Source organism: Gorilla gorilla, chromosome 4 (genome assembly GCF_029281585.2).
Source record: "Gorilla gorilla gorilla isolate KB3781 chromosome 4, NHGRI_mGorGor1-v2.1_pri, whole genome shotgun sequence".
Taxonomy (NCBI): Eukaryota; Metazoa; Chordata; class Mammalia; order Primates; family Hominidae; genus Gorilla; species Gorilla gorilla.
Window position 1 is genome coordinate 170,135,329 of NC_073228.2, and position 72,089 is coordinate 170,207,417.

Sequence of the window (72,089 nt, forward strand, 5' to 3'; positions counted from 1 at the left end):
AAGTGCTGAGATTACAGGCATGTGCCACCGCGCCCAGCCATTCTTGGTGATTCTTTTAAAACTATATATTTTGAAGGAAAATACAGTCATGTGTCACATAAGGGCTGGGATACATTCTGAGAAATGCATTGGTAGGCGATTTTATTGTTATGCAAGCATTATAACATGTACTTACACAAACCTAGATGGTACAGCCTACTACACACATAGTCTATATAGTACAGCCCAGTGCTCCTAGGCTGCAAACCTGTACATCATAACACTGTACTGAATACTGCTGGCAATTGTAACATAATAGAAAGTATTTGTGCATCTAAACATATCTTAAACATAGAAAAAGTAAACATACAGTGTTATAATATTATGGCACCATCACTGTATATGTGGTCCCTGGTTGACCAAAATGTGGTTATGTGGTGGATGACTGTACTTGAATGAGGCCATACATTAGAACTTAATGCTTTAGTCCACTTGGAAGGCTGAGAGGCCAAAAAAAAAAAAAAAGATAACCATTTTAAAGAAGAGAGTCAACCTGGCATTGCAGTATAAGAAGAGACCAATATAGGCAAGAGACATAAGGAGAAATCTGGAAATCTCTTTCAAGATGTGATAATTTATCCATATGTGAATATCATTGCACATAAAAAGCTTCACTGGATGCAAGACTTAATGCGGTTTGCCCAAGGTTAGAAATGATAGAAGATGTTCCTAATAGAAATATACAGAAATTATAAATGCAAATATTACTGTCAAGGGCGTTAGGTTTTTTGACTTTTAACTTTCGATTACAAGAAAAAAATGTTATATTCACCTTGCTTTAGAATTTCAGAATTTTTAGTAGTAGTATTGTTATTTTTATAGAGATGAAGCCTCATCGGCAGTTTTGTTGTTCTGAAAATTGCATTGTCTCTTTAAAAGGATTGACAGAGTTTGTGAAATGTGAAGCTCTGCTTTATTTTCAAAAGCAAATGGACACATTTCCCATTTAAATAGTGGTCTTCACTGTCTGCCCTTTGAATAAATGCTGGGAAAGTGTCTGATGCACATGTATTTATCTTACAGCTTGACAAATGGAATTAATGCCAAAGTGTTAAGCCATTACTGTGTAGGGGAATAGAGGTCTTACAAGTACATTTGCTATTTCACTTTCTCTGTGTGTTCTGTGCATCGAAGCCTGGGTTAATGATATCTTCAGAAATTGTATGGTCTGTTGAATGGTAGAGATGATGAAATATGGCTGGCCAACGCATGCAAAGAGTAGCTTTATTTGGTAATAAATCAACCATGTTGGAGGGGTGAGGAAAGGAGTCAGGGCTGGGTATGAAACAAAGAGCCAAAGGGAAGAACCAATTAATACCCCTAACCTCCAGAAGCAGACACTATGGCCCTGGAGTTTCTCCCTCAGACTAAGAACCGTCCACCAGTAGCAGAAACTACATCCTCAGGGGGGTTTTTCTTCGTGAATGCAAATGTCCCGGCACCTAAACGGTTCACATTACCGAAGGTGATTTCTGCAGCTGTAACTAAGTTCGATCCTCAGCAAGAATCAGAACCACCAGAGACAGAGCAGAGGGACACCATGCCCTCACTTGCGAGAGTTCAAATGGCACTTTCTTGGAAAAAGAAGATTAATGCATCTCTGTAGCCCCTCCCTTCTCCATCCTGTGTCTCCCCCTCTCCCCTCCTTTCCAACTCCTCATCTCATCTTTCCTCACCTTCCCATTTCAAAGTAGACTCACACCTCTATCCTACTCAGGGCCGGGAAAGCCTCAGGGCAAAGGGAAATCAAAGTGCTGGAGTGAATTCTTAGCTTTTTGCCCAGAGCCGTGGTCCTCCAGATTTAAAGAAGTTTCAAGGATAATTTTGACAATCAGTAATGTTCGCCTTACCTTGCCTTGTTAAAGTGAGAACCTAGCTCTTATATTTGAAGAGACTTTCTCATTGTATCTGCAGTCTGCTTCCAAATTAGCTGGGATTTTGGTTGTTGTTATTGTTGTTTTGTATGAAAATATTCTGTTTCCAAAGGGCAAAGGCTCTCTGAAATCTCGCCATGCCTAGATCAATGTTTTGGACAAAGCAGATGCATATTAAATGCTTCTTTTGAATTATAGCAGGCAAGATTTCCTGCCATCCTTTAAAGAAATGGTAGTCAACTATGCATCTCATGAACAGCCTAGCCAATCTAAGATTATAGATGAAGGGTTTCCTGTATGCTTTGTATTTAAAATTACTCTTTTTCCTTGGTGAGCAGAATAGAGTTGTCCCTGAACTTGTTTTTAAATTGAAACACTAGAATGATTAAAGTTTGGTATTATTTACCTATCAAAAGTTATTTTCTGGTGAATATCCTTCTTTAGAAATATTCAAATTTGCCAAAGCCACTGTGCCTGATAATCTAAATCCATAGGACACAAAGTAGCAATTTCATTTGATACTGACATATTCTCTTTAGGTTTCCCTCTAAAGAAAGTCTATGAAAAATCCACTGAGCATAAAAAAAAGAACCTCTATTTCTAGTATCCACTGATGCCTTTTGAGCTTCCCTTGGCTGGGAATTTAGCATTAACAAAGGAATTTGTGATGTCTTATATGCTCTGTGCTCTAATCTAATATTCGTCTGTGATATCATTCATAATTACTATATATTTAAATCTCAGTTTGGAATTCAGGTGTCAAAGGAGAAGTAGTACTGGGAAAGTCTTCATTATCAGTTATGAGCTGCTGTAAAACTTACAGTGTTAAAACATCCCTTGAAATAGACATTAGAGACCTGAAAAAGGGATAATATAAAATTGATCAAAACCTATATTTTAAAAGCAGCTTTCTCTACCATCCAAAAGAAAAAAAAAAGCAGCAGCTTTGGATAGAAGTGGTTTAGAGTTATTTTATACATGGACACTTAAAATCAGGCAGACATTTCTGTCCTTCATTGGAAAACTTAGACAGATAAATAGATACACATAATGTATGGATAGATGGATATACCAGATCAGAAAGAAAACTCCAGAGATAAGCTCATTCACCATGAACCTGGTCTCTCTGGGGGGAAAAATCATAGAGGCTCATTGACTGCAAAGGTTAATCAAGATTCTGGGGGGACATCTCCTGTGCAGCAGCTGACAAGCATTTCATTAAGGAAGGAGACTGAAGCTGCAATGAGATTCTGGAGAACAAACTCACCAGGAGCCAGATTGCAGGGAGGAGGCGAGATCAGAGCCGGCTGGGGTGAATGGACTTGAATATTGACAGAGGTCTGCATCTCTTCCTGAGATGGTACCAATTTCGCTCCCCCCAAGAAATCTTTCTGCCCAGAACCACACAGCACTTAGCAGCAGCATTACCTATCATTGTAATTGTGGATTCCCACACTTGAGAACTTAATGGATCATTAGTTTTCCCATCACAAAGTCCACACTTTAAAATTCTATTTTGCCCCGTGCATATGTTATATATCCATATCCAAATTGTGAATAATGTATTCCAGTTATTATTCCGTCTTCAGGTATCAAACATTTACTCTGGTAATACAGTACTTTACCATTCTCAGTTTCCATCCATTCCACTTGTTTGGAAAGGAAAAAAAAAACTTAATGTATATTTAAATCTTCTTTTTTGTTGTTGTTGTTGTTTGGTTTTATTTGTTTGACTGTTTATTTTGACTTATCAGACCCAATCACTGTATTGAAACAGGTGGATTTTCTCATTAATATGATTGGAAAATGGGAAACAAACTTATTTGTTTCAGACAAGAGACTGAAAATACTGTGATTATTTTGGAAACCGTAAAAATGTAAAAGCAACATCTGCCCCGCAGCAGAATGAAATCACTACTCAGTAACAAGTTCTCAAAGGAAGAATGCTTTGTAATAATTAAGGCCAGATTATTAATTAGAGAGAGAAATAGAGGCATTAGAAGATAATTTTCAAGGCACCTATTATGGAGGGAGATCTAGAATTACTTTCAAATTTTATTTTTGGAACATCAGTGAACCCTTACGTTTCTCTGTGAAACCCAAGAGGAATGTTAGAATCTGGTGATTTTTTTAAATTGCTGCTAGTGTCTTGGTAGGCCTATTAAGCTTTCTTCGTTAGGAAGGGGAGCATTAACAATAGTTTCCAGTTTCTTTCCTTTTCTTTGCCTTGTCTTCCTGAACTTCTTTTGGAAGGTAAATGCTTAACACAACACGCTGTCATGTAGCAAATGTCGTAAGATCTACAAAGCAAGTCTCTAAAGTGAATAAAACACCAGCCAAATCTACACTGTCAGCAGCTTATCAAAAAGCTTTTTTTTGGGTGGAGGGCGGTGGCTGGTGGGAAGCGGTTGGTCTTGTTTTCCTTTACACTGTGTTTGGAAGGAGAGTTTTCCATTTGAAAGAGTAAATGAACGCTTGGATACCAATTGATCATCTCTATCACATCCCTGCTGGATATGCACCCTCTCATTTTTCAATAGGGCAGCAAGGGCTCCGATTTCTCAGTCTTGGCATAGATCCCCAAGGATTGAGTATGGCAAAAGCTGACAAACCTTTGTTACACAGAGCTCTGGCCATTGAAGGCAGGGCCAGCAATGGGGCAGATTCTTCCTCTCTTGCTCTTTCCCTGATCTTCCAGATAAATTGATTACTTTGATCCTTAATGCATTAAATCTGACACTTCTCAGCAATACTAAATTTGCTTCCTCTCCATTTTGAATATAGGGATGTTCATAGCAGTTGTCTGCTCATCAGAATAACAAATTCAAGATGGACGGTGAACCTGTCCCTCTAGGTTTGTCCTGTGGGTATCAGTGGCCCAATGTGGAGACATGCGCATATTTAACAGGAGACCTTTTAGTGGTGAAAGCAGCACGTCACAGACGAATACATTTTTTAGAACATTAAATGACTAAAACTGTTTATTCTGTGAACATAATGGTTTTCTGTGTCTTCGGTTCATCTTAATCTGTTTTAGTGCCCAGCTTCTCTCAAAAACCTCTTTTGAATGCAGAATTATTCATTTCAGAGAACAGCTGTAAGAGGAAGAAGAATAAAACAAAATTAGCAGTTGATCAAGAGTGCTTTAGGCTGCCACCCTTTCCATTAACAATTTGATTTGATGTGAGTGCAATGCTTTTCCTGATACATTATGATAGAATAACCCTGACAGAAAGTAAAACCAAAGAAAACTAAAACTTGATCTAAGATACAGCAGCCTGCCACCCTCTCTATTAGCATTTTAATTTGATGGGAACTGTGTGGTGTCTTAGTTTCAGTTCCCAGGAAAGGCTTTCTCATTTAAGAGTGCCTTATCCTTATCAAGTCATCCTGAGGTTTTTTAGAATTTACTTATTTATTTATTTTTCAAAGATTACTTCTGCTTTCCTGTTGGCCATGGAAGGGGTTTATCAGATATTGCTTTACAGTAGAAATCTAAGGCTGCCTCTTGATGACAAATTGTAAGTCTTCATCAGGACTAAAGGATGCAGTTACAGGAAAGAAAAATATATTCCTCTGATAATACCTTGGTTGGAGTGGCTTTCTGCGAAAAGAAATGAGTTAATTTCACAGCTTGCCGGGAGTAAAAGAAAAAAAAAGAAATGAGTTGATAGTCAATTTTTTTCTTTTTCTTTTTTTTTTTTTAAATTATCCATTGTCTTTAAAAGGAATAGAATAAAAAAGTAAAATCAAGTCTTAGGGAGACCAATTCATTCACTGTTTATTTAAGTTACTATATTAGCTTTATGATGTTGGGTTCGAAAAAAATTAGATCTCCAAATGGACTTTTGCTCCACATGCCTGGGAATGAGGCTGAGACAGACTTTAATCCTAGCGTGTTCAAGTCTCTTCTTTCCCCTAGGAGCTTCCCAGAACTGGGTTGTATAGCATGGCTTCCTATGTTCGATGTTGGGATTCAAGAACCAGTGGGTTTGATCCATCAAAGAGGAATGTTTTCCTCTTTTGAAATCATGACCAGAAAATAATATTCTCATATCTGGTTGGTTCATTAGCAACAGAGGCAAACAACACAAGTCCAGTTTGAACTCCTTAAAGATGACATTATCTTCCACAATGATTGTTTCAGCTTCTTTCGTTTATTTGCACTTTTACTTAAAGAAATTATGTTCTTTTTTTTTTATAGAGACAGTATCTCACTCTGTTGCCCAGGCTGGAGTGCAGTGGTGCGCCCATAGATCACTGCAGCCTTTTACTCCCGGGCTCAAGCAACCCTCTTGCCTCAGCCTTCTGCGTAGGTAAGACTGCAGGTGCATACCGCCACACTTGGCTATTTTTTAAAAAATTGTTTGTAGAGATGGGGGTCTCACTATGTTGCCCAGGCTGGTCTGGGACTCCTGGCTTCAAGTGGCCCTCCCACCTCAGCCTTCCAAAGTGCTAGGATTACAGGCATGAGCCACTGTGCCAGACCTTTATTTGGACTTTTCAGTATCCACAAATTCTCAAAACATTTTCTATACTTTGATGTTTGGGAACAATGAGGATCTGAAATTTTGAGAACAACAAAAAAAAGAATGTATATTCTTACTTCTTTGAATTCCTTAAATTGCCACCAAATAAAAGTGGGGCTCTGGCTCACTCTATTTTTCTATTTTCCTAAGACTTTGTGTTAAAGCTTCTCTTCAAAATCGTTTCTCATATGCATATTCCCTAAGACTCTTTTCACATCAAAGTTACACTTTGAAGCTTTCTAGCAAAGTAGCAGCTAGGCAATCTATGACAACAGCAATAATTTATTTGCGTGGCTTTATCGGAGAAAAAAAATTTCTCCTTATTTAAATAGCAGTTGTAAAGCCTAATTAACTAAATTGATAGCTTTATGTATGTAAATTGCCATAACAGAAGAATAGAGTATGCAAGCTGGGGTGGAGGGAGTGGGGCAGTCTGTCCTGGTAGAATAAGGACTTTATTAAGAGATCTGTATGCACCCAGTGTCTTCTCAGGCCAATCCGTGGGGTTCTAATTTTTATCAGGGAGATCTGTATGGAAACAAGATCTTACACATTTAGAAGCTAATCCAGCCACAGTCTTAGGAGGAAGAGACCTGTTCATTATTTGGAGATACATTACTTTGATGCCTTTATATATAAGGTACGGTATTCCCTTTAAAAATAAGATTCTGGAAAAGAAAAACAATCTCACCCAGTCATCCCGGAGACCAATAGCTGTGTACAAAAGGCCTCCAAAGTGCTTTTATGACCTTGTAAATGCCTATGTGTCTGGTATACATATTAAAAAGCTCTAATAATTGCTTCTGTCTATGTAAAGCATAGCCATAAACAGATGCATTTAGCATAAATTTACTCAGATATATTGAAGTATTACACGATTAAATATATTGTTTATATAAGTTATATTAAAATGTGATTTTCATTTATAAAAAGCTTATTTAATACACTTTTATTTATATATTTATATTAAACGTTTGTTATTAGGTGGGACCAATTGAAATTTCTGGTGCTTGGTTGGCTATGTTTGACCTATAAAAACAGTCATTCCATAAAAACAGTCATTCCATGATTTAATATGCTAGATATAAAAGGAAATACCATTTACAGTTGATACATACTCATTAAAATAGAATTTGGGATAGTTTTTCTGGTGATTCTTCGTTTTGATCATGAATCCCATGAAAGCTATGGATCTCTCCTTAGAAAAATTCACAATGATATAAAATTTGGGATTCTATTTTAGGGTGTTCACAGCTTTCTGAGCAACAACGATACAAAGTGGATGCAATTCATCCATCGCCTCTGAAAAGTCTTCGACCATTGCATGAGATTGTAGAGGAAGACAGGCACAGGAAGACCAAACAGCGTGTAGAGGATACGAAGGTCTAGGAAAGATGGATGCAAGGACGCACTACAGGGATGGCACTCACAGGGATTTCTAAATGACCACTGTTGGGAGAAAAACTACAGGCTAGGGACATTAGAGTTTATTCTCTGGATAATTAATGGTTCCCATTGGCCTTTCTTGGCTTCTTTCTCTAAGGCCTGGGTTTTCTGCTGGGGAGGAAGGCAAGAGCAATTGCTCTTTCATGCCCCTAAACTGTAGACCTTCGACTGAATTTCATCTCTGTCCTAATCCTCCCATTTTTCCCAATGTGTTATTTGGTCTCTGAGACCATTTCCTTGGCAATCAGAGTAAAGGATGGGCACGGAACTAAATAAAGGGCCTTAAGAAAAGCCTAGGAAAGAATGCCGAGTGCCTGAGATAAAAATCTTTGTTGTGAGTGTGAGTTTACCTTGGAAGAATAAATAGTGTAGTGGGCTCTTTGAGCTGAGGCAGCTCTTACAGACCGCCCGTCTTCATTTACCTCTTTGAAATGCATGGTGACAACACATTGATATTGCTGAGGTTAATGACTGACTGATTAACAACAGAGAGCACATTTGCAGGCAAATGAGCTGTAATAATTGTTGCAGGAACTCCTTTGAAGAAAATGTTTTCAATAGGCTTCTAAGGGCTCTCGAAATGGTTTTTCACTCTGTTCAGACTAGCCGCTCCCTATTTGTTTTGTTTTTGTTTTTGTTTTTTACCTTCGGTGCTCTCTCTCAGGATGTGGAGGAGAAAACTCCACCAAGGTTATCCCAAATAACTTAAGAAGCGAGTGAAGTTGGTCATCCGTATGAAGTATTTCAGACACTAGTCTCGTTAATTGGGTGGAATTTACACTTTTAGCTGCTTTGATCTGTAGTCCAGGTTTGCTAATTTAGAAGACGTAAGTTAGAACTTAAACTTCAGAAAGTCTCAATGCGCGTATGTTCCTGCGCTTTTAGAAAGAGTGTATTTGTTCAAAAAAGTAAAGGTGGAGTTATTATGTTGTTTTTATCTGTAGATATCAAATGCATAGAGCGACAAAAAGGAGTTATCTCTCAGCTTTTTAGAAACCTGTGTACCAGTTTGATCACTGGAAGTACTTAATCCATATTATCTCCAAACCCCATCAAATTAAGAATGATTCTCCTGCTCCTCTTAGGAATCACAACTTTGATTATGTTTAATTGCCAATGCAGTGGTGACGCTCAAGATTTAGCATGCATCAAAATCACCTAGAGGGCTCTAAAAATAGAAAGGCTTTAGGATCCTAACCCTGGAGTTTCTGCTTCATTAGTTCTGGAGAGGTGTTCAAGGATTTGTGTTTCTAACAAGCAAAAGTTAATGCAGATGTTGCTTGTCCTGGGAGCATGCTTTAAGAACCATTTTTCTAGATATGTGGTCAAAATTGGGTGCCTCATGGGCTAGAGAGATGCCCACTGCTGGTCCTAACCTCTCTCATCCTTTAACCCACTATTCTAACCCCACCCACACACACAGACACAGTAGAGTCCACTGCCTACAGAAAAACAACCAACTACCAGCAAATCACCCTGGTATTCTTGTAAGGTTCTACAGTTTTCCTTTTATTTTTGCTTTTATTGATTTACTTTACTTAGTCAACATACATTTATTCAAAACCTCCTGGGCCTAGGTACTAAGCTAAGGTTCAGGAGTTACAAAAGTGACCCTGCCATCTGGGAAAGGCAATACATTAATGTGCCACAGAAGAATCAAATCATTACAGCATCAGGAGGATGGCGGTACAGGATCAGACTTCACTCATCCACCTACTATTTCCGCATACTTTTCTTTTAATTACTTCACTTTAAAAAATGTATTCAATGCATTTTAAAGCTCGTCATTGTATCATGACCTCAAAAGTTGAAATCAGTACTTGTTATGAATAGAAGGTAACCAATAAATGAATAGAGACATCTGCAACAAAACAAATCCATGAAATTCTAGCTAGACCCTGTTACCTGCAGGACGCTCTGTGCCTGAGGCCTTATTGGTTTAAAAAAAGAAAAAAAGGAGGGCCAGGGGACTGAGAAAATGTTAGAGAGATATTACAGACATTGTAGCAACAAATGGAGATGTTTTCTTTGATCTTATCAGAATTGTTGAAAAGAACACTTCTCATGATGTAATTCATTGTTATTTATTGCTGTGTCAAATGCGCTATCTATACCTATTGTAGGGAAACCAGTGTGATTTGTCTCCCTCTTTCAGGAAAAAAGATAAAAAATAAAAAAAATAAAACAGCTAGAAAGAGCAGGATAATTCAAGAAAACTGGGGTTGATGGACAAGAGTGATAGTTTTAGTCACCAAGAGAACCTGAGACAGCCAGGGTGACAAGAGAGCGTCTGACATGGTGAGCAGGACTGGGAGATGGGCTTGTAGTATGAACCATACCTTCTTCACAGAGTCACCCCAGGTCATCTGCCTTGCCTCAGCTCTGAGTTGTACATCAAATCTAATGTTCTTAACACAGTAATGGCCAGCATCTCATAGGACAATTTAGCAAGTATTTCAAAAGATATTTTCATTGCCCGGAATATCTGTCTGTCTCACTAGGACATGAAAATGCAGTCAGAACAGCAATATTAGGGTCTATATTTTCTTAGAAGACTGTTTCTATGATTTATGCTTCTGATGTAGGAATTGCAGAATATTGTTTCATGTCACAAAGCACCATGGATTGCAGCTATCACATTTGCTAGGCAGAAAAGTAAAGAAATCAACGGTTTTTTGTTTTTGTTTTTCTTGGCCACTGAGCTTGTAAGTCACTGTGGACGTCTCTGTTACCATTGGGATGGAAATCACAAGTCTAGCATAAAATGAGATTTGCCTTCAACATGGGAAGAGTGATAACTGACAAATAATAACATATCACCCTGCCTCTAACACCGTGCATACAGCTCAAATCTATGTTTATTGGAGTAAAATAATGATAAAATTAATTAAAACTTATTTTTGCATTAATTTTTTTCTAACTTTGATATACATGATCTGAACTTATTCTTTTTTTCCCCTAGAAATACAGATAAATCAATTTATTCTTAAACTCATTTAATAAATAATGAAACTTTGTGCCAGAGAATAACTCAACATATACAGGTCACTCTTTCAACAGATGGGATAGTCACTACTAGAAGCCAATTTTGATTTTCAGTCCCTGCCCAATGATAACTAGTTGTAATAACAGTAGTCTTGGTAATAAACATAACAATAATAATGGATGACACTTATTGCATGCTAATTAGGAACTAATATTTTTATATGAATTATCTTATTTCATTCTTACAACAATTTATGGATCAAGTATTATTATTAGTCTCCTAATTTTACAGATAGACAATTAAGGCTCAGAGAATTTAAATCATTTGCCCATGGTTAAATAGCTAATAAATGCCAGAGCTGTGTCAATAAACCATAGTCATTTTAACTCTGTGAACTTTTAGATTCTGATGTCTCCGTCCTCAAATGTTAACAAATATATTTTTAAAGGATATCTAATTCTTGAAGACAGATATTGTTAAGGAACAAGTATTAGCTGTTAATGTTCATTTGTACCCCAAGAACCAAAACACTAAAGTGATCTCCCAATCATCTGAGACATTATCCTCAGTCCTCACCTCCCCATCACGTAACCAGGGATGCATTATGCATTAACTCCTCTCATTAAATAAATTTCTGCTGGGGGTTAATAGCAATGCTGTAATGGCTTTATATCATTATTTGCAGGCAATATTTGTATATAGAACTGTTCCTTTCCTGGATCCCAAGGCCAGCAGCTTCAGGGATTCCTAGCCTGCTGGTGGGGAACAGGGACTTGTATTCCCCAGGTTGCTTCCTGGGAAGTCAGTCCAAAAATGTAGACAGATTATGAACCTCCTATCTACCATAGGATGCCCAAACCACTGAAGAGCCCTACAAAACCTACCATTTCCTTGGTTTCAAAGTATAGTAATCATATAATTTTCTTTTAAATGTTAATTTTAAGTAACCAACTCCTAAATGAGAGTGTTACCTATGGATAATATTAAAATTGAAAAATAAAAAATAGAGATGAGGGTGACACCTCCACAATTCCATTCTTTTGGAGACCATCGCGGTTTCGACTCTGGAGTGTGCACACGTTCATGAGTGTATGTGTACCCGCCGCGTACCTCTGTGTGTTTTATTTCCCCCGGGCCATTTTCTAGTCATTTACATGAATCTATTCCTTAGAAAATATATAGTATTGTTTTCTGTTATTTTCACATAAATTATGTCATAGGAGATAGTGCGCATCACTCTTTCATGCTATTTTTCCTATTCCAAGTGATTTAAAGAGCTTTTCATGAATGCAGTTTTTACGCCATTCTTTTAACTACTGCCTGGCCTTCCTTAATATGAATACACTATCATGTAGCCATTCTCCTATTGATAAATATTAGGGCAGCTTGGAGTTTTTTGCTGTTGTATACAATGTTGCAGTGAGCCTCCTTGCCCAACATATTGTTATCCATATAAGCAAAATTTTCTCTGGGAACAATAGAGATGAGTAGAATTCTGCATTAGGACATGCAGATTTGAAATTTCAATAGCTAGCATCTAATTGCTTCTCAATAGGTTGTTCCAATTTACACTCCTACTAGCCACATAAAAGATGGGTTATTTCCACACCCTTAGAGGCATGTAATATTTTTAAACATCTTCTGCCTTCTTGTGAATATTCAGAAGGGAGGGAGGTAGGGCTAGCACAAGATTAAATGTACTAGTGTCATCCAAATTGCCTGTATAAGGGCTGTGATTCAGAAAGGATGAGGCTGGGTTTGCCTGAAATGTAACCCTTTTAACTTCATTATTTAGCATATTTTAGACTCTTCACCTCACTCACCAGAGTCCTTTCTCATTTATTTCTGCTCGCTCTTACACTAACATCCTTGGTTAAAAAAATATATATATATATACTTCCAGGAAATGGGGGGACCTGATGGCACAATGATGCAATTAAAAGGCTAGAGACAGCATTCATGAGTTTGTATTGCTAAGGGAGATGTACTACATTTCAGTATATTTAAAAGTGGAATTTTTTTTCTTGCCCTGGAAAATATGATCAAAAGAGTTGTACCCACCCTACCCACTCCCCCGCCCCAACCTCAGGCAGTGCCTAAGGAATTAATGACCCGCTGAGGTTAATGAGTCCCTACTCTGGGCCATCAACTCTCCCAGCTGGCCATTAATCCCCTAGAAATGTCCCCCGCCTTGGTAGTTACTCCTTAATTATGGAAGCCATTAAGCATCAAGAGAGAATCCTAGGCAAAAGGAAAAGAAAAGGCCATTTTTCATTGGTGCTCAGCATGCGACACCTCAAGTCCAGGTGGCACCAAGAAACACAACGCGACTGCGATTAAACCAACTGCTTCCAAGAAGGAGTCATCAATCTCTATTTTCTCCTTTGATCATCCAAATTCAAGGAGACTATTCAAGGCTACTCCAGGTCTGAGACCAAGTAAATAACTTGTGTCCAATGAATTCTTGATTAAAATGTCTGAAGACCAATACCTTGGATGCATTCAGGCCAGATGTAACTTTATCTTCACGTCTGTGGGGAGTAAGCGCATGTCTATGCCGTTTGATTTTTTAAGGGAGTCTAAGACTTCTCCCATTCCTCCAGCTATTTATCCTGACTTACCAGTGTCCAAAACTAACCTGTTAATCATTCCCTTGGGTCACAACAGTGGATTTTTAAATGGATTATTTACTACTGGAATTGTTTTTCCACGTGTCTTATTAATTTTTTTTTCAGCTGATAGGATTGAAAGCACTAGCCTCTATTATTATGTTAACCAAAGCAGCAATGTTTTCATCCAGTTTTTATTTTGGAATTTCCATGTCTACAAATATTGAAACTTGTTAGATGAAAGTACTGAAGTTTAATGTTAAAATGCAGGTTTTGGCAAAGGCTGAATTAAGTTAGCCCCTAACCTAGTCCAAAAGGGAAATGTTTTGAATGAATAGACCCTTTGTCTCTTTGTCTAACACTACAGCCATAGTAGAATCTTTATGGCCTATGTTTGCTATGAGACCAAGGGAGAAGTATTTAAAGGGTGAGGTGCTTGGGTGAGCAGTCAGGTGATGCTGTAGTGGTACTAGGTGAGAGTGAGCATTTGGAGAGTTGCCCAGAGAAAACCCAAAGCAAACTTTATCTACTTGAAATTTTTGTTCTAGGGCAACTCTTATCAAGACATGTCTCACTATTCTTTTTTTTTCTAGCATGAAGGTAGCATTAGATTATTAGATTAGGTTAAGTTTGATATTATATGACACAATAAACCAACCTCTGAAAGAGATGAAGCAGTTTACCAAGTCACATACAGAGCTTTGAAGTCAGAGAGCCTGGGTCTAAGTCCTGATTCAGCCACTACTTGTTGATAGTCCTCTGGGAAATTGCCTCAACTCTCTGGGGAAAAATAATGCCTCCTTCATGTTATTGTGAAGCTAAAGCAAAATGATGCCTATAAATAACTGTTGATAGTTCTTTTTTAAATTTTTGTGGGTATATAGTAGGTATGTATATTTATAGGATATATGTGTTAACAGTTCTTCATAATGTTCAATATATGAGATTTACATAAATACATACAGTTATATGTGTGTGTATATGTTATATAAATATTAATATCCCAGTATATTTAATGAAAAATAGCAATCATATTAAAGAAATACTGGAGTCAATATTACTTATTTTACTTTTTTTAAAATCTAATCTGTCATAAAATCTACTTTGTGCCTGTGTGTTTGGGTGTGTGTGGGTGAGATTGCTGCCCCCGCTTCCCCCGGTGAAATTTCTCAAATCATTTGCTACTCTAGCTTCTCTACTTGGACCCCTCAGCAGCCTGGTCGAAGCTCTTAACACTCATTCCTATTCCACTGTCACCCATCTTTAAGTGACCTCCTGGCTCCCTGTATCTCTCTCCTTCGAGGCTTCCTCCTGAATATTGGGGTGGAGCTTTGTAACATACCAGGAAGAATCTAGATTTTTTTTCTTTATTGCTTGTCCAAATCCTCCACATCTTAGAAGATTTCACACTAATCACATCTCTTTCTTGCAGTTGTTCCAAAGCACCCTGCCATCTTTGGCTGTAGTCTTATAAGCCTGAATTATTTACATCACTCATCTCTCATTCAGTTGGAATGTTACTTTGCTTTCTTTCTTTTTTTTTTCTTTTTTTATTTTCTGCCTTTTTATTTTTGGAAGGGTGGTGGTATATGTGACAAACCTTGACTCCCACTCATCTTGCACATTCAATGGCAATTGTTTATGTTTTTAATTCATTGACAGTACAAGTATTCTTTTTAGCATGTCTTTCATTTTCCAGGCAACCCACTTGTCCCCAGGAATAAAACACTTTAAAAGAAAGGCGTGGTCCTTCTTTCATGAAGTTTATGGGTGCAGAGGGAGATAGACGGATGTCAATGAAGTAATCATTCCATGTTTACATAAGTACAATTTGCAAAAAGAAAGTATGAGAAAGGAATCTGATCTAGACTTGAGGATTAAAGAAAGCTTCCCTGAAGAGATGGGTGAGGAGTTACCTGATTAGGAGTTAACAACTGGGGGGCCAGATGGTAAGAGTATTCCATACAAAGGGAATAGAGATATCACGGGCCAACGGCAAGAGGGAATTTGAATCTTGGAGTGTGGATTGGAGAAGATGGGAAGATCAATGGACTTTGAGCCTGGGAGCAAGGGAGAAAAGTTGGAAAATAAAACTGGAGAGAATGGTAACCTTATTAAGGTGTCTGCTCTTTCTCTTGGAAAAATGATGTACATTTATTGTCTCCTGAGGGCTCCACACCTTCTGATATTCAGTAAATATATTTTTAATGAATGAATTAATGAAATTGTGATGTTTATGTACATGCTATTTGTTCCTCATGGGTAACTGAAACATGAACAGGAAATCTGTAATGATTTATTGACAAGATTCTCAAGGGCTTAGATTCTTGATCTATCTTCTAGACTGATAAAAATGCCGTTTGAATTTTGTTGAAAAATAATGTAGTAAAAAAGATAAAGCCAAGCAAACGTGTTCTACTTGAGAAGAATTATTGAATGTTTAGTTCCAGAAATAAGTGATTTAAAAAGAGAGATTTTCTTTGCTCTAAGCTTTTTAAAGCTGTACCAAATAAAATATCTCAAAAATCTAAATACATTCCCACTTCAACTTTTGAAATGACTTTATACGGTGGCTCTATAATGGTTCAACATAAATCTTCATGACTTTGCTGCATTTTATACCTGAAACTTAGCTTCCTTAGTAATGAGAACAAAGTTTAATAAGACCTGACAATAGATCCTACTTTACCGAAGACCACCATTGTTTGTGATGAAGACAAAGATACGGAAGTGTATAAGTCTATCATCTCCATATGGGCTGGGGAAGAAAAAAAATGTCTTAAGAATAATTTAACCTTATACCTCAAAGTCTAACATGATTTTTGGTTGAAGTCAAAGAATATCATATCCCTCACTTCTTACCTCCCATCCCAAGGTGCCTTATGAATCAAATTACGCAGAATAGACATTTCTCCCTCCTCTTATTCTCAAACATTATCTGTTCTCTGTCAAAGATTAAACTTGGTTCTTTAGTCAGTCCAGGGCAACACATCTATTTAAAGCATTAATAGATATCAGACTCCTCAGGGAAATTTAATGTGGCTAAATAGCATTAAAGGAACTTTCCAATAGAACATAAACAATACCATAATGAAAAATATTAAATCATATGTTTGCCACTGAGCCCATTATAGAGCCAATTTAAAATTATAATAAATTTGCATTTGGCACTTGCTAGTGATTGGCAAATTTATTCATGTGAAAAATAGAGAATATAGATTAAATGTCTTTGGATTTTCCTGTTATAGAAAACTAAAAAATAATTACTCCTCTGTCCTATATAAAGATCTATATATAAAACACACATTTTTAATTTATTCACTATATTCTATTCAACTGACTTGAAAGATGTATTTTCATTGAGGTATGTTTTAAACACTTAATAGTTAATGACAAGCAATGGAAAAATTGGTTATTTGACTTTAAATACCTTTTTCCACTGAAAAACTGGCTAGCATTTTGTTCAAGCACATGAAGTATGATATATGAAGGGGACTGGACAAAAAGAGAAGCAGCAGGAGCCAGGGAGAATGATTCAAAATTGGCTAGTGCGAAAGCCAAAATGCACCCGGACTGTCTCCCCAGTAAAAAACAGGAGGCAATCTGGTCACTTTTTAAAGGACTGGCAACTACATCCTGCAACCAGTTGCTGGCATTAGTAGAGTTGGTTTTTAGATCTTTCCCTCCATTTCCTTAAAGATCTCCTAATTTTTTTCCCTAAGACAACCAGCAATAATCCTAGATGCCATGTCCCCTGTCTGATACACAGTTTCTTTTGCTTGCAAAGAAGACACTACGAAAAGTTTATTTACCAGTCTCTTAGTGATGACACACTAATGGCTCCAGAAGTATAATGCAATTTGACATTTTCCATCAACAGTATTTTTACCCAGGAATTCTACCCACCAAGAACTTATCCTGATACATACTAGAATGTCTCTTTATTATTGCCCATTACATTAAAAATTAGAAACAACTTAAATGTTGAACAATAGGACTTTGGTATGCAGTCAACAGAAATGATATAGAAGAATGTTTACTGAAGTAGAGGATATCCAGAGTATATCATTCATGATGAAGGTAGGATATAAAACAGTGTAAACATACACACACAGACACACACACACACACACAGATAATAAATATTCCTATGCATCCATGATGTAACAGTTTATACCAAAGTTATATATATATATTTTATATATATTATATATATACAATATATTGTATTATAGAATGGATATCTTTGAAGGACCATATTCTGCCAACCACAATAATTAAATCTCTTCCATTGAATACAGCCTTGTAGGGACTTTAATCAAGATGTTCTCTGCTCCCTCGTCCAAGAGCTATCACGTAACCCAGGCAGCGCCAATTGTGCTTTATCTTATAAATTTATATGTGAGAAAAATGATCGAAATACTGAGGAAGTTTGAGAACATCCATTTCAGTGGTAGAATCTGAAAGAGACTATCATAGAGTTCCTGTTACAAGAGTCTCTAAAGCTACTGACTCTCTTGTTCATTAGTTTCCTTGCCTTTGTTTTTATTCTCCTTGTATTTCATCTTTCCAATGAATTCTGTTTTTTCTTAATTTAGGGACAATTTCTTTGACTTACAACAATATAATCCCTGTGATACAAGAAATTACAGAATACAAAGGAGACTGGGGGTGATTAGAAATGCTTTCCAGGTGAATAAATATGATTTATTCTATATCATTGTGGTAAAATGTCATAAATAACCTTGAGAGTGGATGGAATTTCTTACTTTTCTGACAGCATGCCGGTGGAATCACAAAACTGCACTGCCATTCAGGGGATTAATCATAGAGATGAATTAGGGGTAATGTGGTTATGTTTGTATTATTTCTATTTGTTTAAATAAACTCATTGCCCTAAGGCCTATGGGCATGTGTGCAAAATATTAATAAACACAGACTAACTTTTCACAGCAGTCTCTTAAACCTCCCTGGTTTTTGAGATTCTCCACAGAGTATAAACAAAATTTTTAAAAAACTACAGAATACTAGGGTGCCTGGAGGGCTTGAAGTCCATGCAAAGCAGATTTTATTAAAAAATAATACTAAATGTCGGCTTTTTTTTTTCTTACATGTGGTGTTTACTGAAGTAAATGATAATGAAATTTCCTTAAGTGCTACACTAAGGATTCAAACAAGATAAATGGCTCAAAGGGTAATTTCATGATGAGTATGAAGAGAAGAAAGAAGAGGAAATAAAAGAAAAATAAAATCAAATGAAAGGTTCAGAAGAGTAGAAGGGTTCTTCAACTCAGAATTTTCAATGACTGACAGTGTTTATACACATGTAACAGTAAGGCTGACCTCAGTCTGAAGATCTTGGCCCAGCTACCTCAGTGTTTTCAATCAGAGGAGATGTTGCCCCTACCGTATGTGGTAATTTGGCAATGTAAAGGGACATCTTTTGGTTGTCATAACAGGATGCTACTAACATCCAGTGGGTCAAGAGCTGGGATGCAGCTGTCAACCCCTGTAACTGAAGACCACCAGGAACACCCCTGTAGTTAAACAAGTTGTTTTTATGGTTTTTGCAACAAGAAAGAACACATACCATGGAGAATGGTGGTGTAGCTCAGTAGGATGGTGTTGGAAAGAACTGATGATAAGGTTTCGGTCTTATCTTAGTTGAGTGATTTGGGGAAGAACTAAAAAAATAGGAGTTTGCTCTAGATTGAATGCTGTCAGAAAGTGGGGACGATTCTATGACTTGAGTATCTCAATAAATTTTGTCTAGAAGGAAGTTATAAATGATCTTACTTTGTCTTATTTTATCATGGCCTCAGAGTATTCTGGTTTGAGGTTGTTATTCTGTGAGATTTTTTTTTTTTTTTTGTCTAATAAGAGAATAATAGGATCTAGCTTTGAGTATGGAGAGTCTGTCACAAAAAAGGATTATCCACACAATGAACTATTACCTCTCACGCCTCTTGGGGTGACTATTATTTTAAAAAAGAAAGAAAACAAAACAAAACAAAATAAGTTGTTGGTGAAGATGTGGAGGCATTGCAATGCTTGTACACTATTGGTGGGAATGTACAATGGTACAACCACTATGGAAAACAGTTTGGATTTCATTTAATTGTTTTCCTCAAAAAAAAAATGTAAATGGAAACACCATATGATCCAGCGGTGCCGCTTCTGGCTATACATCCAAAATAATTGAAATCAAGATCTCAACAAGATACCTGCACTCCCATGGTGATTGCAGCTTTATTCACAATAGCCAAGATAATAGAAACAACTTAAATGTCCTTCAGTGGATGAATTGATAAAGAAAATATGACATATACATACAATGGAATATTATTCAGCCTTCAAAAATAGAAGAAAATCTTACATGTGACAACTTGGATGAACCTGGAGGACTTTATGCCAAGTGAAATATGCCAGGCATGGAAAGACAAATGCTGTGCTACATGATTGCATTTATACAAAGTATCTAAAATGGTCAAACTCACAGAAGCAGATGGTGAATGGTGGTTGTTTTGGGCTTGGTGGAAGGGAGGAATGGGGAGTTGCTATTCAGTGGGTATAACATTTTTGTTATGCAAGAGGAATAAGTTCCAGAGATCTTCTGTAGAGCATCCTGTTTATAGTCAACAATACCATATTGTGCACTTAAAATTTTTTAAGAGATTAGATCTCATGTTAAGTGTTCTTATCACAATAAAAAAAAATACACAAAACAAAGGGCAAAAGGAAACTTGACAAGGGATGGATGTTCATTACCTTGATTGTGGTAGTGGTCTCATGATTGTAAACATTCCCTGAAGCTACAATGGTGCCTGGCACATCCCAGTTAGTATTCAGTGATGATTGTTGAATAAATGAATGTTGATAAGTGAATGAATGAATGAAGTTTTAGCTCCACCCCTGTGCCTGTGGAGCAATAGGGTAAGACTCTTAAACAACTAACTATTGTGGGAGAAAGAGCAGCATGCTGAGATTGTTTGTTCTTTGGTAAGAGAAAGTGACACTCTTCACACGTAAGAGTGAAAGAAAAAGTAAAAGAGATAATGGAAAAGGGTTTCTCAATTCTATAAAGCAAAACAGAATCAAGAAAAATGTCAAGTGCTGATAGGAAGGGAAAGAAATCTGATGACAGACAAATGGGGGGGAAAATAAAAAACAAAATCTCAAGAGGTTTCATTGTTTTGTTTTTGCTTCTGTCTGTAAGAAAAAGTTTATCTGGGACAGATAATCAGGAAGAGTGCTGCCCAGAGAGTCAAGACGGGAGCAAAAAGAAGAAGCTAAAGGATGGAAAGATAGAAAATAGTTGAAGATACTTTACAAATCATTGCCTATTAACATCAGCAGGGGCTGATGTCGTGAATTCTACATACTCAGAGATTGGTGCATAGTTTTGCAGAACACCCCACAATTAGTTGGTAGAATGTTTTAATAGCAAAGAAAGGCTCCAAAAGAAAAGAGCACATTTAGCCCTTGCCTTAAAAATAGGTATTTTGAAAAGCAAGCACCCCACAAATTAGTTTGGTCAGCTTAGTGGTAACAATCAAGAAGATACTAAAAGAAATTATATTTTCAAAATTATATTGCAATCCCCTAGAAAGGAACAGAGTTCTGAGTAGCAAACAAGGTTTTGTCAAGAGTGAATCATGCCAGACCAACTTAATTTCCTTCTATGATAGAGTGGCAGGCCATGAGATAAAGGGGAAGCAATAGATGTAATCTACCTCGATTTCACTGAGGCTTCTGATTCTCTCCACATAACATTCTCATCCATAGGCTAGAAAGATTGGTCTAAGTCATACTACTATTAGAAAGGAGCATAAACGCCAAAAGACTGCCCTAGAAGGATGGTTATCTGTGTCTCAGGATAGGAGAGTATTTTAAGGGATGGCAGGGTATTGTACATGTTATAGGAAGATCAATCAATGGCTTAGCAATGGGGACAGACAGGTTTCTTGTCTACCTCTATCATTAATCATTGTATCTTTGAGTAATTTCATTCCTGTTTCTCTCGGGCTCAGTTTTGCAGTTGTAAAATGGGTGGGTTTAGAGTAGATTTTTTTTAGGGTCATTTTAGTTTTAAGCATGTATAATCCTTCAGCTAACATTACTTTAGAGATTTCCTCATGACCAGAGTAATACAGTTGGGGCTCTCATGTTGTTGGATGTTTTCCTTATTTGCAAACTCCATTTAACAAATAAATATTATACAGGAGAGGTTGCCCTTTTCCCCCCATTTGAGATAATTCATGTATATGTATTCACTTGCATAGTAGTTAATTTGAATGGTTTTGAATGCCTAGTATGTGCATAATGAAAATCGAAGGATGAATTTGTTAAAAGCAACAACTCTCATCTTTTATGAATCATATACAATATCTGTATCAAAATTTTCTGAAAAGGAACAATTATAGAAGAGTATTAAAATGAAATAATTGCTAATAGGTTAAAAACAGGACTAATATAGAAACCTAAGTTTAGAAAATTATACTTAGAGTCCTACAAATCAATTATGTCTGCTATCAAACTTATAGCAAAATGGTCGACTATACTGCAATAAATAAAAGCTCAAATGTATAAAATTTAGCTTTCATTGACTTAAAAGCTACTTGCTTATTAAAAGTTTATTAGATTTTCTTTTTCATTAGATAGTTTATTCAGAAAGCTAACCATCCTTGGTCAACTTCAAACTATTCTTAATCCCTGAGAGCTGATTGATTTCTCGTGACTTTAACTGGTTTATACAGAAGGACATCTTTAAAATTCTTATAAAAACATCCAGATGGAATAACATCCTAAGGTAGTAATATGCTTATTGTTCATTACTTCACTTTTTAAGTTGGCATTTCAGATTAATTAAGCATTTGATAAAGCTCATGTTTATGCAAGTGTTTACAAATTAGAAAAGCTGTTAGCAGCGTTTAATTTGTTTGAATATATATATTTAATTTACTGCTTCTAATGGAAAGAAGCTTAAGGGAATTTAAGAGTCATGGCTTTATTGATAGACATTAGGCATATGCACAGCATAATTATTATTGCTAATATTTTACATTTGCTGCGTGCCAACAGTTAGGAGCAGTAAAGAACCTCGTGTGGCCGGGCGCGGTGGCTCACGCCTGTAATCCCAGCACTTTGGGAGGCTGAGACGGGTGGATCACGAGGTCAGGAGATCGAGACCATCCTGGCTAACACGGTGAAACCCCGTCTCTACTAAAAATACAAAAAATTAGCCGGGCATGGTGGCGCGCGCCTGTAGTCCCAGCTACGCGGGAGGCTGAGGCAGGAGAATGGTGTGAACCCGGGAGGCAGAGCTTGCAGTGAGTCGAGATCGCACCACTGCACTCCAGCCTGGGCGACAGAGCGAAACTCCATCTCAAAAAAAAAAAAAAAAAAAAAAAAAAAAAGAACCTCGTGTAATTCCATAGGCAGAAACGTGGTCCGTACGTGCTGGGCATTTGCATCACTACACATACTTATCTCTTCGTGGGTTTCTTTTCCCCGCCCTCTGTACCACATGTATTTTCCTCTCACCACTTTCCTCACACTGGTGTTATAATGAGAATGGAATGCTCCTCTGATCCTTTGGCTTGAGATTTGTCCAACCCCCCAAAAATTCTGGACCCATCTCAGATCATGTCATGACAAATATCATTTCAATCCTCAGCCATTGGCCAGTTGATCTCCAGGACTATGAGATTAAAATAAGTAGTGTAGAACACGGTATCATCCAGCTATCATTTTGAAACCCGTGCGAGGGGTTTATGTTGATCGGGAATCCCGCTGATCTGTCCATAGACGCACTGCTTCTGGCTATGGATCTATGACAAATGGTAACTTCATCTCTATTAATTTTGGAAACGATTTGATTTCAAGCCAAACAAAATCACTTCTCAGACATGATTTAAGCACCTACTTTGTGCCAGGTTCTGGGCGGAGCTGTGAGAGGGCAAAGATGAATGAGAAAATGGTTCTGCTCATCATTTCTCAGTGGGGCTATTAGAGCAGCCTTCTATCTAATTTCCATGACTCTGATCTTCCTGGACCTTTCCAGTTTATCCTCCACCCAGTCATTAAAAATGACCCATCTCGGCCGGGCGCGGTGGCTCACACCTGTAATCCCAGCAGTTTGGGAGGCCGAGGCGGGCAGATCACGAGGTCAGGAGATCAAGACCATCCTGGCCAACATGGTGAAACCCCGTCTCTACTAAAATACAAAAAATTAGCCAGGCATGGTTGTGCGCACCTGTAGTCTCAGCTACTTGAGAGGCTGAGGCAGGGGAATCGCTTGAACCTGGGAGGCAGATATTGCAGTGAGCCAAGACCGTGCCACTGCACTCCAGCCTGGGGACAGAGTGAGACTCTGTCTCAAAAAAAAAAAAAAAAAAAAAAAAAGTGACCCATCTCAAAATTAAAGCTGGCTCTGTGGGACCTCACACTTAAACCTTCCAATGACTGCCCTGTTATCCAACAAGATAAAGTCTATGCTTCCAAACATAGCATAGGAAGTCCTTCATGAACTGATCCCTCTCTGGCACTACTTGTCATGCTCTGTGCTTATAATTTGTACTCCAGTAATGCTGAAGTGCTTGTGGTTCCTCTATACACTGTTTCCTACCTTGCTTATTCTACTTCTGGCAAAAAATTCTCTTTGCCTGCTAACTTCTGTTCTCCCTTCAAGTCTCAGTTCAAACCCTTCTATTTTGCTGATCCCCTTTTCCTCCAACAACCAAGCTGGATGAGGGCCAGCTGTGTGAAGGCATGTGTCATGCCATCTGCTTAGCCCATAAGTGCATTCACAACATAGTTGTATAATTACCTGTTTATTGTTTCAACTCCCCCACTAGAAGAATGTTTTTGCTTCTGTTTTTAAATCAATGACTGTGCATTTCATTTCAATAATACTAATTGGTTCTTTTTTAAATTCCCACCTGCTTTTATTTCATCTTTGCATGAATTTTTAAAAACAATTTCTGTTTTATTTTGGGGGCATCATTTCTTCATTTATCTTTGAAATACCCTAAACATATTCAGTTTAAAGTTTGTGGAGTTTTGTTGTTGTTGTTGTTGTTTGTTTGTTTGTTTGCAGACTATTTAATCATTTCCATATTGGAGTGAGTTGATCACCTAATTGTCATTTTTCGATTTTTTTATGTTGTTATTTTTTCTGAATGAGTTTTGGAATTTGGGCTTTAAGTTTCTTCTTCAACGGAAACATCCCTTGAACCCTACAACATTCATCCCTCTAACAGGTCTCTTGAGCTCCCTGGTCCAAAACCAAGTCCTTACAGTCTTATAGCCATAGCTTGGGATTCCTATTCCTGTGATGTTCACATGTATCTAGTCATGAAACCAGTGGGCAGCCCGGCACAGACTTGGCTTGGGGACTGTGACTGTTCTTACCTTTTAAATTTCACTTTATGTAAGCTGTAATTGCAGGCATCACATTTTGTTTCCCGGACAGAGAAGGGGTGCCCCAACCTGTAGTTTTAAAATAACTTTGAGCTGGGCATGGTGGCTCATGCCTGTAATCCCAGCACTTTGGGAGGCCGAGGCAAGTGGCTCACTTGAAGCCAGGAGTTTGAGACTAGCCTAGCCAACATGATGAAACCTGGTCTCTACTAAAAATACAAAAAATTAGCTGGTGTGGTGGTGCATGCCTGTAGTCCCACCTGTAGTCCCAGGGAGGCTGAGGCATTAGAATTGCTTGAACCAGGGAGGCAGAGGTTGCAGTGAGTAGAGATGGCACCAGGGCACTCCATCCTGGGCAATAGGGTGAGACTCCATCTAAAAAAAAAGACCTTTGGTTTAGTCTCCATGAGGTATGGGACAATTTTCACCCCTAATACCTTCACTGTATGAATACTCATCACCTCTTCTTTTCTGTTCTGGGCCCCAAGCCCAGCAGGTATGGGAGAGGTCAATCCCAGTTAGCACTTCGAGGTGGTTTTCTGTTTGTCTGTTTTCCATTTTTAGCATTCAAATTGATTATCTTGGGGGCATGGTTGCATCTTTTTACTTTTCTCTTTTTATATTTTATTTAGTAGTCTAATGGGTTTGATGAAAGGAGGCAGAGACAAGGAACAAACTAATATGTTCATCTGTCTTCTTCAGTTCCTCTGAGGACATAAGTAGGGGAATTGAGAAGTGGGGGCCGGAGGGGGTTGAAGGATTGGAATAAGTCAACTCAACAAATAAAAACGATAGCATACTATTTACAGGAAGCATTGTTAAAACCCAAGAGGATAAAAATGCTGATCTTAAGGGGTTAGAATAATGTGTACTAGTCTCTTCATTCATAGAACAAATATTTATTGAATGCCTAGTATATGACAGACATTTGCTAGATGCTGGGAATACAGTGGGGACAGAAGAGACAAGGTCCCTGAGTCCAACAACAGTTGGAGAAGATAGACTTGTAGGAGGCCCTAGAGGTGAGCAAGAGTATGGCACTTTGGAGGTATGAAACCAACTCAACACAGCCAGTGCAGAAATAGCAAAGCTCACGTCATCCAGCCACACTGCTGTGTGCAATTCCCTCCACAAAGAGATCCAGCAATGGAGAATGCATTAGCTCCTTAGACAATGCAAGTCCGCCTTTGGCCATCAAAGTGTTCCCTAGACACTCTCAATGATTTCTAGGTACCTCCCATTTTTCATTCCCCTTCAGATTGTTTGGCATTACACAGCTAAAAAGGAATTTTTAAGAGCTGATAAAATTTTCCTTCCAAAGATCTCATGTCAAGCATGTCTAAGTTGTTTGGAATCCAGTTGAATAAATTATAGTATACATGATGATCTTTTTCCTCCCACCCTCTCATGAACTCTGAAAAAATATGTCTTACTCCTAAACTACTTAGCACTTTTGAAATGCCAACTAATTCTTCCTGGTTGTCCAAAAATGAGTACAGAATGGCAATTCCCCTAGGAAATTTTCTCCTCTGGGAGATGAAGCTATTAGCAAAGCAAGTCAAGGTCCTGTTAGACATTCTGCTGTTATCCAAATGAGACTTCCGGCAGATGTCTGGAGAGTTGAAATCCCCATCACTACTCCGTCTTTTCTCTGCACTGATTTCACAATCTGTGTCTAGTAACACACCATGCATTTGCTCCATGTGTCCCAGCGTACTCTCATAATGATAGCACTTCTGTGCTCTTCCTTTGTCCTAACCCATATGCTCTCCAGCATGTTCCTGCCCTCAGGTCTGGGCATTTCCATATGAATGTAGATCTTCATGACATTCACCCCTGCTCTGCCTCCTGTCTAAGCAGTCTGTTTCTTTAGGGGTGGGCACACCCTTCCATTACAATGCTGTAACACCCTTCCCTTGAATTATAACACGAAGGGCTAGCCTTCAAAGCCCAAGTAATAGTTATAAAATCACGTTAGTCTTGCTGACCTGTCTCTAATGCCCTGTTTCCACGGATTCTTTCTCAATTGCTTTCTAGTGAGAATTACCAGTAATTTGGTGTTAAACTTTCTGTGTCCTTGCTACTCTGGACGAGCAGTAGATAGAAATGAAGAATCTCAGGTCTCATCCCAGACCTATTGAATCAACATCTCCTTAATAACAAGATCTCCTAGGAGATTCATATGCACATCAAATTCACAGAGTGCTGCTCTTGAGTGCCTGATCTCTCCAGTTGATCTAAACCTTCTTCTCACCTCTAGATGCCATACAATCTTTGGATGGGCTTCAGCTGACCTCTGCAAACTCACCTAAGGTAATCAATCTGTGTCCAAATTTATCATTACAATGTAAGGAGACAATCGACTCATCTGGCCTGTAAATGCTTGACTCTGTGTGCACTATGTCCTCTCTAAATGGCAGGCATGAATGTACCACTTTCTTAACTTTGAGCATATCTGGGCTCCAATATGTAAAACTCCAGGAGGAGGTATATCCCATGCATTACTACCTGTTTTTAAATGGTTAAGTGGTATTCTTCAATTGTCTCATTGTTTTTTAATATTTATTATAAAATTAAACTTTATTCTAAGTTATATCAGTTGATGTGAATATCAATTGATGAATATGTCTGCAGTCAGAAAAACAAAGCAAAACAAAACAATTTTGTTAAATTCTGATTAGATACTGTTATCTGTCCCCCTAAAATCTCTTTGTTACAAAGAGAGATTGGAAGTACTAAAGAGGTGTTAAGGACATACAGCTCTGAACAGTTTTCTCTTTGAAAACTCCCTTTCTCCGAATGATTCAAAAGGAGAAAGTTTTGCATGTTATGTGTTTGCATGTTATGTGTTTCAAACACTATAAACAACTACTTGCACTCTGGCATTTAGAAAACACTGTGCTACCCAACTAAGACTAAGGCCTGCATTAAATTTCTGAAAGAGATAGAGTCAAAAGTCTGAGGGAAGTCTGTCTACTTTAATTAAGTGCATCAGAGAGAAATTTTTAGTAACATCTTAAAGATGATGCTTTTTAAATGTGGTTTCCATAAGTAGCAGTGGTCGTGGGTGGCAAAGAACTTGTGTCCTGGTATATTTTGCGACCATAAAATAGAGAGCTTCCTTATCAAGAATGAGAACTTATAGTTTCAAATCTGGTGTGAAATTTTCCTTTGTGCCAGGCACACATTTGGAAACAACCTCTCTATTCTGCTGAGATCTGAGTGTTTATACTGGTACATTTTCCACGGTAACAAGGAAGATACAAGGGCAGAACAAACAACACCACAGCCTTGCAAAAGCTTTATAATAACATTGTATTGCTTTGAACCATTCAATCCATTGTAGACATGGTTTAAATGTACAGAAAAACTAAATGCAATACCATGAGGCAAAATGAAAAGTATTTTGCAGCCTCACTTCAGCATAAAGAGTTTGGGAGTATAAATTTTGAGTGAAGAAAGTTTTACCTAGACCCACTGGATTATTATCTTTCTGGTATGACTATAATAATTTTCTTTTAAAAATTCGGAGACCAGGATTTCACTCAAGAAAGCATGTTTTATGCTAATTAAAAGTGGCCAAGAAGTCATGAATTCCCTATGATCTTTATGGAGAGAAATCAATACCTGTATCTATTTCTATAAAACTCCAGGGTTTTCCTGGTGGATATTAGAACCCAGAAAGGTAGGCTTTCATGTTGTGTTTCTTGTAATAATGAGCGATCTAGGGTCAAATAGAAGCCTCATGCAGAGTACAGAATAAAAGAGTCACTATGAACGATTGAAAAATAAATGCAGAATCAGATATTTGTAATGCTGCTTAAAGCAAGGCTAATCTTTATTCAACAGTTTTTACTCCCATATAAGACTCCTATTGTGTTGTGTCTTAGCAATGGCTATATTACTGAGATTCTAAAACCTCAGTATTAATGCAAAGAATTATGGTTTTATAAGTCAGTGGGGGAATGCAGGTATGCATACAGACATACACACACGTACCCCAGTAATTGCTATTTCTAGCAGCTTTTATTGTAATAGGAGTCCTTAAGGAATCTTGGTTTTACTGCAATTCAAAATCGTTGACATGTATTGTTGAGGAGTAGTGGCTGGTACATATACTCTTTCCCTATAATAAATGACATGGATAGATTTAACCTGTTCTAAGGTTTCTTACTGTATAGCCCTAGTGGATACCATTTAGATTGGCCACAATCATAACCCTAGTTGTCATTACCCAAAACTCAAAAGTCTACCTAATCATATTAGATTTTGTGTCCAATGAAATTATAACATAATAGTCTTATCAGCAGCACTGATGATATCACAAAGGAATGAGTTTCATTGCCACAGACTCCTGAAGTGTTTTCAGCAGATTTTTCTGAGGAGTGGGAAGAGGCAAAATTCAACGAGTAAATGTGTTCCAGGAGAGCTTCCTATTTTATATTTATTTGAATATTAAGTTCAATGCTGTAACTGCTATTCTTCCTTGAGTGATATTTTTTCCCTAACATGCCATGTTTCAATATAATAGTAATGGAATTATTTCATGATTCTACTTGTGATCACTTAAACATTACCGATTGTCTGATTAAACTGATAGTTCTGAAGGAAGACATGAAGGCATATGAAATGTGCACATCTAAGCAACATCAAAAACAGAGTGAAATGGTAAAAATTTCATACTGCTTTCAGAAAACTGAAAGAAACTCATAGAGAGTTGCGTAATTTAAGGTTCTATTCTCTCCCGAGGAGTTGCCTTTATTTGCCATTGCTAATAAACTAGCAGTAACTCATATTAATCACAGAGGAAGGTAGGATCCAATATATATATTTTTTCTGATTGCTGTCCTAAGTTTATCCAACAGAGACTATTGTTAGTACCTTAGTGCCTCAGAATTTATTCACAGTGCCGGGATGTGTTCCAAAGTCCTTTAGGAAAAAAGGGCTTCAAAATGTACTTTCCCCATCCCTCTTGTTGAGAGTTCTTTTCTTGTGAGCCAGTAGGAAGTAGCATCAACAAATCTGTGCTCTTTGATAATAGGAACATACAGGATCTCTGTGCATTCTGGTCCCTGCTGACTCAGGAGAAAGGAGATGACAGGAGACAGTGTCTTGGGCGGACCATTCCTACTCAAGCTGCATGCTGAACACAGCTCCTGGGCAGCCATCATTTGTAGGCTCCCTTTTTATTGGAAAGTAGGCCTTCACCTTTGGCAGGTGGCTCTATTGTGCTAAGCAGCTCACAAATCTGGTGGAGAAGCACCTCATACTTTCTTTGAATACCTGTGTTCCACATTCATAGGTGGTGTTCAGAAAACCTGCATGAGAGCAGTAACCATGCTCTATTTAGAGGGAGTGATGTGTCCTAAAAAGCTGGCATGGGTAGGCCATGCGTGGCCCCTAAAGCTATCTGCCGCAGTTGTAACAAAACACACCAGCAGTCATAATAATGAAATGCTTCGTGGATTTCTCGCCCAGCTTCCTAATTATGAAACATATATTTCACAACCATTTGAAGTCTTTTTCTGAAGAATCGTTATTTCTCTCAGCATGAAGGCATGCAATGTAGGTAGTTTACATAGTCATGGGAGGTAAGGTTTTAGTTTTATTTTTCAAGTTAGATATCACTCAGGTCTTGCTCTAGCAGCAGGCATTGGCTCAAGACGTAATAAAAGGACTGAACCAAAATACCCTGCCTGAAATACCTCTTCTTATCAGCATCTAAAAATCTACAATGAGAGATTTTCTTTCAGTATTGGAAGGCATTTATACCCTCAGGATTGATTTATTAAAAAGGTGCCAGAAATGGGTAAACAAAGTTTTTCCATAGCTTAGCTCACAAAAACATATACTGAGCACTTCTTAGGTACTAGACGCTCTGCCAGCCCTGGAACGTCAAGGTTGGAGGTGGACATCTCTTTCAAGGACGTGACAGGAAGTTTATGCTGAATCTTGTGACTAAGTTGGGAACAGGTCCATGCTTGGAAAGAAGAGAGCAGAGAAAAAAGTTTACTTCCCTCACAATTTCAACAAGATGTAGACTCGGTTACATATGGTTAAGCTGTGCACTTGAGAGCCACTTGTCAAAATATGTCATTTGATTCCTAGTACACTTTGTGTACATTCAGCAGTAAGTTTAAGCATGTAAAATACAAGTGGATAAGAAATTCCCCCTCTTCGAATTATATAGCAGTTATTTAATGTTTAGAGGGCTGATGGGAATATATAAAGTAGCTAATGTTTAAGGATGACCTCACTATCAAGCCATACTGCCAGATAGGATAAACAGCTATAAATTGTGAGAGCAGCAAGGATACACAGTGACCCTGTGTTCAACTAAGCACAGCATTCACTATAGTAGTTAACCTTTGACTGTAGTAGTAAATTAATGCAGATCTCCAAAAAACACTCCTATGCAAAAGTCACTGTGAAAACACTGCTGCATAATAATAAAATACTAACAGTAACTTGACCTCCAAAGCTTCTGGCTGGGGGAGGTATCATGTAATGTTGGGCTAGGGAAGAGCATGTGTTCATTAAGAAGGTTACCGAACACTGGATATCTTCTATATTTTGTGATTTTTCTGCCACAGCCAAAGAACAGCAACTTGTGTTATAAAGACAACAATGTCAGGTGTTCCAACCTATTTTAGTAACACCCCTTTATTACTGAAAGTGCCTCCGGTAAATGCCCAAATTGCCTATTTGCACTAAATAAAATGTCACTTTGTGAATAAATTAGGCATTTTATGCTACCTTCTGTATGTCTAATGACATCCGTTGTAATATAATGTTTGCTTGTCTCTAGAGGCTGGCTCTCGAAATCAGCTTGCACCTGTGGCTTTTGGGAGCTATTAAGTAGAGCTTTTTTGCACTTACTTCTCCTGGTAGAATGTCACTGATATTCAAGGAAAGACTTGAAAAATATTACCAGGGTGTTTCTCAGTACGCCTCTGGGGCTTGAAGTTTTGAATGTACGTGGACCTTTTGACATGTTGCGGTCCCTGTCCAGTGAGAGTTACGGGTAGCTTGTCATTCATACTCTTTACCTTGATTATGCCCATGAACAACTGGAATCAGATTAATTTTGTGTGCTTGGCATACATGTGACTAACTCAATCATTTTTTTTTTTCCCAGAGTGGTCTGCCTTTCATTTATCTCTTGTTGCTTCTACCCTTGAAACAACTCAAGTTCCAATTTCTTTTTTAATACACTTTAATTTCAAACAAAAACTATAAGTTTCAGCATGACTACTAGACCAGGGGGATGCATCAGGAATGTACCTAGATCCAAATAAGCCCTCAAAGTTGCAAAGCTTACTCAAATCTCATGTCATGTGTTGATAGTTTCTCCGGTGACTTTCTTGCCCCTATACATACCAAAAATCAAAGTTTTGAACTAATTTCTTGAAAGCAATTCTCTTGAAAGAATTTTCCAGGTAAGACTTATACACAAAAGTATAAGGGATAAAATGTTTGCATTTAGCATTTCTTTTCTTTCTCTTTTGTTGGATTTGACAAGAACTGGTAAAAGTAAGGACACAGGTAAATGATATCCTAACGACTCCTCTCATCTAAGAGAGACATAAATTATAAAAATAGAGTGTTTTTCTCCTACACATTCAACTTCTAAAAAGATATAAATAATAATAATTACTAATATAAATTGTTTAACACATGCCAGTAATTATTCAAGGCATTTTACACATATTATCTCTTTGAATACTTACAATAATGCAATAATAGGTAATATTATTTCGTGACTTTACAAAAAAAGGAAAAACTGGTACTGCAACAAGCCAAATCAAATTTGGGACTTGTCCTCTTATAAAGTCCTATTTTTTGTGTTAGAAATACTCCTTTATATTGGGGGAGCTGTACAGGGTTTTTATAATTAGCGTAAGCTGCAGAGTCAGACTTCTAGTTTGAATACTCTCTTTGCCACTGGCTCTTTAGTTTATTTTACATATCAGTCAGGATTTTTTTTCTGTTGCCAGTAAGAGAAAAACACAGGCTGAAATGCAATCGATATACTATACATTCTATATATGAACAGAAATGTATTCCTCATATAACTAAAAATTTCAAAGTAATGCAAGTTTGAGGCATGGTTAGCGTCAAGATTTAGATAAGTCATCAAGACTCCAGCCTGTGTCAACATCTCAACTCTCTTTTCCTCCCATTGCCAGGCTGAATTTGGTTCCATGATAGAGCCCCACAGTTCAAATCCTAAATGCTCCCAGTTTCAAGCTCAGTAGAAGAGAGAGCTCTCTTGGCCCAACAATTTGAACAAAAGTCTTAAACCTGATAGATGCATTCCCTGGGGCAATAACTGAAACCAGAGGAATGGCATGCATTGATTGGACAGCACACATCTCTGTCACATGCTCTTTCCCGTAGCTGCAACTTAAGCCCATAGAATAAGAATGGATGATGGGCAGTTCGCCAGTGGAAAACTGGAATGCTCTTAATTGTGGGATGAGGAAGGGGGTAGGATGAGAATGAGGGAGTTGATTCCAAGCATCAGAAACAGCAGCTGTCCAGTTCCTTTTGGGAGAGTCTCTTTGTCTCTCTGAACATCACTCCTCATCTGTGAAATGTGGGAATAATCACTATGGCCTAGAGTTGTGAGAAATCAATGAACTAATGTATGTAAAGTACAAGATGCAGTGTCTGATTAACTGGGGTCTCTCCCTGTTTCTTTTTCCCTTCACCTTTTCTCTTCTTCCTTTGTCTGCTTTTATCTTTCATTTTTTATGTTTGCTTATTTCTACTTTTGTCATCTTCTTTTATCATCATCATGATCATTATCCTCACCAGCATTATCATATACATAAATTATTTGTCATTGGTTCTGGCCCATGGTAAGAGCTAAATAAATGGTAGTGATATATTTCTTCTTCCTGTAGAAGATGACCTCCCCTAGAAAGAATTCAGAAGTGTAAACCTGAGTGTAGCTCAGTTTATGATTCCTGGAAAACGAACTCCCTGAAAGAGGCATCCTGGTTCACAGCTGAATATCAATTTTAACCTTATTCTCAGATTGCCTAACCAATACTGCACACATTAGTCTGAATTGGGGGATAATATGTTCTATGAAACCCAAGTTCTGATGTTAATGTTTTTTTCTTTTTTCTGACATGTCTCCCCGTCCCCCCTTTTTTTTTGAAGAAGAACCAGATAAAAATGTTTCATTGTCCCTTACAAATTGTCTCCTAGGAAAAAGAGTTAACCCTAATCTAGCACACACACACATCTATCTTAATCTTTCCTTACACATTACCATGAAAATCATACATTTTGTGATTTACAACAAAATTACCAAAGACAATCTTCTCCCCTATCTTTATCTCTGATTGGATATCTCATATAAGCCATACTTTATTACCAATTCCCAAATGAGGTGATTGGATTATACATGCTAAAATTCACAACTTCTTCATCACTGCAAAGTAGCAACCTGATTAATAAAAATATACTTAATCGTTAAACCCAGTCATCATGTTTCCTAAACATTAAAGCTCAGCATATAGTTCAGTTCAGATTGGTAAGGATACAGTGAGCACCTACTTAACTTACCTTAATTTCAAAATAAAATCCCAGGATAAGGATTGACTAGTCCAGGCTGGGTGCAGTGGCTCACGCCTATAATCCCAGCACTTTGGGAGGCTGAGGTGGGTGGATCATTTGAGGTCAGGAGTTCAAGACCAGCCTGGCCAACATGGTGAAAGCCCGTCTCTACTAAAAATACAAAAATTAGCCAGGCGTAGTGTGGTTCACACCTGTAATCCCAGCTACTCGGGAGGCTGAGGCAGGAGAATTACTTGAACCCCGGAGGCAGAGGTTGCAGTTAGCCAAGATCACACCACTGCACTCCAGTCTGGGCGACAGAGCAAGACTCCATCTCAAAAAAAAAAAAGTATTGACTAGTCCAGATGGATCAGTTACTTGTTCCAGGACACATGACTACAGTCCCAGAGGGGTGGAAAAGGTGCCACTATGTTAACTCACTCTTCCCATAGTAATCATGGGGATGGGTTGAAGGCACAGTTCCAAAAACACATTGGGACTGGACAGAAAACATTTTTCTTTACTCCCAATACAAACCTCTCAGAACAGGTAAACCATAATTTCATTGTGCTTTCAAAACACCATTTACATCTTCATTTTGAGTGATTTTTCAGAGATTGAATAATCATCTAAAGTTGCATTAAACCTTTTTAAATCTTTGGGTGAAAGGTTCAATTTTGAGATTTTATGAATTTTAAGTGGTTGTGAGGTTTTTGGGTTTTTGTGAGTTTAGTTGTGTTTTGTTTTATTGGGGAGATAGAGTCTTGAACAAAACATAACCACCTTCTATATGTCTAACACCTCATCCTTGCTTTCACAATTAGTTTAACATTTTTTCCTCAACTGTTTCTAGCTAGTAATTTGGAACATGATTTTTGCATTGCCTTTTTTCTATGGTTTGAATATTTGTATCTTACCCTCTAAATTGGATTATAAATCTACGGAAAAAAAATGTTTTCCATTTTTCTTTGTATCCAAGGTGTTAAGCCCAGAATCTTGCGTAAAGATTTTTCTTGAGCTGCAGCAATTGTTGCAAATAATAATAGTGACCGCGTGTTGAGCTTCAACTGCATGTCATACACCAAGATGAGCATTTTATAGTTACTGTTATATATAATATTCAGGAATCACTAGTGAGCCAATTATTATTATCCCCATTTTAAGGATAGGGAAACTGAGGCTTAGAGAGATGAAGGTCTTGTCCAAGGTGGCAGATAGAACTCTAGGCTCTATTTTACTTTTCTAATCTCTAAAGCCTGATTATAAGTCCGTAGGAAATCTCAAAGCCTTTGAATATATTTCTTTACAGTGGGAAAACAATACATTTGCAAAATATTTCTGCATTGAGGGGTTTGAGATTCTTACATGAGAATATATTTTCAGGCTCATGCTGAACCCCTCAGAACCAGGCCCTTTCTATGAACTTTTTAAGTAGTCTCAGCACATTAGTACTACTGCACCTACCTAGTCATCTATTGGATACCTACTAGACTGTGAACAAATGATGGGTAAATATTATGTTGTATTTGTGTTTTTTTCCTCAATATCTGATGTAGTACCTGACGTATCCTAGCAATGACTGAATAGATGATATTTGCACACATAAATTCATCTATCATTAAATGTGTCAATGAATAAATATGTCAATAAATTGCATGAATCAATTTATCATTAAACATATCAGTGAATAAAGAAGAGATTGGATAATGCTACAGAAATTTGCCTATGGAACACTGTCTAATCAGACCTGAGTAAAAAAATTGCAAAATGATGCCTTTCCTAGAATCTCAGGAACTTGGGTCTTTGTAGAATGCCGTAAAAAATGCTCCCTAGGGTTGATTGACTATACATTGCTGCCACCACAATGCCAAAGTTTATTGAATTGCATTTGTCAATACCTTATTTTTTATTCTATCTAAAATATGGACTAATATGAATTAATATGAATTCATGCAACTGTACACTGAGTTTTGCTATTAGCAATGAACATTTTCATGTGACATAAACAAATGTGAATTTTAAAATAAGCAACAGATGATCCAGCAGTGAAGCATGCCCACCACTTCTAAAGCTGGGGTCAAACCAACATCTTCTGAACATTGATTTAGCAGGTTGAACTCAGCCAGAGTTGTCGGAGATTACACACGCACCTTTCGTCAACAAGCATGTGGAAGTGCATGTGTTGCCAACAGCCTGGACCATGTAATAAAGGAAAATCATATAACATGTAGAGAGCCCTTGAGGCTGCTAATATACCCATATCTGCAGTACAGTGTAGGAAAGATCCACTGTAGTCTTTTTCTACTCTTTGATTTCCCCCAAATATTTGTAAGTTATTATTTACTCCGACCTTAAAAAATGTGAAATATATTAACTGAACATCTCATTATCCCTTTAGTGAATGCTTGTCTCAAAGCCTTGTTCTTCTCAGCAAAGGTAATTTTAGTGCATCTGAAAAAAAAACATAGAGTGAGTCACTTCACTCACCCTATCTTACTAGATGGAAGATCCATTTATTTTTATTTGTGTGTTTGTTTTACTTTTGCTTAATATGAAGTTTCCATAACCTAACCTAAAACCTGAAATCTTTTAGATTGTTCAAAAATTGTTTGAATAATTATGAGTTAGTAAATTTTGCCCAGTGTTCTCATCCATAAAATGAAGATGCTATTAGATTATTCTCACCATTGTATAGGTGTGTATGTATATACAAATATGTATATATATTTATAAAATAGTTATTGTCTGATTATGCATGATGCAAAATGTATGCATACCATAATCTATCTCTACATATTTGACCTCCAACTAGGTAGAATAAAATAAAATGATACTGAAAAATAGTACAATATAAATGAACAATATATATTAATGTATTTTTATCATTAGATGATAAAATGTATATTTGTCCTCATTACTCAGCCTATGATGACATGTATTAATTAACAAATAAGTACAATCTGAACCTGATGTTTCTTGCTTCCTGTTCCTCCTCCTCTCTTCCTCTCGCTCTCTTTCTCGGCTTGCTTATATAAGGTTGGTTGGTATCTCGTTCTAGCCTAAAGAAAAGTATTTACAGATCAATATCTTAATGAAATAAAAAAAGTTTGAACACGTAACCACAAAGTAGTATGGGGAGAAAAACCTATTGGATAAACTTGTATGCCTTTATTGCTATCATCTTATAATCACAGCCAGACCTTCATTAGGGAATTAGCTAAATGTTCATTTGGCAGTGAATTCCTGTCTGATGAGTCTAGCAGGAAGACTTTCAGGATGTTGTGATTTCTATCCTTTCGCAGATAGATATACTTACTGTCCTTGTAATTGGTTTATCCCAATAGATAGTCCCCTCAGAGACCATGCAGTCACGGAAAATATCACCCAATTTCCTTCCAAGAATTGTTGGAAGGTTTAATCAAGAAATGTTTGTGATGTGTGTTGAGGAGGGAAAGACTCTCCAGTGACAAAGAGAAATGATTATTACTGGAGTTAGACTCTACAAAAATTTCTAATCATCACTCAAATGAGATAAGGTGACGACAGAAAAACCCTAGGCAAATTTTTAAAGTGTAAAATTTGACCAATATTTCCAAATATATTTTGCCTTTAATTGGAGAACAAATGTTTTCCCTTTCTTTTAATGTTAGTTCCCACTAAGGGTCTAATATTTTAGTTGAATTTTGAGAACTAAAAGAGAGAACATTAAAATTAAGGGTTGTGACTTCATTCATTCTATGCTTCTGCAGTTCTAAATTGCCTCTAATTTCCTTCTTTACACATGCAGTGTAGGAATGTTTGTTTTTCACAGACCTTGCTTTTCCACTAATTAGTTGCCAGAATTAAGATCGCAATTACCCAACTGAAATATTTTAAGAAAATGTGTCATGTATCAGAAAAATAATTGAAATGCATAATTTGAAGACAAATGTTGACCCTGTCTAGTATATTGTAATTGTTTGGATCTTTGTTACCAGTGACCAAGAGCTGACTCATAGGAACATAAGCAAAAGTATGGATTTATTATTAGGATACTTAGGTCATTCCTGAAGCCCAAGAACAAGAATATGGCTAGACCTGAAGTACTGAAACAACAAACTCAAACATATTTAGGACTTTCTTTTCATATCCTGCCTCATTTCTCCAGTGGTCAGGGTCAATATCTGCTTTCTCTCTGTAAAAGTATTTTCTATGATTCACTGGTCCTAGTGGAAGGAAATCAGATTGCCAATAATATCTAAGAATTACATCGTATATCCTAGGCTTTCAAAAAGAGATTGACAAGCTTTCTCTGTCTTGATTCTGTGATGGAATTCCTAAGGAGGGAATCATCACTCCAGCTCAGGTTAGGTGACCACATTGAATGGTAAACTGTAGTTAGAAGATGGGCTACAATTGTAACCAGCCTAACAGTTCCCAAAACAACCATGTGGATGGAAGGAAGATCAAAGGACAATCTCCAGTATAAAAGTACTCCTCGGCTGGGCACGGTGGTTCACGCCTGTAATCTCAGCACTTTGGGAGGCTGAGGGGGGTGGATCACGAGGTCAGGAGATCGTGACCATCCTGGATAACACGGTGAAACTCCGTCTCTACTAAAAATACAAAAAATTAGCCAGGTGTGGTGGTGGGCGCCTATAGTCCCAGCTACTTGGGAGGCTGAGGCAGGAGAGTGGCATGAACCCGGGAGGTGCAGATTGCAGTGAGCCGAGATCACGCCACTGCACTCCAGCCTGGGTGACAGAGCAAGACTCCATCTCAAAAAAAAAAAAAAAAAAAAAAGTACTCCTCTAAGGAGCACTGCACTGGAGTACTCCACTGTATACATGCTAAAGCTAATATTTCTAAGACTTTCCACAGGTTGCTTATCTAAATGCTTATAGATAATTTTATATTTTGTTTTATAATAATTGATCTTAGCTGAATCTCAAAAATGTAAGGCTGAAAGTTTAGTAAATAGTCAACTGAATAGGACATTATCGCCACACAAGGATAATTTGCCTAAAACAAAACTCAAATCTATTCATGGATAATGTCTTCCTTAGCTCAAGCATATACTGACTATTAAATATATGGAAAACCTTGAGCTAGGAACATAAAGAAATAACAATGAGCAAGATAGCCTAGTGGAACAACCAACACATTAACAGATAACACACAATAATGTGGAAAATACAATAATGGAAATATCTACAGGTTATTGTGGGAATACTAGGGAGGAATAAAACCCTGCTAGAAGTGACAGGCGACCATAAATGGCCTCCCAGAGGAGTCAAACCCTGAGCCACATCTACAAAGAGAAGTAAAAGTTAATTAGGTAAGAAATGGAAAAACAAGCCAGCAGAGTCAGCAGGGGCCAGGTGATGGGGGAGACTGAAAACCTGGCTAAAGATCTTGGACTTTTCTGAAGGTCCCTAAGAAAAGAGTATGAGAATGGCATGATCTGATTTGCCCAGAACTAGGTCTAGGTTACAGTTCTCATTAACACAACCCCAGAGAGTTGGTTTCGAAGTAGCTTCTCAAGTAATCAAGAAAGATAAGCTAATTTCATGAAAAATGTAGTCTAGCATTCTGTAATGTCCTAATTATACAACACCACTGTCCCCACACCCGTATGCTCTGCAGGTGAAAAAACAATCTGCTGCTTGCAAGAGACAATCATGTTCAATCAAAGAAACCAACAGAATTAACTATTTGGGTACGTTTGCCTCCTTGCTCCAAGAATGCAGGACACTTTACCACATTTACTTCCTGCTATTCGCTCACCTCCACCAGACCCAGGCTTTCAATTTTAGTCAAGCTAAATTGCCTGCCTTCCTCTGCCTTTACTCGTCATAAAGTCATTTGAATTTGCTCATGAGAATTTTCATGCCCAGGACTGACTCTTTCTTCCTATCTGCCAGAATCTGTGGTTATCATTATTAAAAACTCAGTTTGAGGCCTTTCCTCCTGGGGCTGCTCATTACGTTAGATAGGGAATATATAGAACTCTCCTTCTGTCAATCCCAACCATCTCTTCCAAGGTATTCATGGTACGTGAACGCATTTTTGTTCTAACATTTTTGTGTGTGCATTCTTCTTAAAATACCCAAAGCTAAATCTCAAAGCTCTGTCATATGTCCCCTTGAAAATGTTTATTAAATTGGGTGATACTAACTTTAATCCCAGGAACAGCAGATGGGCATGGTCTGCTTTCCTATGTGCATGTTTTTATGTGTGTTTCTGAAACATTTCGCATAACAAAAATATCATTTTTTATCATTACTTTTTAAAATGTGATATTGTGTCCTGAAACAATATTAAAAATCACAACTCCAGGAAACTCATCATTTCCCAATCATACAATGTATTGGGTTTAAACTCTAGTAAGTCATGAGAAATTGGCCCATGAAATCAAGGCATAATAATTTAATGAAAATCTATCCAACAGTTTAAAAATATATATAAGAACTAATCATCTGTACTTGTCCTCAGTGATTGATTTGCTTTAGCTAGCACCTGGGCCTCATATTTGGCAAGGAAATAAAGAAAATGTCAATGAAAAAAATTTTTCATCATTCTATTTTTCAAGTTCAACTCTTCCATACTCTAGAAAGGATTCCTGTTCCTATATGTTGTATTTGTGCTGGGCCTTTCCCTATATAATAAAGAGGGACATCCAATTACTAAAAATTACAACTGTCTGTCTGTCATTTGACAAAAGATACTTGTTAAATTTTAAGTCTAGAACTATTTGAATTTTTTTCTTATACTCTGGTTGCAAGGAAAGAGGTACAAAGTCCCAAGCAGTTTCTATTTATTTATTTTATTATTATTATTATTATTTTCTTGAGATGGAGTCTTGCTCTGTTGCCCAGGCTGGAGTGCAGTGGTGTGATCTCAGCTCACTGCAAGCTCCACCTCCCGGGTTCACACCATTCTTCTGCCTCAGCCTCCCGAGTAGCTGGGACTACAGGGGCCCGCCACCACGCCTGGCTAATATTTTTGTATTTTTAGTAGAGACAGGGTTTCACCATGTTAGCCAGGATGGTCTCTATCTCCTCACCTCATGATCTGCCCGCCTTGGTCTCCCAAAGTGCTGGGATTACAGGCGTAAGCCCCTGCACCTGGCCCCACTTTCTATTTATTTTTTGTATTAAGAATGTCTTGAGGACTGCTGCCCCAGGATGGTGTGTGTATGTTTGTGTGTGTGTGTGTGTGTGTGTGTGTGTGTGTTTGTGTTCAAGCCTCATCCCCCTAGGATCTTCTGGGTAGATTAGTCCTCCAAACTCCTTCCTGAACCTACCTCACCCTCTCTAGACATAACTGTTCCTATTACCATTCTTCTAACCCTCACCCATGTTGGGTTCTATTTGCCCCTATCAACTCTATATATACTCATATTTACCATAGAGTTAATGTCGTATTTCATATAACATATTTTCAATTTAATTAGAACCTCCTAAAAGCTCAGTTTCAGCCTTAAGGCTTGGCTGTTTAAATAGCAGTGAAGTGTGATAAAGAAACAGTAGACCAGGAAGAAGGAGCCTCATTTCCTGTGCACATGTTTTATCTGAGATGTAGAAACAGTTCATGTAACAAAAAGATCATTGCGTTTGCCATTCTGTAAAATGTGATCGTGTCTTGAAACAATATTAAAATCACAACCCCAGGAAACTCATCAGAGATGATACTTATGAGCGGGGTGACTTACGGCAAAGCATTCATCCTCTCTGGGATCATTTCTTCCATGAGACTAGATCAATGGTTTTAAAAATGTGGCTGTTTTTATTTTCTTTTAATAGACTTTATTTTTCATAGCAGTTTTAGGTTCACAACAAACTTGTAAACAAAGTTGTGAGTGGAAAGTGTTGTAGTCCTCCCTTATCTTCAGGGCTACATTCCAAGAATTCCTGAAATCTCAGATAGTACCAAACCTTATACATTCTATGTTTTTTCCTGTAATACGTACATACTTATGATACATTTTAATTTATAAATTAGGCACGGTAAGAGATGAACAATAACTAAAAACAAAATACAATATTTTTAACAATGTGTCATAACAAAAGTTATGTGAATGTGATCTCTCTCTCTCTCTTTCTCAAAATATTTTGTACTACACCATGGGTAACACAAACTGCAGATAAGGGGAAAGACTGCTGTACAGAGACTTCCTACATACTTCTGCCCTCACACATACAGTCACACTCATTACCAACATTCCCTACTAGCGTGGCACATTTGTTACAATTGAGGAACCAACATAGACATGCCATTGACACTCTTGGTGTTGTAAGTTCTATGTTTGGACGACTGTATAATGACAGGTACCCACCATTATAGTATCATACAAAATAGTTTCACTGTCCTAAAAATCGAATGTTACAAACATGTTTCTTGTCTTTGTTTCTTTTTTCCTTTTGGAGCGAGAGTAGCACACACCTTTTAGTTTTCTTTTTTTTTAATGAAATTTATTCAATCTGAATATCTAAAGCAAAAAATAGGAGAATGACTGGTTAATGAAGAGGTTGAATGTTTGAAATCCTACCTCCTGGGATCTATCTCATCAGATAACTCCAAATTCTTTCATGGTGGTGAAAGAGACCATTATAAACTTGAAAGAACGTAGTTTGAGAACTACTACTAAATTACTCTTTAGGTGGCTTCCATTCTTAAAGCATAATTGAGATGGAGCTGGGAAAGTGATCACTCTTTCAAAATGGTGCCTCTTCAGTACATTCTTATGGTATTATAGCTGGTAAAATGATGAAGATGGAAAGCCACTGGTGTTAATGGTGTGAAAGCCAGTACCAAGGCTGCTCAATAGACCATAATATCCATATAGATGGTAGTCAAATGTTGGCCCTATAATGTGTCCTATCCAGTTCCTCCCACTGTTGACCAACAAGTGCCACAACTCCCCCAGCCTAGACTCTGCACTCCCAGAAGGTGAGAACCTGTCCTATCATCTGTTTCAGTCCAACCTCTCTTAGTTTCAAAGCTGTGGGTTCAAGTGAGATGTTTATTTTCTTTGGGAACTTGGGCTCAAACTAAACGGTCTGGACTTTCAAATAACAGAAAACTTGTCTTTCCCCTTACAAAAATAAAATCACCTGTTTAAGAATGGCAAAAGAAAGTAAATCACATAATAAAGAGTTGCTAAGAGACACCTGACGGCTAAAAGTCCATATAGATTTTAGTATTCTTGTTAAGTAATGTAATTCTTGTTAAGGATGTAATCTGCGATTCATCCTTAAAAGCATTTGTTTAGACCCCGTGGCTTTTGGAAAGTTCAAACTCAATGGCAGGTGCTGAGTACTTATATATTCCTTTCACAGATTGCTAAGAAATTTGTCCTTATGATATCATGCATTTTGATACAGTGATTATCCACACAAACACACACACACAGAATTTAGGAACAGTTAATATGGACATGCGGAATGGATAATGGCAAAGGTTTCATGATAATGTGTGCAATAATTTTTATTTTGAGTAAGCTAACCGAATGTCATTATATGTAGCATTTGAGGTTTGAATGGTTGTGGCAAATATGCACAATTTTATTGGTTGTATAAGCACAGATAGGTATTAAAATTAGTAAAGCCAGAGGGAAAAGGTTCACTTCCATGCCCCAGTACAAATGTTAACACTACTTCCATCTTGCCCTTAAACCTTCAGTGTCCCCTAAAGATTTACACTTAGATCTGGACTTTAACTGAATTTCAGGCCATCCGTGATTGGGACTGAGCTCCATGTTTCCTTTCAGTCAGGCCATTTTTCTCACTATGCTTCCTCTCTTCCAAAATATGACAATAGGAATTGTTGGCGTTATACAATTCAGCGTCAGATCTCAGAGTATCTTTTGAAACTTGCTAATTATTTAATATCTTATTCTTCTCTCTTAGCCTATGACAATTATACGTTTTTTTCTTGCCCACTCTTGGAAGGATTGTAGAAAAGGTCATTGAGAGACATTCACTAAAAGGGCCCTTGAAAACTAAGCTAGGGTAATTTATTAGAAAGAAACGGAAATAGGAATGAAGACACAGCCCTATAAATCAAAATAGGGAATATAAAAACAACCAGTGTAGACTACATTGTAAGTTACTTCTCTGAGTGTCTTTTTAGAGCATGTGTTTCCATTCTTGTGCTGGGATGTTACAGGGTTAACTGTAAGACATGGATTTCATGTGCAAGCATCTAATAAACATTCTGTTAATGGGAGTTGCTATGAATGCTGTTGTTGTTATCAGTGTCCTTGCTATATTGGTTATAGAATTGATAACTATTGTTATGTTACTGTTGTTACTATTAAATTATTGACTACAGGACACAAATCCAGAATGACTGAAGTCTTTCCCTTCCACTCAGTGTCTTTTTGCCAGAGAGTGGAATGACAATTATAATTTTGGTCAATGAAAGAGATTCTAAACAACTGACTCTTCCTCTCTTAGCAGCCCCGAGTGTTAAACATTTTCATTCATTAATAAATGTATTTGTAGTATCTGAATTGACTAAACATTCTGTTAAATTATAGTATCTCTCCCTTAATTAACTATACTTATAGTATCTCTCCTTTAATTAACTATACTTATAGTATCTCCTCCTTTAATTAACTGTTTTCAGGTAGCTCTACTCGTGAGTCTTTACATATATTTGTGTGTTTTAAAATCTTTTTTTGTTTAAAGAAATAGAGGCTATTGTGAATTCATATGATGGGCTTGAACTGTGATGTAAAAAGCATACTTTCTCCTTTATAAATAAAAATACTGGTCTTGTATTTATGTAGTATCCCCCCACCAATTGAAATGAATAGTAACTGTGATAATCACTGAATGTCTATGTTTAAATAAAACACCCCAAATATAGACATTTACTCCTATAACATATATTCCAGCTTTTATAAAATGCACTTGGCATGTTTAGCAATGATCACTGAAAGTGTTTCTGTGAACTTAAATATGGATTGAAAAAAATCTATTTAACAAAATAAAAGTAACATCTTGTCATTATTAACATCTCAGAAATGTGTTTGTCATTCAATGAAGTCAAAGAAAAGAGAGTTTTTGCCTAGAATACTTTATTCAGTTTATCTTTAATTCTTATCTTGTTTAAATTCTGCCTTAGCCTATTTTGATCACAAAATATCCTGGATTTTATTTCATTGTGTCAACTTAACTATTACGCTCAAAATGCCACTGGTTATCTGTCATATGATCAGCAAATATTTAGTCTGTAAGCTGGGTAAGGTATTTCACTTTATGCTGATTGACATATAAAAGGGTGGGACTCAAAAGACGAATTCTCCATTCCAAGTGGTGCCTGGTGAAAGTGGGACAGGCGGGTTCCCTTGACCCCTTCACAAGACTTGTGACAGAGGTGTGACTCACTTAGTTGGCCGCTACCATGCTCAAACCACTTGCAGGATGGGACGCACACAGGCGAGTGGGTGCCAGGGCCAGGGTAAGTGCTTTTGGGTTCCAGCGCCATGGCAGCATCTAGGGGTGTGCTACAACTAATGCTCTTTTAGCAGTTGCCGTCCATGGATGACTATGTGTTATCTAGCTCAGCGGAGAGTCAGAGTGACAGCCTTTTACACTCTGCTCTCTTGGTACCTGGGTTCTTGTCCAGCATCCAGGAAGAATCAGGTCACAGGGACTTGAAGGATGGTGAATGCGAAGATTTTATTGAGCGATGGAGGTGGCTCTCAGCAGGGTGGGGAGCTGGAAAGGGGATGGAGTGGGAAGATAATCTTCCCCTGGAGTTTGGCTGTCCCTAGCCAAACTCTTCTTGACGTTCAGACACTTCTTCTCTCCTTTTCTGCTGCACTTCTCTGCTGCTCTGCTAGCAGAGTTTGGGGGGTTTATGGGTACAGGATGGGGAGTGTGGCAGGCCAGGGCAATTTTGGAAAAAGCAACATTTGGTTAGGAAAACAGGGATAGCCGTTCTCATTTAGGGTTATGGTTTCCAGGCTTGAGGGTGGGGCCTTTGCTGGGGAACCACCCTCTTCTACCCAGTATTTTCCTGCCTCCTGTTTGCATCAAAAGTAGATGTGACATTTAGGATTGCTCTCTTAATGAACTAGAAGAGTTGATTACTATTGCTGTTTGATTGTTCATCTTATCAAATATAGGCTCCTTTAGGGCAAACACCTTGTGTATTTCCTTCACTCTGGCACTCCTGGTGTTTGCCACAAAGCCACATCTTAAATATCTGTCAAATTAATGAGCCTACTATTTTATTAACTTTGTGTTGGGCCAAAACAAGCTTTTGAACATAATCAAATTGTACACTTTTTCACATAATGACCAATTTTTAGAAAATTCTGCCATATTTTTTTTTATGCTCAGTCATATCTGATTTGCCATATATGGTGGCTGAGTTTCATTTCTCCACTTACTGGACCCACCCTTTGAGTTCCTTATGGTTACTTAATATTTATTGAGTGTTTGGTATCCAGTGGCTTTGCACTACTCCTTCTGTTTAAAATATTACCCCTGCAATGTAAGAGTCTATCATTCACATTAAATGCAATCCTCCATCAGATACATAAAAGTTTGAAAATCTGGATTTCCAGGTGCTGAATTAATGATACCTTGTACTGGTACTTGTTGGTTTGGGATAGGCACCCTCTCAGCCCCGAACAAAAGGCCCCGTGAGTAGCACTGACTGCAAAATATTCTGACTCGAACTTAGGCCGCCTAATAGCCATCATGAGAAATTTACATGATCCTATAGCACACTTTAGGGAAGCTTATGCAGCTTGCCAGTTCACTTTGTTTGCAGTAGTCAAAGCCCTGGAGACATCAGCATTTAACTGTGATTTGAAATTGCCGAAGTGGGCCGTTCCACTAGGCTGCATGGCCTACACAGCAAGTCTAATAACAGACGGCTCTGTTTGGGGGGAAATGACCAGACAAGCTGTATTCAGATTATCTTCAGGGAGAAGGCATTAATGCCTGAAGAAACTGTTTTTCTCCCTCACCCCCACCCTACTCTATTTTGCTTTTCTTCTTTTTTTTTTTTTTGGATAGAGCATAAATGTAACCTGTGCTGACCTTGGGCTCAATGTTTTTATTCATGGTTTGTTGAACTCTTGGTCAAGTTTCCATCTCTGTTATTAATCATTCAGATTGCAATTGTCAAACAGACAATTGGAACCCTTCTGCACAAAAGCTGAGTAAACAGGGTGCAGTTTGGGGGAAATAGAAAAAGAATGAAAACAGAGGATTAAAGCAAATAAAATGGATTAACCCTTGACATGATAATTTATACTAGGACTAGAAGTCCAACAGAAGAGCTGTTGTAGATTACATATGTGATTAATCACTGCTATAGTTTCACTGGTGACAAAATGATTAATAAAGTTTAAGACAAAAACAAATCCTTTTGCATCTGCACCTAAGTGTGCAAAATCTAGCAAGGGTTTCTCATCCAGACCTTGGTTCCCTTGCAGGATGGACAAACTTTTAATTCAGATTTCTGCGGCCCTGGTTAAGATAAAAGCATCATCTTTACAATAGATCCACCCTGGCTTACTTGTGAAATAAAGGGTTAGGAACAGGAACCCAATTCTGAAAAGGCTTACTAGCACGAGGTTTATTTGTGTTCAGCCACCAAGGCACACAAATGCTGTTAGCCAGGAGATCAAGCAGTATTCCCTCTAGTTCTTCTTTGCCCAAGGAAGCAATTGTGCATTCCAATGAAAAATGGAATATTGGAGAAGGGATAGAAGAATGGATAGATGTAAGAAGACTTTACGGAATGTAGCATTTTACTTTTGTTTTTTAATAATAGCCTGTTTCAATAGGGTGTGTTATCAGTTTGTAATGTGCTTTCACATACATCATCTTTTTCACATCCTTAGGACTCAGAATAACTCAGACTTTACGGTTATGAAAATTACTTGGGGCACTTGGTAAATGGTCATATTCCTGAGTCCCTCCCCCACAGATTTAGTGTCAGTAGATGAGGAGGGGAGAGAGAGATGAGTGCTCCATATCTTAACAAATATCTGCAGGTGAATGTGAAGCAGGCAAATCTCAAAGAGGCTTTAAGAAATGCTGTCATAAGGCTCAGATAAGTTATATTTGTTTTATTGGTAAGGAAACTGAGAATTGGAGAAATGAATTCAAGATTATGAAGCTAGAAAACTTTGGAGTTTTGAAACTGTCCAGGTTTCCTTCTGCAACGATCGCTTTGGATGGGAAGAGTCCCAACATAGTTTCCATAGACAGCACAGAGGGCTGTGGCTTAAACAAAATGAACCAGTGCTTTTCAAACTTGGCTGCACATTGAAATTACCTGGGGGACTTTAGATACATGGATGCTCTTGTTCCACCCCTATTTATTGTAATTTTTATTGATCTGGGGAGTGATTTGGAGTTGGACGTTTTTCAAAGATCTCTAGGTGATCAAAAGTGCAGATAAGTTTGGGAATCACTGGTATGAACGTTTGAATTAAGACAGCGTTTCCCAAATTGATTCATGTGTGTCATGTGATATGTAAGATGGCTTCTGTGGTAGAGAAACATTTTAAAATAGTTACATATTTATTTTTATATGTAGTTTTTTAAATGTTATAATAAACCAAACCCATTATCACATACATATTCTTTCGCACAAAGCTAAAGTAGACATTTGCATTATTTTTAAGAGTGAATTACTTTAAAAATTATTAAGCAATTAATAGTATGACTGTATGTGGAAATGGCAATAAAAGAGAAAGTGATATAGAAATAAATGAAATTTAGAGACAACTATGTTAAGTAATTACATTTCTAGAAGATGTCTGTTTCAAAGGTGCAAGTAGGCTCTTGAGACAATGTCTGTTCCCTCATTCATTTGGTTGCTGTATTAGGACACTGGTAAATCAACATTATGTTGTCAGCTACCTAGACAGATCAGATCCTAATGAGACAAGATCATGAGGCATCTGGGGTGACAGAAGGTGACAGAGGCATGAGTGGCAGTAAATGACTAGGAACAGTTTTATCTTCTTCACAAAGGTCGTTAGCTGGCCCTGGGTTTAGCATACAGACGTGGGAGCAACGTGAAAGAGGCAAGATATTTCCCCAAATAACTTAAGGTTTTAAGAAAAAAACTGAGATATGATTGAAAATAATTCTGGAAGCTATCTGGACTCTAAATATAAGATGTTGGCAAAGAAAATCTTAAAGAAACTAGTGGATAAGAAATTGTTTAACCAGATATTGTAGCATAAAATCACAATCACCACCAGAATAATAACAACAGCAATAACATTAGGTTGGTCCAACAGTAATCGTAGTCTTTGCCATTATTTTTGCACTAACCTAATAATATGATGTAGTACTGACAAGTCAGTATCTGAGAAAGATCAGGGCCACACTACATAATATTCAAAACTCTATCCCAATATATTAGTATTTAATATATGATAATGATAAAAAAATAGATGTCTTTGGAATGATTCCCTTGTAATTGAAAAAAAAATACATGTGTATCCCCACCTTGTGAATTATACCAAGGTAATTTCCAGATGAAATAAAGATATACATGCTAAAAACTAGAAGTATTAGAAGTACAGACAAATACAAATATATATATATAACATTCAAATGGAGAAACTTTGCTTTAATGAAATAAAAAACAGAAACCATAAAGGAACAATACATTGGCAGATATAACCATATGGTAATTTAGTTTTCATATGACAAAATTAATGGCAAATAAAAAATGGATTAAAATATTTGCAATTTATGGTACAAAACGTTAATATCCTTGAGATAGAAATAAGTCCTATAAATCAGTAAGTGGAGACAAGTATACCAATAGAAATGGCCAATAGACAGAAAGACGTAATTCTCAAAGAAAAGCACATTAAATATTTATTGAACATGAAAAATGCAAGTAATGAAACTTAAATTACAGTAATAAAATACATTTTTATCAATTTGGCAAACAAATAAATTATAACATAAATAGATAATAAATAGATACAACAATTTTGGAGGGTTATTTGACAATAAACAGCAAAATGCAATTTTGCAAGGACCTTGATCTAACAGTTCCACTTTTAAGAATTTATCAGAAGACAAATGTTGACAAGAACAAAACTTTAGCTGTAGTATCATTTGTTTCCACATTATTTAGAACATTGGGAATTTATAATATTTTACATGCTAAAAATAGTACAGTAGTTAAATAATTTTTGTCCATTAAAAAACAGAATAGAATACCATTATTGAAACTGATGTGCTGAGAAACATAAATATGACGGACTTAATAAAAGAAGAATGGAAAAATATTGATATTGTTAAACTTGGTCATTGGATACAGTTGGGTTCATTATATCATTTTCTCTAATTTTTGAATGCTCAAAGTTTTTCATAGCAAAACTGTGTTTTGTTAACCAATGAGGTAAGATAATATGCACTGACATAGAAAAAGTTTCTCAATATAGTTAGTGTAAAAAGCAGGCTAATGAAACTTAAATGTGATATAATATGAGATTTTGGAGTGAAAAAACAGTATATGCCTTTGTGTCCTACACAAAGGGAAAAAAAGTTGAAGGAAATAACAGAAGTTTTAAAAATTATTGCAGTAACGTTGTGGTTGCCCATAATTTTTCTTTTTAATCCATATTTTCATCAATGAGCATGTGCAGCATTTTTAATAAGAAAATATGTTATGAAATAATATTTGATAGTAATATTTTACCTTGACATTTTAAAAGTATAAATTCTTTTCAAGCAGTCAATTATTTATTTGACATGTATTGAGCACTAACTCATGTCAGGCTTTGTGAACGGAAGTGTAAGGAGAAAGATGAACATGACATAGCTCTTCATCCTCATTATACTCACAGGGAAACTAGGTACACACGTGGGTAATTCCAGAACATCGTGGTAAATGCTATCACAGCACAATACCTAAAGAGCTATAGGAACCCACAGAGAAAAAGAATATTATTCTGGTTTCATTAAAGGTTTGATAAAAAGTTAACAAGAACTTGGTTTTCAACTATTACTAATGACCTAAAAGTTTTCTTGTCATGAAGGACTTTGAGTTTCAGTCGCCATTATTTTAGCTACCCACACCACCTGTAGGCTGGCAAGAGAGGCAAATCACCTGGGTGCTGGGCCCAGGGATGTCACTGGTACTCTTCCGGGAACCATTCTAGCTCTGGACGGCTCCATTTCCTCAGCACTATCTCCTGACCCTTGAGCTTGTCCCAAAAAGCCTGGAGAGCAGCCTTGGGAGAGTCTTGTGCTGGTGGAGATACTGACAAGTGTACAGAGAATGGTTTTGGCCCTGATTAAGCCCTCTCATTGCTAGAATATCTGTAGTGACTTTAGTTTCCCTTATAGTTATTTTTTTAGAGAAATGAATTGTTTGAATATACCTTACCTGCATGCAGATCACTCAAAACAGAATTCTATTCTCCAGTACCATAGGCACTAACTACATGTGGCCACTGGGCAATTGAAATATGATTAAGCTCAAATTGCAGTGAGATAGAAGTATAAAATAACATACCAGATTTCAAAAACTTTGTGAAAAATATATATAATCTCTTATTTAGCTTTCCTTCTTGCAAAAAAAAAAAACATGTAATCTAAACCACTGTTATATTGGTTACATGTTAAAATGATAATATTTTTGAATTTGGGCTAAATAACATATATTATTAACATTAATTTCACCTTTTTCTAACTTATGTAATGAGGCTACTAGAAAATTTAAAATTACAGGTGTGGCTTACATTTGTGACTTCACCTGAGAGTTCTATCGGATAGCACTGGATTAAAAGCTGCAACAGATGAGCCCTAAGATACCTCCAAATGCTGAAATTTTATAAGTGCTTTATTCCATCTTCACAATAATTCTATTTGGTGAGGATGGCATTTTACAGATGAGAAAACCATAACAAATGGCTCATCAGCTCACTTCCCGAATCCACTGAAGAGCATTGAATAAGTTATTTTGTTCGTTCTGTTTGGTTGGTGAAGTATTTGCTTTAATACTTCTTAAAGTACAGTGGGGAAATGGGCAATCCACAACATTCAATCACTTGGCAGTTACTTTGTCCTTCTTATTTCCCATGTGATAAGGAACAGGCATATAAGCAAGTAAGCTCATCAGTTCAAATTCTCAATCTCTCTCCTCCTGCTCTCATGCGTGTGCGTGCACACCCACACACATACTTCTAAAGATGTCTGCCATTTAAAATAGTCACTTAGAAATATAGAGTATGCTCTAATGGTCCCTGATTGGATCATTATACAACATAGATATATATCAGGAAATCACACCGTACCCCATAAATATGTACAATTACAATGTACCAATTTTAAAAATTAGTAAATAAAAGAATGTAAAAATATATAGACTATTAATTATATAGCTAAGGGGAAATGTGAGGTCTTCTAGTAAAAGAGCCTCTTCTCCTAATTTCCCCCATCCCGTATACCCAACCCCTGTCTTCCCCCAGCTGTGGGGCCCTTTCTTCACATTAGCTATTGGATAGAATACTGGTACTGAATACAGGTTAACAATGTGCTGCTCCGTTGGATGCAGTGGAGATGTGGAATCCTCCTCCCTCTGCCTCGCCTTACAATTCCTGAAGCACATCTGAGTTTCTTCAAAATCCAGTTTGAAAAGAAAAGTTAGGCCCAGAGAAGTGAATTTCAGAAACATTACTGAGTTGTATATCATTGAAGGTTGTATTTCCTCTATCACCAGGTCCATTTCCAGAACTAACCCAAGTCTTGAGTCAGAATAGCAAGGATGCACCTTCTCCATTCTAAGGAAAGAACTAAGTAAGAATCTCTCTTGGGTATGTAGACAAAGGAGATAGGATAGACAGAATGCCTTAGAAACCAACGAAAACAAATCAAACTATGGTGCATTTATTCGCTTACCTTTCTATTTCACAGTAATACAGCCTTGATTTCCAGAATTAACTTGCACGTTGTCAGTAAAAGCCCAACACTTTTTTTTGTTGTTTCAAGCTACAGTCACTTTGTTTTGGAGCTAAGTAGATACTGGGCCTCTTTCTTTCCTGGCCTTTGTGATGATTTTGTAAGAAAAACACTCCACCGGCAGCCTGCCTTCACTCCACTTTTAAGCTCTTCTTAGGAAGCTCACATCTGGTAAGTGCAGATGGCTATCGCTAAAGGCATAATACAAAAAAAAAAAAAAAAAAAGTAGAGACCTCCTTAGGTTTCTGGCTACTCTATGTCAACAAGCTGAGTCAGTGTTTGTGATTTTATCCTAATAAGTTTTCTTTTCTGGGTACAAATCAAGCTCAGCCTCCTAACCTTTTCAGAGAACTTACTCTCATTCCTCAGAAATCAATGATCAGGAGGGCATTTGGTTCTGAATGAGTATATGTCACTCTACTCTGAAGAAAACCCAATGTTTACATTTTTATCTGTTGATATTTTAATTAACAATTTAAGTGCAATGTTTGCCCTGTGAGTTCAATGGGAAAAACTCTGCAAATAAACAGCAGTTCCCTCTTGGACAATCACTCTGTAAATTAGCTTACTTTGTCAATAAAGTGCATGCCTATCAGACTCTTCAAAGCAGCAGGGGTGAGGATGTTCATTTACTTAAGCAGTAGGTTCTACCATTAGCGTTTGTGATTGGTGTTAATTAGAACTGTGTGTGCATGTCTCCCTGCCACAGAGCCCACGTTTTCAAAATCCTAGTAACAATCAAGCTATTAATAAATTAATTACCCATATTTGTTTCTGTTTCTTTTCTAATCTAATTGAATCTTTTTGAGCAATACCATCTTGATGAACATTCGAGGACTGGTTTCCCGGAACTACAGTGGTTTAAATCATGCTTGATGACTGTTTTTAAAAGAGCCTTCTATGACTGTTTAACCTAGTCATCAAACTTTTCAGAATGGGTACAGTTGGGAAGCCTAAGTATTTTGGCAGTTTGGAACAATTTTTTGAAGTTTTTTTTTTTTTTTAATTAAATGGGCTTTGATGAAGTAAATGTTTTATTTTTCCCAAACGAAGCATTCAAAGTAAACAAATTGGATTTATTGGCATTCAAGATAATTCAGAGTATTAGGAGATATCTAAGAGGATATTAAGGTTGTGTTGACGAAGTTGGGTAATTAGAGCAATTATGTAGATAATTCAGATGCTCCTGGTGGAGACTTGGGGTCCTTGATATTAGAGAGCTCAGCTACCCCGTGTGGAAAGTATTTTCCTTTGACCTAAAATATCCAGACTGAATAGATTGTTTTTAGCTCTCTCTCTTTGCCTTGGGAGATATAACCTAAATGTTTCTCAATTACCCTGAAACTGGACGTCAGGCAAGCCAATGTAACTCAAAGCTATTTTCAGTAGTGCTAGCATTTAGAGTGCAGAAAGGAGTGAGACATGATTTATATATTACATTGTTGGACTATTTAATATTAACATTTAAGTGCTACTTTTTATCAGCAAGCACATGATTCTCTGGAAGAGTTGAGGAGCATCTCAATCCAGCTTGGTGCTTTGTATTGGTCTGCACCTTACAGAAGGGTTTAAAACTTACAATTCGTTATACCCCTTGAGAAATTCCCTGTAGATCAAGTAGGAAACTCATAGTTTTGTTTTTTCTATGGCTTATTTTCTGCTTTGATATCACCAGTCACCCTGAGAATTATGTACCTCTTCATTTCCTGTCTCAATCCTGTTGATTTGACTCGTGGACACCTAAGCATCAGCTGTAACTGTGCTTGTGGGTTCTTACACCTTGATGGGTACCTAGACCCTAAGGATGTCTTTTTAAGAATTAGAAAAACTGGAGGAAATCTTACAGAAACACTTAGGAACAATTATATCTCAGTATCTTATTTTCTTAAAAATATTTATTGCATTTGGCTTTCGACAATGGAATTGGTGATTTTAATGGATTTTAGCCTGGACAGATGCTTCTTATTCTTATGTACTCCTGAATTCGTGCTCCTAGGAGGATAGCATCCCTGCACAGTAACCATGTAGCATGCCACAAAGGATTATTACGGTAGATGGAAGAATAATCACAAGATGAGAACACTTTCAATAAAGTGAAAGTGAAACTAGAAATTTCCCATAGCCACAAGTATCACGTTTATTGCTAAACTGTGTGGTCTGGCTGAAAGGGAGAAGGATTTTTCTACAAATTAATAGACATCTTTGTATTTGTGTGTTTCTTGTATGTGACAATTCTATATTGAAGCATGTTTTGTTTTGTTTTTCCCCCCTTAATTATATTGAAGTCTGTGTTCGTAGACACGGGGAAAAAGCAGCGTGTTGCCTATACCATACTACATTTCCGCCTTTTAAAATAACATCTTACGGCAAGGAAGAAATGTATCATACAGGCACAACATAAAATCTTCTTAAGTGTAGAGAAATCAAGACATTCAGTGAATTAAATTCCTAATGAAAACATTTCATGTTATGAGGAGACAACCAGATTATTTTTGTCTACAGCTGAATGCTTAGAATTTACAGACTATATCTGTATTCTTCCTTTTTTAAAGAAGAATTAAAGAGCCTTTTAAAATTAGCTAGTTATTTTATATACATGTATATAACTTAATATGAGCAATTTTCATCAACCAAGAAAACTCTCCCAACCTATGTCTGTACCTACATATTCAGCATGATTACAGCCATCAGTAATGATTATATTTGCTCACATGATATATTTGCTTGTTGCTTTTTTAAAAAAATACACTTCATAATGTGAAGCTTTATAATTTAACTTTATAGAAGCTCTTTCTTGCAATTAACAACAGTGCTATGAAAATTAAAAGAGAAGTATTTGGATTATATATGAAGTGGAAAAAAATAGACCAAGCAAATGGAGTATTATTGGTTATTCATTTTGAGTGCCTTATTCTTTTTTTTTTTTTTTTTTTTTTTTTTTTTTTTTGAGATGGAGTCTCACTCTGTAGCCCAGGCTGGAGTGCAGTGGCATGATCTCGGCTCACTGCAAGCTCTGCCTCCCGGGTTCACACCATTCTCCTGCCTCAGCCTCCCGAGTAGCTGGGACTACAGGCGCCTGCCACCATGCCTGGCTAATTTCTTTGTATTTTTAGTAGAGACAAGGTTTCACCATGTTAGCCAGGATGGTCTCGATCTCCTGACCTCGTGATCCGCCCGCCTCAGCCTCCCAAGAGTGCCTTATTCTAAATAGGATTATAGGTCCCGCTTTCTCTACTGATAAGAATTAATTGCTGCTTCGTGCATTTTGACATTTTTTAGGGCCGTCAAGTCCAGACTCACAGCATCATGATTTATCTTTCTTATAAAGATCAATCCTTTTAAAAACTATACGCAATCTTGTGGGTGGTATACTTCTGATTAAATCAAAGGAGAAGCAATTAATTAATTTATTTTTTCTTTAAAGACTTCATGGAAAGAGGGGTAGAGAAGTGAAGAGAGTGAGAGAAAGAGAGGGAAAGAGCAAAGGATGCTTATGTCCATTGAGAATAGGTGTATTTCTGTATAATATCAGAGATACGTGGGTTTTTCCTGGCCTGAGTCATGGAAAAGATAAAGCATTGATTTGGTTTTAAAGGATTTTGTAAGCAAATGTATACAAAGTGTTTATAAAGGTCCTTGGAGTATGTTGGGAAAAAATACTGTTGAATTTATAAATGCAGCCATTAACAGTAGGCAAGATTGCAAGTGTTCATGTTTATTGTGCAATGATTAATTCTATTTTTATACTGTATGAAACATGTTAGGGTTAGCCCCAATGGCACTGCAGGGTCTAAAGGCTGCTAATATTTGGAAATATTATTGCGTGTTCCTTCACCACAGTAAAGCTACATCTGACTCGCATGAACTTTGGAATATGGAAGAATCTAACTTCGTCTTTTAACTTGGCACTATGCAAATATTTATTTTCTTAATTTAAAAAAATAAATATTTTAAAAATTGAAACACATACTGCCGGTGCCTTGTTCATAGTCCCCCCAAAACAAACCGTTCTGGAGCATGCCTACTGGATTTGCAGCTGCTGGCACTGGAGATTCTTGGACTGAGAGATCTCTCTGTAGTCTGCAGTCCACCTCCTCCTGTGCATACAGCAGACTGGAATCCCCCATGGGATTATTTTCCAGCTGCCCACAATGGCTGTTTGTGAATGTACATTTTACTGGATTCCTTCTTTCTTATCTTACATCCTTACTTCTCTATCAAGGTTTCTTGAGATTACATCACTTTAAACTACATAAAAATTCTTATTTTAGGGTATGCTTCTAGAAAAACACAAGTTGCATGTATTTTTTGAATTGGTTATCTATTCATGTGGTTAAAAAAAAATCAATAGGGAAGAATATAAACTGAAAAGTAATTCTTTACTACCCTTGTCCCAAGCAGTAGAACACTTAGGTAAGAACAAAGCAAGAGGAGTCCTTGCCTTGTTCCACATATTTTAGATTTAGAGGGTCTTGCAGGTCTCAAACACACAGAGATGTGAGTTTATTAAAAAGACAAAATGCTTCTATTCTCAGAAGAGCGTCAACTCACAGGGCTGCTCATCATCCTTGATATCACAATTCAAGCCCCAGGGAGGTGCTCCTTCATGTCTCTTGTCTGTTGTCTTGAAATGAAAGACACCTGTGTTCACAGGCTCTGAAAGTTCATGAGTTGTGTCACAGCTGACATTGAAGACAGACACTGCTTCAGAGTATAGAGAGGTTTTGATCAGGGAAGCACTTAAATAACAGAAAAAGACAAATTAATTAACTCGTCAAGTACTTTGTCTGAGGTAGCATAGAGGTAATAGTTTCCTGAATGATCCATCTCTTGCTCCCCTCCTGCTCTAATTTGTGTTCCTGGGGTGTTTATGAATTAGCATGGGGCTCACTGTAGTTGCACATGAAAACTGAAGAACTTTTGCAATCACTAACAATTGAGATTCTTCTTAAATTTGGATATATTGCACAAATCTTTACAAATATATTTGAAGTATGATGAAGTATGATGTCAGTTTTTTACATTAACCACTAGAAAGATGTGTTAGAAATATGTTTTTTTATAAAATTACTTTAAAATAGTGAATTAAATTTCAAAAAAGTAAATAAAGCATTTTAGTTTATTTGAATAGTTTGGTTTCAAATTGAAGTATTTAAAATTTTAATTTATATTTGGTGTTTTAATTTTAATAAATATTTTAGAATAAAATAATTTTGAAAATATACAGAATGTTTTCATTTTTGTTCACTTTTAAATTTTATAGTTTTAATAAAATTATTTTCAAATTTCATAGATGTTGAATTCATTTACTTTTTATATAACTGAGACTATGTACAAGTCAAGACTGTAATAGAAATAATAAATAGACAAGCTCAGAAAAGTAAAAAAGCAGACAATGAAAAAGAAATAGCAAATCTTCAAAGAGGTGGTTTACTTAAATTTTTAAAAGTATAAAAGAGTGAAAGCAAGTGGACTTCTATCATGTATGACCCAAGAATTCACGTAAAAGATATTACACATTCCTTGTTTAATGAATATTAAATATTGCTCGAAACAAGGAAGATGAGCAAGGAAATGATTCCTATCAATTCCACTATGAACAGGTCAGATAAATATCTGCATCTTCATATGCTCTACTAAGTAAAGACATAAATGCTTATAAATACAATGAGAATGGAAAAGAAATATTCATATCAAGTTTACAATTCAGAAGCAACAATAGCATTATCATTCTGTTTGTTAACAGCTAAAGAAGATTGGATTCACAAAATCATTTGTGATGGTTAATACTAAGTGTCAACTTTATTGGACTGAAGGATGCAAAGTATTGTTTCTGGGTGTGTCTGTGAGGGTGTTGCTAAAGGAGATTAACATTTGAGCCAGTGGACCGGGAAAAGCAGACCTGCCCTCAGTCTGTGTGGGTACCACCTAATCAGCTGCCAGTGCAACCAGAATAAAAGCAGGCAGAAGAATGCAGAAAGATTAGACTGGTGTAGGCTTCTGGCCTACTTCTCTCTCCCATGCTGGATGCTTCCTGACCTAGAAAATCAGATTCCTAGTTCTTCAGCTTTGGGACTCAGACTTGCTTCCTTGATCCTCAGCTGGCAGATGGCCTATTGTGGGACCTCCTCTTGTGATTGTGTGAGTCAATACTCCTTAATAAACTCCCCTTTATACATACATCTATCCTATTTGTTCTGTCCCTCCAGAGAACCCTGAGTAATACAATTATCAAATTGAATAAGAAGTATGAGACAAACTGGAGTTAAATTACACTTCTTCAATGATGGTTCTAGAACACAGCCACCAGTAGTTCTGAAAGTGCAGGAATGTTTCCTGGTACAAACAAAATCTGATTCAAATTTGTAAGTACAACTCCCATTAGTTAGACATGACATAACAGTTAAGTAATTTTAAAGCAAAATTATTTCTAATGGATAAAGAAACTTTTAGAAATTAGCTTTTATGTTCTAATTTCAAAGACAAAACACATAGGTATTATTGTTGTATGTACCAATCTTCAAGATCAACTTAGGCCAAAAACCATATTTGTGACTAGAAACATTTAGTTTCTCAATTAACATAATACAGAAATATCACCTGCACGTACATACACATATATCATATACAATTATTGGAACTGAAGAAAAAATGCTCTATAAGTAGCAAATGACTAACAGTATTTAGCAAAGACAGGTAAAATTTTGTCTGATACAAAACATTGATGTGGTTCTTAAAAGACTAGTACATGTCTAATATTTAGCTAAGCATAAGGATGCTTCCCACAAAATAGACAACAATGGAAATAATGTAAAATTGTTGGCTTAAAAGAAATATTTTAGAAATATGATGCAAGAATGACCAACATATGACAGATAAAAAGTATAAAATGATTACCTAGAAGAGTAAAATCAAAATTAGAATAATAATGTAATGGATATTAAAGTGAGATAAGAAGTCATATAAAACTTTTAAAAATAAAAAGTAAATATTACTTGCAGAGATTTTATTATCATGAAGAAAAGTCATGTTGAACACCTAGTATTCATTGTAGTTGTATATTATCTACTGAAAGAATGAAACAGAATAGTACAAATTAATGATTATTTCTCTAGGTTTAAGCCTGTTCATTTAAAGAAGTATAGGTTTTGACTTAAGTGAAAATCTAGAAAGATGTCTTTTAATTTTTGAGATTGATTTAAAATATTGACTAATGCATGCCTTTGATAAGGGGAAGAAAACATGGTTAGTAAAGAAAAAGACATGTAAGCTAGATTTTGACTGAAAATTTAAAACCGTTCTTTGTGTTTATGTGTGGCACATAGATTGCATTGGTTACTAGGAAACATGGCATTAACTGTGAATAGTTTCTGAAGCAATTCAAAGAGTAAATATGGTATTTTCTAGATCTTCTCTAAAGTGGAATATGGTGATGAGACACATATCAAAATTTAGCCTTACTAAAACTCCTGAACAATTGGGAAAGAGAACTAAAGTCCGTCAAAGCAACAAGAATTAGATCAGACAGGATATGAAATGCACTAAAGGTATTAGGTGAAACAACAGAAATCTTCTTAAAGAGTAGAGCAGGACCTTTGGTGAAAAAGTGAAATCATTTTGGAATTAGAACTTCCACACGTTTTGATGGTTATGAATAATGCTAACAAAAGCTTTACAAAGAATGCTAAATAGATCTACGTTTGGTGGTATCACTTTTTAAGACAGTTTTATTTTTTTTAATAAAAACTGTTTTTACAAACCAAAAGAAACTGTGAAATAGACAACATAAGTGATATCTCAATAAAACATAAGAACATTTTAACAAGAAAGTAAAAATACTTGCATAACTTTGAAGGAGAAGATTCAAATAAAACCATACAAATTTCTATAGAAATGATTTTCTTGTCATAGATCAATGTGAAATCTCCATTGAAGATTTGAAAAACATTAAATAATGTATGCAGTTTTCCATTTTCCTTATAATATACCAGCACTGATGAATTCTAAAGAAAATGCTACAAATACTGTATGGTTCTAGATCAAAGGTCAGTAAACTATGGCTCTAGGGCTAAAGATAAGCCTCATTTTGTAAACAAAATTTTAGTGCAATACAACTATGGCCAAACATATAGGTATTGTCCATGATTGCTTTTATACTTCAATGGCAGAGTTGTATAGTTGCCACAGAAACCAAATGTCCTGCAAAGCTATTTACTATTTGGGCTTTTACAGAAAAAGTGCCCTTAAGTGCTTAGATAGTGCTTTAAGATACAGTAAAAAATGCTGTATAAACAATAATTAACATAATAAAAGAAAGTTTGTGTCAATAGAACACAGAGTCTGAAAAAAATCTGGACCATAAAAATATAATTAGGGAATTTGGTAAATGAAAATATTAAAAATTGGCTAGAATAAGTGTATAATAATCTATGTCATTATGTTTTAATCATGATGTCATGGGATTCTTGGGGTGTCGGTTTTCCAGCTGGAAGCCTCTGTGGCCGGTGGCACTTTGGCCTGAGTTTTGCTCATGCCTGCTGGGCTCATTCTGTCCACTAGGCCTGGCAGGCTGCCCTTGGCTCGTGCTACCAGCCTGGATCCCACGCTGAAGTGGCTACATTGTCTGGATTATATACCCTGGAGTTCATCGTCACGCACCAGGAATATTTAGGACGCAGACACACATGAGGAGTTTCAGAGCAGAGGCTTAATAGGCAGAAGAGAAGAGAAAGAGAAACAGCTCTTTACATACAGAAGGGGGTCTCTGAGTGGAAAGGACCGGCTGGTGGCAAATGCCCTGGACTTTACAGCCCAGTTTGAGGAGGTGTTGTCTGATTTACGTAGGGCTCACAGATTGGTTCAATCGTGTTACACAGTATGTGAGGAAGGCTGGTCGCCCCACCCTAATCTTAATATGGAATTTTCCAAGTTGATTGATGCCATCCTGTCTGTTCCTTACTGCACATGTGGCTGACAAAGAGAAGGGAAGATGGAGCTGCCATCTTGAACATGATTGGCACAACTGCCATTATCTATGTCTGCAGCTCAATTTTACAGGATGCTCTTTGTTAGAAAGGAAAATAATCTGGAGCTGCTTTTCATTAAAAAGAAAAGCCATACTGAAAACTCCCATAGCCTTGCTATCTGCCTAAGTCATTTCTTTTTAACTCCTATATCGATGCCTGCCAAGGGTAAGCCAGGCACAGAGCAGTGAGGGGTGCATGAACAAGAGAGCACATGGTCTGGCCTCTGTGCACAGCCAGCCATGCCAGCTGCTGTGGCAGGCAGGCAGCTCCAGGTGCTAGCACAGGTGCTGGCTCCATGTAAACCCGTGGCTGGATCAGATGCACTATAAGTGGCTTCCACTGTGGGCACCTGCCTCTGGACAAGGGGAATGCAGTGGCATCCAGAAGCTTGGAGACACTAGAAACCACAGAGCCTCAAGGAGGGTGTCATAGCCCTGGCTCAGGGAGCCCCTAAGTCTGGGCCTAAGCCCCTAAGTCTGGGCCCCGGAAGGACCCAGCTCTTCTTTCCTTCTAGTTACAGGCAACACGACAAGTGGAGGATGCATGTTTCAACCCTGTTTGTGTGACAGCTCTTTCAGTCGCACCATTTAGTGAGTCCTGAGTTCTTGTCCCACACCCAGGAAGAATGAGGTATGCAGACAAGTGGAGGGTGAGCAAGGCAAGGAGGTGCTTTATTGAGTGACAGTACAGCTCTCAGGAGACTGCAAGTGGGTAGCTCCTAACCGCAGGCAGGTCATCCCATTGAGTTTGCAGCCCTCAGCGGAGAAGAGACCTGGAGTGGATAGCTCCTATCCACAGGCAGGTTGTTCCAACATCTCCATGAGTCTGGCTAAGTCTGGGGTTTTTACGGGCTTCAGAAGGGAGGAAGTGCATGCTGATTAGTCCATGGTCGGCCATAGGTGGGTCCAGAAAAAGCACCGTAAGTTCTCACTCCAGGCCATGGACTCCACCAGGAACTGACAGCCCAGCCCCCATGTTTCAGGCCATCCCTGGCTGGAACGTGCGATTTCACTGGGGACCAGCCCCTTTCTGCCCAGGAGCCTATCTGCCTCCTGCCACCATCTATGTGTCATCCATGGTGCCCAGACTGTTTGTGCCAAGGGGTGCCTTCAGGCCCACAATGAGCCAATGAGCCACCCTGAGCACCCCCTTGGCCTCCCTTCTATGCTTGTTGGCACCCAAAGTCCAGATTGGGCCGAGGTGGCAGGGGGCTGGCATGTCAGCACCACCCTGAGTGCGCATACATCTGGCTGGGTTGTGACAGCACCGGGCCTCCTCCACAACTTTGTTCTGAAATCGGAGCAGGTGCTGGGAACAGGGAGAGGCCAGGCAGCAGGAGCAGGCACTTCCGAACCTGTGGGAGTCAAGGGGGCTTCCTGGGTCCCCGAAGCACAAGGATGCCCAGGTCCACAGCCACAGCTGGGTAGCTGCAGCTGCACCCAGGAGGACGGGGCTCCTGCCCTGCCAACCAGGAAGGGGGTGGGGGTGGGGCTCTCCACTGTTCTTGGCTCCCGCCAGCTCTGTGGAGCACACAGACCCTGCAATCCCTTCCCCGCTGCAGCCTGCCTCTTCACAGTAGCTTCTCCAGATGGGCTGCTGTTGCTATCAGTTATTATTGTTGTTGTTTATTAAAATTAACTTATGATAAATATATGGTATCTATTTTGTTACTAATTTGTATTTGCTTTAATTATTTTATTTTATAATAATTTTATGTAATACATATATAATGTAAAGAATTTTATGTAATCAATATATAATAATTTTATGTATTAAATATATGATTATGTCTTTATTACTCATCTCAACATTGTTGACTCTTCAACAAAACCACAAGAAATGTATCATTAATAAAATTGAGTCATCTTTGTTATTTTGTCGACTTTTAGAAATATAACCATAGCTTTGCACATATTTTTCTTTTTAAAAATTTTAATTTTTAATTTCAATTTTAATTTAATTTTATTTTTTATTATACTTTAAGTTCTAGGATACATGTGCACAGCATGTAGGTTTGTTACATATGTATACACGTGCCATGTTGGTTTGCTGCCCTGGCTAACTCGTCATTTACATTAGGTATATCTCCTAATGCTATCCCTCCTCCTTCCCCCAACCCCACGACAGGCCCCAGTGTGTGACGTTCCCCACCCTGTGTCCAGGTGTTCTCATTGTTCAATTCCCACCTATGAGTGAGAACATGCAGTATGTGGTTTTCTGTCCTTGCGGTGGTTTGCTCAGAATGATGATTTCCAGCTTCATCTATGTCCCTACAAAGGACAGGAACTCATCCTTTTTTATGGCTGCATAGTATTCCATGGTGTATATGTGCCACATTTTCTTAATCCAGTCTATCATTGATGGACATTTGGGTTGGTTCCAAGTCTTTGCTATTGTGAATAGTGCCACAATAAACACACGTGTGCATATGTCTTTATAGCAGCATGCTTTAGAATCCGTTGGGTATATACCCAGTAATGGGATGGCTGGGTCAAATGGTATTTCTGGTTCTAGATCCTCGAGGAATCGCCACACTGTCTTCCACAATGGTTGAACTAGTTTGCGGTCCCACCAACAGTGTAAAAGTGTTTCTATTTCTCTACATCCTCTCCAGCACCTGTTGTTTCCTGACTTTTTAATGATCAGCATTCTAACTGGTGTGAGATGGTCTCTCATTGTGGTTTTGATTTGCATTTCTCTGATGGCTAGTGATGACGAGCATTTTTTCATGTGTCTTTTGGCTGCATAAATGTCTTCTTTTGAGAAGTGTCTGTTCATATCCTTTGCGCATTTTTGATGGGGTTGTTTGATTTTTTCTTGTCAATTTGTTTAAGTTCTTTGTAGATTCTGGATAGTAGCCCTTTGTCAGATGGGTAGATTGTAAAAATTTTCTCCCATTCTATAGGTTACCTGTTCACTCTGATGGTAGTTTCTTTTGCTGTGCAGAAGCTCTTTACTTTAATTAGATCCCATTTGTCAATTGTGGCTTTTGTTGCCATTGCTTTTGGTGTTTTAGTCATGAAGTCCTTGCTCATGCCTATGTCCAGAATGGTATTGCCTAGGTTTTCTTCTAGGGTTTTTATATTTTGCTATTATAACGATATAGTTGTCATAGCAGAGAATAGACTATTTAACAGTTTTATTAGCTTGGTTTATGACTTTCAAACATTTACACAGTTAATATACAGCCTCTATTTGTACTTTTAACCCAGAGCCTTCAAATATTAGAGCTAGGCTTATCCCCCCTGTCTCCCAGATCTCCTCCCCAAAGTTCACTTCTGCCACTGTTTTCTGGGTCATCCTTGCAAACACAGGTATACATAAACAAGTATGTGAAGTGTTTACTCTTCTAGGCTGCCATCAGTATCATCTAGAGAGAGTCATAGTACCTGTCTCACCTTCTTCCCTGCTGAGGATGTCAGAACCTCAGATAATAATGCCAGTGGAAGCTGCAAATGCTACTGATATAGGTTCCTAAATTGCATTCAAATGTATCCTACCAAGTAAATTAAATTCTCTTCTGGCCTCCATAGTATTTATCTGTATCTTCATTTTTGTCAGAATTGTTTCTGTGTCTTTTCTTTTTATAAATCATATAGTTTTAAGGGGTGATGGGTATTTCTTTTGAGCAGGATAATGGGGGTGTGTGTGTGCATGAATCTGTATGTAGAAGCTGTGAGAGGAATGAGTTGGTTTGCACAACTATTGAAGAGTTGTGAGACTTGAGAAACAGTGAGAGTAAACAGATCAGAGAAAACAACCACCAGAGGGCCTTATGCCTGGAGAAATGGCAGAGAAAACCTTACTGGCCTTACCTTCAGTGTGCCCCCACCCCATGGGAAAGAGGAGGTTAGGATTGCATCATACCTGGTGGAAGTTTTTGTGTCTTTAAGAGTAAGTTATGAGGTGTAAATCCCTCTCCATTACTACCACCTCATCTTAAGTGAAAACTGTAGACTTCACTTACACTTTTGGTGTCAGAGGCTCTTTTGGGCAAATAGCAAGGGAGTTATAGCAGTGCATAGAATCTGAAACAGGTTAAAATTGTACATGGCACGAGGGGACAGCTGACATCTGGATTACATATTTTATATGTCTTTTTAAATTCCCAAATCTGTGAGATTAAGACCACAAGGGAATATGTCTGATTCATCCCTATATCTTCAGTTCTAGAAATGTACTTGGGATGTAATTATACAACAATTAATTATCCGGAAGTCTTGTTGGATGAACATGCTTCACACCAGAAGATGTGACTAGTGAAGTTGACTTTAAATACATACTAAAGATACAATGAAGAAATCTGTAGATTAGGTTGGATGGTACTCAAGCTCTATCTCTCCTTTGTTAAAATAAAGACCAAAGTATCAGCTATTCTGTAGTTTAGTGCAATGCTGATGTTAAAATCTCCATCGTGATAAGCAGGTGTCCCTAACATCTAATTCCCAGGAAGTGACTTACATACTGAAAATATGCTTGCTCATGTTACAACTCCTGTTTGTTTTCTTTTTTTACAATATACTAATAAGTGTCACTTTGGGAAAATCACACACAATTTATTTTAGTCTTTGCAATGAATTGAAACTGAGGCATTATGGAGTGCTTGCAAGGATTCCTCATTTTTGAATTTGATGCTCTCAGCGTTTAAATGACACCTCTTGAAAGGATTCATACCTTTTTTGAAAAAAAGGCCAATTTCAGATCTGTAAAGAGAATATGGAAAAATTAATGCCTCTGAAAGAAATCTTGAGACACAAGATTGGTCTATAGAAACAGATCATGTAGTACAATCTTATTTCTATTCCACTAACCTCTTGTCTGTATCTCAGATTGTTTTTGATAGAACACTCTACTGATGTAAATGCAAACATCCAAGAGAAAATACACTATTTTTATGATCAGAAGAAACAGATTTCCCATAAAAAATGGGGTTCACTGAATTTCTAGGCACACAGAATTTTTTATTATACATGAATTTTTAATGAATCAACATTCAGAAAAGGGGTTCCATGGGGCTGAAGGGAATATAATGTGTCAGATTATATGGAATGAGTGAGGGATAATGATGATAATAATCATAGCTGAAATTTAACCTGGGTTTTTCTTCTAAAGAGTTCAAGGCATTTCACATATATGGAGAATTATTTTTCACCCTGTAGGAAGAGTATTTTCAGGAGGATGCTTACCCATCAGGAGGCCATAGAGAAATAGTTTCATTATCCCTTGGTGCCAGGCTGTGTAAGAAGAATATTTTTCCTTCCAGGGCCTGAGATGAAGTGAAACATACATAGTCATTTTGATCATATAGCCGTAGAGTCCCTGGAGTCCCATTTCAGGGTCTGCAAGGGATTTAAGTAAAAACACCAAGAGTATATAAATATGAAAATTCTGCTAAGACATTTTCTCCTTCTTACAGAATTCTCAAGGTTCACTTCCCTTAGCCCTAATAATCTGTCCTCCTAATGGGCTTTTTTGAGGTGATACTGAACTAAGAACATACATTCTAGCCATTTTCCAAGACTAGCCTCAATCTGGGCTATAGAAAGAGGGCAGGCTTATAGCCAAAGAATCATAGTATTTAAAGTGGACAGTAGAAAATGTTTTAAACAATCAGTTCCTGAGGTGAGAAAACAGATTAATCAAAGGGAAAGTGTTTGTTTAAAATCATTCAAATCTTCAGTGTATGGATGAGAACGAATGCCGGTGTTCTTCCTCCTCCTTTGAACAGTTAGAGAGGGCAGGACTTTGAAGGAAAATCACTAACTCTATTAGCTTATATGGCATTTGAGCCAAACAACCCATAAAGCATGTATTAAAGTCCTTTCTATTTTACAGAGTAAAGCATGAAAGGATTATGAGATTTCTCCTCACTTCTCCAGCTCCTTCCATGTTATACCTGCCATGTGCTTATGGACACACTATTCCAGAAGGGCTGCCCCTCTTCTTCCCCAGAGGGAGAAGTCATTCATTATATCAATTTATTTGCTATTGTCAGTTTGAACTCCAAATGAGTAAATGAAGTACTTTTCTTTAATAAAGAGGTAATTTGCACAAATTTAGTATGACGATCTTCTCTAGAATATCCCTAACATCTCTTTCCCTTACGTCTAAATGGACATCTCCAAAGATGAGCAGTCTTTTCATTAAAAGGACGTGATAGTAATTACCAGAGCATTCTTAATGTTAATGTTTAAACATTCCTCATTATAATGAGCTGCTACTGCTTGACTTCCTCTCACACGTAACCACTGGCCCCAGTTTTGACCTCTAGGGTAATACAGATTAAAAAAATTATTGCTGGAAAAGTCATTTTTGTATCTGAGGACAGCAACCTCATCATTCTTCTAATTTATCTATTGTCCAAGACCACGTATTTCAAAAGAAAAAAAAATCAGGTGCCCCCACCCCATGTTTAATTTTGAATTAAACTTAGGAAAAAATAACCCAGTCTCCCATGTATATCAAAGGCCTTTAAGAGAAGTGGTAGGTAGCCTCAGTGTCTTTTAGCATGAGGCACGGAGAACCCATCAAATATCCAGTCACTGCCATCTGTTGCCATGAACACATTTGCCTTATGAATTATTTCTTGCGTAGTATTTGTAAACTCAAAAGATTGGATCAGATAGTTATTAGGTCTCCCAATTCTACATGTCATGCCTTCGCCCTTTATTTAGGAAAAGAAGTGCCAGGTTTACTGCTTCCGTGGATTTCTATTTTGTTCATATTAATAGGTAGTAGCTTTAATCCATGCACACCAAGTAAATTTTAAAGCATCTTGAAGATAAATACCTTGAACAAGCTATAATAGGATCTTAAAGTACCCACAAATCCAAAAATGAACAACAAGAAATACTCTGCCTATAGACATTTCCTGAAATTTTAAACAAATCTGAATCAAATAGAATAAACAGATTTTTGGACCTGTGAAGGCTCCAAAGACAGCACATTTTGTTAGTCCAAGACAGCATACTTCATTACGTTAACAAAAGCAGTCTATATGGTTTGTTTGCTTTGGGGGATGTACAAATTAATTTTCTAATATTATTATTATTATTTTGAGATGGAGTCTTGCTCTGTCACCCAGGCCGGAGTGTAGTGGCATGATCTCCACTCACTGCAACCTCCAACTCCTGGGCTTAAGCAATTCTCCTGCCTCAGCCTCCCCAGTAGCTGGGATTATAGGTGCCCACCACCATGCCCAGCTAATTTTTCTATTTTTGTAGAGACAGGGTTTAACCATGTTGGCCAGGCTGGTTTCAAACTCCTGACCTCAAGTGATCCACCCACCTCAACCTCCCAAAGTGCTAGGATTACAGGCTTGAGTGACCATGCCTGACCTCTAATGTTATCTTATATAAGGCTAATGGTTCAATGTTGTCTGTAGGAGTATCATACTTAAAGTGAGGCTAGGTCTGAATTGCAGCTCTCCTTAGCGGAAATGTTGATTAAATACAAGGGTCATGGACTTATCTAAATTTAGTAAAATTTAATGAAATAAATAAAAATTAAAATACTTTAAAGTAGCCAATTTTAGTTGTAAATCTAGGTACAGAACTCAAGTCTTCTAATGCTAATTAAGCTTTTTCTGTTATAGTAACAGGCAGCTGCCTGGAATCTACATATAATTAGTCATGAGATTAGTTGTATTATTTGAGATAAAATGTTGGCATTTTGAAACTTACCTCTCCTCTGGACTAATCAGATGAAGTTACAGCTATGAATATTTTCCATTCAGGAATACAATCTGAAGGACAAAATAGCTCTTTTGTTCCTTCTGAAGAAACACTAAATAACAAGGTTAAGGGAGAATAAAGTCGTACTCTGGTCTCCAACTGTATGCTACACTATTTCTTGCTAAAACTCATTTCTTGATTTTGGTGTTTACGTGTGTGCATGTGTGTGTGTGTGTGTGTGTGTGTGTGTAGATCTGTTTCTCTCTCACTCTCTGCTACTTTTCTACAGCACAACTAATAATCTCTTGAACACTGCACAGATGTTTTCCCCATTCTGTGGCATACTTATTTTTCAAGTGGCTTCTGAGAGCAGATGTTCCCATGTGTCTTTGTAACTTCTTTTCAGTTGATGCTTTTGCAACATTAAAAAAAAAAGTGTAGAGGTAAAGAGGAAGAATACTAAGAAGACCAATTACATAGCTGATGTTCTATTAGAACAGAAGGAAAATAAAGAGCAGTGCATGTTTAACTTTTTTACTATGGGTTTGTGAAAGAACTTCCACTCAATTCAGTTGAATTGAACAAATATTTATTAAAAACCTATGTGTAAGGCTCTTGGCTAGGTTCTGAGGGAGTATGAAGTAGACAGATGTCACATAGGTTGGAGGAAGGATATTTGCAAAACAAGAACGCTTTCATAAGGCATATATGCAAGTTTGTATCTCAAGCAGAAGGCAAGAATAAAGTACTAAAGTTTAGAACATATGCAAAGAAAAGCAAAATTATCAGCAGAGTCTGGAGATTGCCTAGTGGTGCAATAACTGGGAATTTAGATTCAGAAGATAGCTTAGGGCTAGAGTATAAAGAACCATGAATGACAGACTGAGGAGTTCATGATTAATTGGATTTGTACTAGTGAAAGTTTTGAAAACAAGAGTAAGACAATCAGAGCCATGTATTTTGGAAGATTATTGCAGCAGTCATGGGTAGGAGGAATTGAGGAAAACAAAGACAATAGACCTAGGGAACCACAGCTACCCATTCTACTGAGACAAAATAATAAGGTAGGATGTAATCTGTAAAAATAATAGGGTTGTAGAATCAAAGAGATTGAGGTTAGAGAAATCATTGTAGAGTGCTCCTTTCATTTCTTTCCCTTCCTAAAGATGTGAGTTAGAAGAACAGGGGGAACAGTGCTTCCAGTAATAAAAATTGGGATGTCTAAAGAAATTATTAATGTAGGGGTAGAGAGAATGAGCTTGGTTGGCAGGTAACATATTCAGTTGTTGATGTTCAATAGGCAAAGCCTATCTGGTGTCAAGAAGATGGTTTTGTGCTGGAGATAAATATATTATAAAGTTCACTGTATAGAATTGAAAGGTTATCAAGAAAAAAGCTGAAAAGGACTGTGGAAGAAAACTAACAACAAGACCTTGGCAATTAATGTGGTCCTGATAAAAAGCCAGAGGGAGAATATGAGCCTGCTAAAATGGCTGATACTGCAAGTGCAAAGGGTAGTAAGGAAAGCTTTAAACAAAGTTGAGGCTGGGCACAGTGGCTCACGCCTGCAATCCCAGCACTTCGGGAGGCCGAGACAGGCAGATCACCTGAGGTCAGGAGTTCAAGACCAGCCTGGCCAACATGGTGAAACCCCGTCTCTAATACAAATACAAAAAATTAGCCAAGCGTGGTGGCATGTGACTGTAATTCCAGCTACTTGGGAGGCTGAGGCAGGAGAATCTCTTTTTTTTTTTTTTTTTTTTTGAGACGGAGTCTCGCTCTGTCGCCCAGGCTGGAGTGCAGTGGCGCGATCTCGGCTCACTGCAAGCTCCGCCTCCCGGGTTCACGCCATTCTCCTGCCTCAGCCTCCCGCGTAGCTGGGACTACAGGCGCCCGCCACCACGCCCGGCTAATTTTTTGTATTTTTTAGTAGAGACGGGGTTTCACTGTGTTAGCCAGGATGGTC